This window comes from Cyrtonyx montezumae, unplaced genomic scaffold (genome assembly GCF_038088225.1).
Source record: "Cyrtonyx montezumae isolate F1298 unplaced genomic scaffold, pur_monq_1.0 scaffold_25, whole genome shotgun sequence".
NCBI lineage: Eukaryota > Metazoa > Chordata > Aves > Galliformes > Odontophoridae > Cyrtonyx > Cyrtonyx montezumae.
The window spans coordinates 6,477,917-6,538,864 of NW_027071992.1; the positions used below are offsets into that span (position 1 = coordinate 6,477,917).

General features: G+C 40.6%; 1 protein-coding gene across 1 annotated transcript; it reads right to left on the reverse strand.

Moving 5' to 3' along the window:
- Positions 1 to 19,446: 19,446 nt before the first annotated feature.
- Positions 19,447 to 59,112, reverse strand: GPBP1 (GC-rich promoter binding protein 1). The gene is made up of 13 exons (XM_065739880.1): positions 59,025 to 59,112; positions 57,277 to 58,285; positions 56,432 to 56,499; positions 40,953 to 41,072; positions 36,284 to 36,407; positions 35,582 to 35,805; positions 34,824 to 34,890; positions 33,226 to 33,410; positions 32,288 to 32,428; positions 31,701 to 31,862; positions 28,101 to 28,285; positions 20,573 to 20,675; positions 19,447 to 19,927 (listed from the first exon to the last, which is right to left on the reverse strand). Exons 4-13 carry the CDS (start codon positions 41,013 to 41,015, stop codon positions 19,769 to 19,771), a joined length of 1,413 nt encoding a protein of 470 aa, XP_065595952.1. The 5' UTR covers positions 41,016 to 41,072; positions 56,432 to 56,499; positions 57,277 to 58,285; positions 59,025 to 59,112; the 3' UTR covers positions 19,447 to 19,768.
- Positions 59,113 to 60,948: the final 1,836 nt, after the last annotated feature.

Sequence of the window (60,948 nt, forward strand, 5' to 3'; positions counted from 1 at the left end):
ATCCATGATCTTCTCCAGCACAAAATCGGGGCTGACAGGTCAGTAGCTCCCTGGGTTGTCCTTTCTACCCTTATTAAAAATGGGTGTGATACTGCCATGTTTCTAGTCACCAGGGACTCTCTCAGGTGAACTGACTGCCATGACAATTATCATTGAGAGTGATTTGGTGACCACATCTGCCAGTTCCCTCAGGACTCTGGGATGCATCTCCTCAGAGCCCATAGACTTAATGGCTGTTTAGTTTTCTCAGGTGACTGGCTGCAAATCTCATCTTCACTTGTACTGAGAGGGACATTGCTCCCCCAGTTCCCGCCTTTCAACCTATCCACTCAAAGAGTACGTGAAGAGCAGTTGCCTGTAAAAACTGAGGCAAAAATGTGGTTGAGTATCTCAGGCTTTTTCTCGTCCATGGTTACCACCCTGCCTGTATTGCTCACTGGGGCATTAGGCCTTCTTGGACTTTCCTTTTCTGGTTGATGTACATGTAAGAAGCCTTTCTAGTTCTTCTTTGTACCCTCTGACAAGTTCCAGTTGGGCTTTGGTTTTCCTGACACCATCCCTTCCCAGCCTACCAAGCACTTCTACAATCCTCCCAACTGTCCCTGCTTCCAGTACCTGTGCATTTCCTTCAGTTTTACCAGTATGTCCTAGTTCAGCCACGTTGGTCTCTTGCCTTCCCTGGCTTCCTTCATATGGGGGTAGAGAGCTCTTGTTCCCTAAGGAAAACTTGCTTAAAGATCTGCCAGCTCTGCTTGTCCTTGAGGGCAGTTTCTCACGGGGGTTTGTTGACTAACTTTCCTTAAGTGCTGGAATTTGGCTTTCCTAAAAATTTAGCATCCTGATTTTACTCTTTGTCTGTCGCATATTCCTTGGGAGTGTGAACTTCACTGCTGCACGATGACAGCATCCCAGGCAGTCTCCAATTGTGATGTCACCAATCAATTCACTTGCTTTGGTGAGGAATAGGTATGGTATTGCACCTGCTGCACCCATCTTTTTGGTGCAGACAGAGTACCACAGAACTGGCAGGCACCCACCTGGAAGTAGAACCTCTCCTGAATAGCAGTAACAGTAAATGGGCTCTGCTCATCCTGTGAAAATGCAATTTGCTTCTTAACCCTAGATTAAGAAATGAAGATGGCTGGTAAATATGTGAAAAATCAGTAGATGTTTTCTTTCCATCATCTTGGCTGATAAAGGATGAGATTTTCTATTTTGTAGAAATACAAAGCCTAGAGGAAAACAACAAGAATTACAGTGGCACAAATGGGTATTGGATGTGCACCACAGGACCTGTCTATGGGAAAATTACATTAAAAATACTCAAACTGGTGCAGCAGAAAGATCACTTTGCAACTGCAATTGAACTGATCTTGGTGAAATTCTATTTCCCCAGAAGTTACTGCTGCAGAAGTTGGGATTCACCAATCCTTATTTGAGACAAATCCATGACACAGTTTTAAACTTTTCAATCCTATACCTGAAAATCATTCTTTTATTAGAATACTAAGCTCTCTGTAGTCCAAGTATGCTCTTTGTAATTGAAAATTATAAGTCACCTAATGAGCATTTTTGGAACACTATTCTCTCTCTCAGGAGTCTGCAGCACACAGATGTTCATATGAGCACACAAACCTTGAAAACTCTGTTTTGTACAAAAGACCTAATTTGAGTGAGAACTTCAGGTTCATTCCTGACATTCTGTAGATAGCAAACAAGCCTCAGCATAGATCATATTTGACAATGACCAAAATGCTGTTCCTAACTAACTAAATAAAAATATATATGCTCCTACATAAAAATAAATAAATAAATAAGACCACAACAACAGAGCTTTCCCCCACATCATCCCAAGGAGAGAAGAGAACTTGGAAGATTTCAGTGGAGATTTGCTCATTTGTATACATCTGGTAGAAAAAACATCCATGTATCTGCTGCTCCCACGTTTTCTGTCTCCTGAGCAAACATTAACATCATCGGGCAGAAGGGAGAAGGACGCAACGGCACGTGTAGCTGGCTCACATGAGCTGACCTATGCTGTACTCCAAAATGGGCTCACTTAAGATTCCTGTGTTCAGTTTCTTCTATCTTGTTTAACTCTATGCTTCAGCTGTAAATTAGAGTAAATATCTCTGTAGCTGATTTTGTTTTGTTTTGGTTTTTTTCCTCAAGAAAGGAAGTCAGGAAACAAACTTCATCATTCAAAAGCACTATGCTCAGGATTTTAACTTCTGGTAGCATTGCTTCCTGGGAAGTGAAAGAGAAGGGCTAAGGGAATAGAGCACTGTTCAGAAACCCATTTTGGGCAACTGGGAACAGCTTTGCTAATGCTGCCTCAGATATCCTAACCCTTCCTTTGTTCCAGAGAAAAGAGCAAACTGGGAATGAAAGACACAGACTCCCAGGAGCTATAATAGCTGAAACTGAGCACTCTGTTTTTTACAGACAACAGCATACAATTGCACCTTTCTAGACTTCATTCTCTAAAGCAACTTCATCCATGACCTTCACTGCCCAGTATTCTCCCTGTTTGACATCACCCTGTTCTACAATTTTGCTACATATTGGAGCTAGCTTTCATATTGAACAAAAAATTTTGAGAACCTTAGACCATGAAACAGTAGCAGGATGACCAGGTCATAAAACCAGTGCCCTCTTCTAAAATCCTAATCACAAGCACAATAGAATCCAAAATCATTATAGTCAACTCAGCACAGAAAAAAGTTATCAAAAATCCAAGTCTCATTCAATCTACTTGTAAGAATAATTTCATAATCAGATGAGATCCACCAGAGAACTCTGCCTCTCCCAACAGCTGGGAACAGAAGCACGGATGCAAGAATCGAACCACAGTGGTATTTCCATAAGACATTACCTCAGCTTCCTAAATTCTGTACGTAATAGAGGCAAAGTCTGTGCATTAAATCTATTTCCATGAATTTGCTTAAGACCTTCTTGATCCATAATGACTTAGCTGCAACGTGCTTTGATTTGATCCACTATCAAGTTTTCTGATTGTTTCCCTATTGCTATCACAATCACAGGAGACAAAAGGACAAAGCTGGATTTCCATGGTTTCATCCACATCAAGCACAGAAGAAATATAGGAGACACAATCGACTTGTATGGCTGTGAAACAAACCAATACATGTATATTGGCTCCCTAGTTTCATGCTCTTTGAACTTTTAGGACTTACTCCGCATCTTGCTGCTGTTGTTTCATGTGGGAAAGAAACCTGGCAGGAGAAGAGACAGAAAACAACTCCTGCTTTGCTGTGAGACTTTGTTGGGCTCTGTGGCTCCAGGTGAAACATGAACAGAAGGAATAGCCCCCATTCACACACTCTATGCCCTTCAGACATCACTGCTAACTTTCATCTTAACTGCTTTCAAAATAAGACTATTCAGATCTGGCAGATGAGGATGAAAACTCCCCTGGATTTAGTTTGCACTGGGAGTAAAGGGTTGCAGAAGGGGAGCAACACCCACTCCCACAGCTATGACCCTGGATTCCTGCACTGCTACAAACTGCTGTTGTCACCTAATTTAACATCACAGCAGTTCAGATGAGCACATGTTGGTAAACAAAGCTGAGATGGAAGAGTAGCATCCTGTTTACATTTCGTTGAAGAATGATTCATTTATGGCTCTTCAACAGGGCAGAGGCTGTAATCATGCAAAAGGTCAGCAGTTTCTTCTAGGGCTTTTGCATTTAGCCAGATAGTGTTTAAGTTAAAAAAAATCCAGTGTTGATATAATCCTGCAGAGCGCAGTATTCATCTTTCCTGGAAATCAAGAGTTTGACGTAGATGGAACTTTAATTTAACGTATGGAAAACACTCAACTTTCTTTTGAAACCTGGTGATTGTCTTTAAACACAACAAACGTAATCCTTCAGCAAAACTTGTGATGAATGCTGGGACTGCGTCATCTCTCACAAGTCTCCAGAAGACACAGCACTGCCAGGCTTGCAGAGGGGAAGGAAAAAGAAATAACCATGATTTTCAGTGACCTCTGTTAAAAGATGCTGGAGGAGAATCTGTCACTGTTTGGGTAAAGAACTGCAGATGAAAAAAGAAATCTAAATCATTTACCCTTCTATCATAAAGCAGCAGTCCTGCTGGATATGGCAGTTAACTTCAGCATTAAGACAGCAAATGCAACATCAAGCACTGGAGGAGCTAATCTCTTTCTGATGAGCTATGAGTTACTCACTATTAGCATTTTCCTGAAATCTCATCTTCTACCCCCAGCACTGAGCTTTACTTTTCACCTGCACTGTTTACATCCTCTGGGATGCATCTCCCAGAGTGAGTGAAGCCCCAGGTAATGGCACACAGGAAGCCCTTGCCTCCTGTTCCCATTGGAGCACATTGTATGAAATTCATGCACATGCTCCCAGATAAGCTATCGGTTTAGAAGCTGACACCAACTCTTAAATATAGCAAACCTTCCCAAATAGTACCCTCTTCAAAACCTAAGCATAACTTGTGTATACCAGTATACACACAAGGAACAACCTTTCCCAGCTGTTGGAACTGCTGATTTTACAGTGCTTTGATGATTTATGTTACAATGAAATAAACATGCTCTCTTGAAAAGGTTAGAGTCACTTGCTGCTATCTAAATACTCCTTCATATACATACTTCCAACCCAAAGATGTCCTTAAATCAGCAACTACTTTGCAAGCCCTCAAGGAACTGGATGTAATTACTGCAGCAACAGGCCCTGATTAAGGACTTGTTTTTTAAAAAGGGCTAATTAATTTGTGCGCACTTCTGATTGACTGTGATGAAAAGGAGCTGTCAAGAGCTACATTTGGCAGTTTCCCCTACGCAGTGCTCATGGCATCAGACACACATTCGTAAGAAGTGCCCATATGAAGAACTGCAACCAGTTTGTTTTCCTCCTTTTCTACACCATGATCTTAACTACTAAAAGCTCATATCTCCTTTTCTCACAGGCTGAATAAATACTATTACATGTATTTCTATCCAAATTTTGAAGATATTCACAGAAAACCCAAGTGATTAGGAAACTCTGACCTATTTTTAGATAATGCATGATAGGAGAGGAGGGACAGCCTGGATAAGGAAATACCTTGCTGCCTGTTATCCACTTTATTCAACTATGACATGAAATAGAGACATTATAAAGAAATATTAAAAGTAGCATTGTCTGACCATGAATACTACATGAAGGAAAAAAATGTGAAAATAGCTCAATGTTATATGCATACATTTAATAAGTAGAAAGATTTGATCACAATTTCACTTGTGCACTAATAAAAAGCAAGTTCATAAGCATTTTGAGCCATGAGCACACAGCTGAATCATCATAGGCCAGTTGGCCAGAATGAAGCTGAAAATCAGAAGGAAGCCAACTTGAACTACAGTTCTGCTTGAGACAGAGTGCATCAGAACAGGGCCATCAAGAATAATAAATACATCATTGTTCAGAGGTCAGTTTGCTTGGTGACATTCCCCCGGTGTCAGAATAAGGGGCCCACAGGTGGGATGGAGCCCTGCAGAGAAGCCTGTGTGTACCAGCAGAAATTTTGTCTCCACCTCTGCCATCAGCTCCTCCTGTGGTCAGCTGGGCTGTGGTTTCCAATATTTGCCTATAACGTCTTTGCAAGTTGATACTGCACCCTGGGACTGACTTCATTTCGGTGGAGCAATCTATGAAAAATGAGAGAAAGTTTGTTTTCTTTGCAGCAAAAAGCAGCACTAACAGGCTTATCAACGATGTTATTCTTTTACTCTTCTTTCAGCCTCCTGTAACATCCAGTATTTTAGGTCAGACATTGGTGCTTTCAACAAGTAGCATATCTTGCACACAAAATCCTTCACGTTCTTAAATCAAGGTAGAAAAGACCTGAAGAAATGTGTGCAAGCTCTTTGAAGACACAAACCCTACCTAATCCACTGCTGTAAGATTATTTAATGCCACCAGATTTTAAGGTGCTGCCACCACTCAAAAGCAAAGATTAAACACACAACACAAACTATATAGCTGCTGCCAATTACAGCCATCCAAACTTTTTCCCAAACTGTGGCAATTTTGTTTTATTTGTTTTACTTTGGGATTGAGCTTTGTTTTGTTTTTAGAAATCCTTGTTTGTCTTAGCAGAACCATAATTGAGTTCACTGTTAAACTCTGAAGAATCTCAAGGAATCTAAACATTTATCTTACCTCCATCACCACAAAGGTACCACCTCCACAGCTGGTACGACCTCCATAGCTGGTACTGTCCTATTGGACAGCAGTACGCAGTTCTTTCAGAAAACCATTTCCCCCCTACCCTCCCTTCCTAAGCATTAGTTCTCCCACCACCACCAACAGAATGCTATAGGATATCTAAACACTAGAGAGCAGTTTCTTCTGCAAAATAATGACCTCTGAGTTGGACAAACATCAGGCATTAAGCCTCTACAATCTTTTCCTACGAACCTTCCACTCTGACAAAGAAATATTTTTTTCTCTGCTTTCCTCTCCATTGCACTTCATTTGCTTTCTTTGTTCCAAAGCCTGTCAGGATACGTGGAGAAGGATGGACAGCAGGGAAGATGTGCTGTTCACTGCTGTCAGTAGTTATTTAGCACCTAGCAAGCACCAAAGGCTCTGCAGAAGCAAACCAGTATTAGGCAAAGCCCTCCCATGGCTGCTGTTCTGGCAGAGCAACAGATGCAGTGGGAAGTCCACAGTTATCAGATGGGCTTTTTAGATTTCTGTGTGCAATAATAAATGGGGAACTTCAACGAATATGCTGCAGCAAAGTCAACAGAAGTTTAAGACTTTCAGCTCCATTCTTCTCTTCCCCTCATAGCCAACCCGTAGCACCTGAATGCACACACACGTGTGCTTTTGCACTTTCCCTACAGCAGCAACAAGAGTGAAAATCTTTGAGCATGAGGACAGTTTGGCAGCTTTGAGAATCACTTACCTCCAGCAGGGACTTGGCTCTGCTGAGCAGAGTCCCGTGCAGGATGGAATGCGCTTTGGTGTCATACTCACCATACAACAGCACAGCATAAAGCAGAGCTTGCAGAGCCGTGCACAGCCCCGTCGCAGTCACTCAGACCGGCTGCCAACACACCATGAGGGCAAGCAGACAAGCTCTGCATGCCTGGCCTCACCACAGAAAGAAGCAATGACCTGGATGTGACCTCTGCTCCAGGAGCCCACTACTTCAGCAGGCAGTAGCTATTGTGTCAGGTTTGAGCCCACTCACCATCCCTGAAGATCCCTTTAGAGCTATTCAAAAGCCGCTTGGACATGGTATTTGTCAGCCTGCTCTGTGTGCCTCTGTTTGACCCCAGCTTTCACCAGGTGACAGCCACCGGCCCCTGCCAACCTCAGCCATTCTGTGACTCTGTGAATTTGGACCATTTCCATTCTTGTTGGTGATAATTGTATAACTTTAGTTCAACTGTGCTATAAAATTCAGGAACATCAAAATGTGACTGACTCTACCTAGTGTTCATGTTGAGGGAAGTAGAACCAGACTATAGCAAGAGAGTTAAAGCTCATATTATGCAATTCAGCATGCTTAGATGAACACTGCCAGCTGGTGTCAGGTCCAAGAAAAACTTGACTTTGTATATAGACACGGTTCTGGTAAGAAAATATCTCTGTTCCTACTGAGCTCTCGAGAAGTGGAAAAGAAAAACGTTTTAATCGAGCTGTCTCTGCATGGATGAAAATCATATCTGGTGCACAGGAGCTGCACAGTTTATATAACCCGAGATGCATGAAGAAAAGTGAAAATTGCTCAAACCAATATGGACACAAAAATGCTTTGAGTCAATTAAGTAACATACTATAGCTCAATAAAAAGGGGGGAAAAAAGAAGCTTCAATTTCTGCAGGCAATGAGTTACAGCAAGACACGTTAAATAATTTGTCTTTCCTTCTACTTTCTTCTTTTTGTGACCAGCAATGATGCTAAATAATAGAAAAGGGGATTTGCATTCCATTTAGAAAAGATAAAATGCACAAAAGCCAAGAGCTCATTTCTGCTTTTGTTTCATGAAGATAAACTCATGCCCATTGTAACATCTATAAAATCAACAGATAAATATGATAGGCCCTGTGGATAGCCACTTTAACCCCAGAATATATTAATCTGCATGTACAAATGCTGCAAGAAGAGCTCTCTGTTTCTAAATTATACATTGTGGGTTTTAGACATATGGTAAATAACCTTTGGAAAGACTGTCTCTGAATTCCCTGCTTCATAAGCCAATTCACTGCTCAAACACTAATACAAGTCACATGCTTCAGAGAGAAAAAAAAACAAACTATTTTCTTGAGAAAAATCCTAAAAGGCAGAATCATTTGTCACACACTCAGTGCATGCACTCGGCAGCAGCAGCTCCCTGCAGCAGCCTTGTGCTCTGTCATATTTTCCAAGCTGGAGGAGAATGTGGCAGAGGGATAGCCCATCTTTCCTGCTCTGTGGGGAATTATATGACATTTTCAGCAGATAATAGGTGACCTGATGTCTTGAGAAAGATAGCCATCAGTAGACACATCCACTGAAGAGATGTTTGTAGAGAGGTGAAGGGTATTGAATGGGTGGCACAGGGAGGACGCAGCACAACTACTCCTCATCAGGTCTTCCAGGTCCTCACTCGGATTTCTTCAGTCCATGAACAACAGATTCAGAAAACAACCTATGAGCTCTCAGCCTCTACCAGAGTGTTTATATTTTGCTTCAGCGAGAGACAGTTTTAATAAGCAGCAAGCATATATGGCCCTGACTTGTTATGACCCTTCTGAGGCATCCCGTATCTGGAAGGAGATGTTAGCTTACACACAGCTGATCTGCTGCAGGTGGTGTCTTCACAGAAGCTGAGGCTCCAGCAGCTGCAGTGACCTACGTAACTTTGGATAGCTGGGCCTGAGTGCTACAGCAACAGTTGTAAAAATCTGACAAATATGCCCTTTATCCATAAACATCTACAGGACAATGAGGTGGTTCAAACAAAGAACTGAAGCAAGACTGGTCTTGTAGTCTTTGTATTGCACATGGATACACTTGAATCCACATTGAGATGCACACAGATATTCACTGGTTTTAAAGAGCTCTCTGTGGGGTTAAAAATCAGCAGCACTAGAGTATACTCAAAAGTTGTTTGAACAGATTTCCATCTCCAACACTGCATCACAAAAAGTTGAGCAAGGAAAATGCTCAAGCCTTCAACAGAAAGAACATTTCCTACTTCAAAATTCTTACCTGCAGAATACACAGCATCCTACACACCCCAATAGTTGTAGCATGGTGTTTCTCCTGTGCTTCTCCTTGCTCTATTGTCCAGTTCCTCCAGCAAGCAGAGAATGACAAGCACATCCAGCAGAAGCACCTTCACACCCACTACTGTCCTGGCAGCCTGATCTTTCACACTTTTGTGTTCTGCTTTTACTTGTAGTGTGAGAGATACTACAAGATTTACTTTCCTTGATAAAATGAATGATTTGGGCCTCTCACCATCTATGAAAGTAATATTCTGAGCATGGTGTTCTTTGGCTTCCTTCAAGCACTGCTGCATGGTGATTCCACCTAGCTGCAGCAGCACAACTGATGCATCATCCACCAAGCACAGTCCTCCTCAGACAGCATCACCGTGACCGTCAATCTGCAAAAGTTGTTGCAGAAATTGCAACCTGCTCTACCTCTGGCATAATCAGGAGAAATCCTTAGATTTGAAATACAGCATGACATCACTGCTGATGTGAAGGGATGACAGAAACACTTGAGCTCTTGTCACAGGCAGAAAGGAGCACCTGAAGAAGCAGGTGAAGATGAAAGTAGAGGCTAAAGAGTCTAAAAGGCTGTTTGCTGGTGAGTTGGTTTCTTGTTTGGTTGATTTTTAGAGGAGTGAAAGTTTATTTCCTGCTTGAAGTGGTGTATTTTAGATGAGCAAAATGAAGGTCTTGCTCCAGAGGTGTAGCAAAAATTCACCTTTAACACAAATTAGAGGTGGGCCAATGGGGAAACAGCCCTTTCCGTACAGTGGTAACAAGAAACGTGTGGAAGAGAGAGAAAAAGATCTTCTAAAAATCCACTGAAAAGGAGAACTTTTCAGTCAGCTGCAAGTTGCAGTCATTCGCCATCTCAGCTCAGCTCCAATTAGACAATTTCTATCTGCAAACAGAGATAAGAGCACATCTCAACTATTTCTTTGCTGTCCTCTAGTGTCAGCTTTCCATGGTGAACAGTCAGAACAAATCTTTCAGATCTACATTTCAGTTTTCTAATGAAGAAGTGACTGTCCTATTGCTCAGGAACCAAGGTCTCACTAAGAGTAGGATGTGTTTGGAGCAGAAAACATCAGCCTTTCCCAAACTCAAGTGCAAAGTTTGGAAACATCATCATCACGGTACTTGAATGCAATCAGCAGTTATGAAACAGATCTACTGAAGGAAAAATCACATCCGGATGGAGAACACAGCTGATTTTGCCCCCAGCTTTTCTTTAAGCAAACGTTCATGTGTGCACAGAGTTTGTATAGTTAACAGTATAACAGAAACTTCTCACCCTCTTTGATTTACAGTGCACCCGTGCACACAGACTGCTCAGCTTAACAACAGCTTTTCTTTAAGCAAACGTTCATGTGTGCACAGAGTTTGTATAGTTAACAGTATAACAGAAACTTCTCACCCTCTTTGATTTACAGTGCACCCGTGCACACAGACTGCTCAGCTTAACAACACCTCCAGCCATAATTTTATCAAAGCAGAGCACCTCCTTAAATGGTACGATTATCTCTGCACAATAAGTACAAAAAATAACGAAATAAAATAAAATAAACCGCCACAGAATATCTGTTTACAAACCAGGAAAAATCGGGAAGCAAAATAAGAGCCGCGAGGTGCGGGCTATCCGCAGGCGTCCAGCCCCCTCTGCTGGCTGCCGAGCGCACGGGCACGGCCCCGGGGCGAGGGGATGAGTGCAGCCAGACTCCTCAAGGCTCCTTGTTTTGCTTCACTTCATTCTGGGATGTTCGCGGGAGGTTGTCAGATAACACAGTTTCTGAGATTCAGAACAAGTTAACAGTTAGGAACAGGGAGTAAAAAGTGAAAGGACTAGAAGATACTATTTAAAAATAAGGAACTAGACCACTGACTGGTAAGTTTGATCCCTTGGCTAAGCAACACTATTTCTACACCATGTGAAGCCACACACTTTACTTTCCCATCAATCTGATATTTCACATCATTGGTGCTAACTGCTGTGGGGGGTTAGGTGACAAAACACTGAGCAGCATCTTCTTTTTGGGGGGTCAGCTACCCCAGATCCAAGAAGGAGCATCTTTCCTCTTCTCTCTGACCACACCAGGCTCTTTTCACTCCAGAGTTCCCCCAAAGCAGACTTTCATCAGTTTGCAGAGGTAGGGTTCAGAAGGTGCCTCCAGAAGACCACCATGCAGAGGTTCACAAAAAGAGCATTTTGAAGAGGACGGTCACCAGCTCAGTCCTGGCCTGGCCAAGGTCAGACAAGTCCTGTGACTGACAAAGTAAAGGCATAAGCCAAAGTAAGCCAAAAACACGACTAATCTTTCTCTAAGTGAGCAAGCAATCTTGCACAGAAAAAGATCACCAGAACCAAAACCATTCTCCACAAAAATTAATGCATGGTACTGACAACAATCACAATGAATATTGCTGTGTGCTACTAACACAAGCAAACTTTGTCAAGCACCCTTTCTGTATTCACTCCTCTGCACACAGCATGCCCGGCATATCCTGCAGAGCAAGGGCACTGCCTGCTCACCACAACACCCATCCCTTCACACTGACTGCTTTACCTAAAGGCAAGGACACTAGATCCCTCCCCACTCTGCATCTGTTAGTGTTTGGAAGGCACACTGCCTTCAAAATGCTCCTGTACATGCTCCATGAGGCTCTGCCCACCAGCTTAACACTCAGCAAGAAGACGAGAATTATTTCACTGTTTTCTCTGCCTGCTCCTGCATTTACTCTTTGCCAGGGCAGTCACCTCTGGAGCTCTCAGACCCAGAGGCACAGCGTGGTTCTTGCTGCACCACAGAACCCTCAGCCAGGCTTGGGCCTGCACACCACCATCCCCCTTCAGCCCTCCTCCTGGCAGCTTTCTCCACCAGATGTATTTCTTGCCCTGCAGCCATTCTGAGCACACTGTCCTCACAGCCCCCATGTCCCCTACAGCTATGCTATCAGGACCACCTGCCTTGGAGGTTGTCCCAGAGCAATCGAGCAGCTCAGGCCCACTGTGAGGTGACCACTCTGCTCTCAGCAGAGGCAGTGTGGGGAGGGAAGGGACAGACAGATAAATAGCCAAACAGTGGATTCTTCCACAGCCAAGTCCCACCAGCCAGGCCTCTTTGTGTTGGTTCAAGCTCTCCTGCCATACCACCACCATCCTCTGACACTGTGGCACAATATCATAAAATATGAGGTATTACTTTTGGAGCAGCCTCCGCACAGTAAGAAACTGTTTTAACACAAGGACCAACCCTGTTAAGCAGTTAGAGAAAGGTACTCAAAGAAAACTAAGATCAAGCCCCTGCAGAGTAAGAAATAGAGAAGGTCAGGAAACACAAGCATGTGCAACTTCCAAGCCCTCACAGGCATACATTAGTGGTTAGAATGGCACAAGCACACGCCATCCACCTGAAAGGACCTGCCTTACTCAGCACTTTATTTGTACTTAAACACATCACCCTATCTGAGCACTAAATACAAAACAACTCTCCTCCTTGCAAGCATGCTTCTGGCACTTTTCAGCAACATCAATTTACCTCCATGTGCTTGAGGTTAGTTCACAATATTGTACATTGTTTTAAGAAGACAAGAGTAATACAAGAGGATTCAGAAACACTCATTTTAATCAACACCACCACCTTCTTATTTTTTTTTTTCTTTTAAATACAACATTTATAGAACTACTTGTGCAATTAAGTTTCCGTAACTCTGGATTACACCTGTCAACATAGAGTCATTCCAGAACTGTCACACAGTCAGCATCTGAACTGAGCTGATCTGACCTGAGCAGCTTTCTGAGCCAATCTGCCTCTTTCAGAGGCAAAGACAGGTCCACATCCCAGGGAGAATTTAAGCATACAGTACCTTTAACCCAAGAACTACCATTTTTAAGTCTCTTAACAGGTCCATTTGTCTTGTTAGAAGGAATAATTGTGTCAAACGTATGTAGGTGAATTTAAGACTGATATGTGCTGACCAGCAAACAGATGTGCTCTTAATATAAAGTAAAAATATGCTTATTTTAAAAGTTAGAACCACACTGAGACTCTACTTGAGCCACCCAAGATTCTGGCTTTCTTAGAACACAACTGCATTATTTGAGATTATTGCATAAAGCAAAAATTGGCTGTGACCATCTACCACAGAGTTAACAATGCAGGGAGAAACTTTTCTGACATCACAAAACAAGACCTTCCTGCAGCTACAAAATCTGGATGAAAGCTATTGCATTCCTCTTTCTCCCACAAAAGACAAGGTTGTGCTTGCTCTCATTTATCACTGCCACAGGCATTTCTTTCCTTTCCTTTCCTTTGCCACTGAGTCCCCTGCAGCTGCCTTCAGCTTGCCTGCTGGGCTCTGCCATCTGACAGCAGCCCGGTCGGGAAAACTGGTCCAACCAAGCTGAGTATCAAGCAGGTGAGTGAGTGGAAACAGATCTGTCTGTACAGTGGAAGCATGAGGTCACCATCACCACAGCCAAGTATCACCCGTTCTGCCTGCAACAGTGGCTTCATTTTCTCAGCAGTTTCATTGAACAAAACATTTGTCAGGAAATTATACCAATTTATAGCTTAACTGGAGCACAAGTGTATTTCTAAGTTACATTTTCAGAATAGTTAATCCACTATCCTTACCTAAGCAAATGTCTCCCTTCTGTGCAAAAATTTGTGGATGCCCACTTCAGAAGGGATTAAAAAAAAAAAAAACCAAAAAACAGAGAGACTCAGGAGGACTCAAAGTTATCTGTGTGTTTTTTACCTTCACACTCAAGCTTCTTTTTGAAATAGTTTTTCCAATGTGGACAGACGTATTTCCCAATTTTTGATAACTTTCCATGTAAGCAGCAGCTAGATTCAGTACACTGATCACAGTACATGTCAGCTCTACAGACCAGCTCATTTCAAACATCGTCCACTTAAATGGTATCTCTCATTACCTAAAAGCATATAACAGAAAAATAAGCAAATGTGGTGAGGCAGCAGTCCCTTTCAGTCTGGACATAATTTAAATTCTGTATATCCTGGACAGTAAAGGATATGGTAAGCATCATAAGGGACATCAGTAACGCCAACAGGTGAAAATGGCAATGGTAGAAAATAACCACTAACCTTCCTACAGTGTTCTCTTCTATTACATTCAAATTGCATGTGTGCATTTGTGCACATACAGGTCATGCCACTCAAAACTAGATCATTTTACATTCATAAGGAAAGGCTACCATCTACACATCTCCATTTTTTTTTTCTCCAAATACCAAATCCTAAACACAGACTCAGAAGAACAAGAGAAGTAAGATGGGAGATGGATATGCCTGCAGACATTTCTCAAGGAAAAAAAATAAATAACATAAAATAAAATAAACGCCCTCCTGTTCAAACCGAGTGAATTTACACAGGCATCACAATCACAATTCCTCTGGGAAATTTCAGGGATCTGTACTGTATAACTGTTGCTAGAGAAGTGACACAGATCCCTCCTCACAAAATATGGTAAAACATACTCCAGGCCCCTCACTGAAGCCTTCCAGTAGTTCCCTGTCTGTCTTGAACTGAGGAGCACAGAACTGGACACAGAACTCCAGATGTGGCCTCATCAGGGCAGAGCAGAGGAGGAGGATCAGTTCCCTTGGCCTGCAGGCCACGCACTTTTTAATAAATCCCAGGATCCCATTGGCCCTCTTGGCCACCAGGTCACTGCTGGCTCAGGGACAGCTTGTGACCCACCAGGACACCCAGGTCCTCTGCAGAGCTCATCTCCAGTAGGTGAGCCCCCAACCCATACTGATCTGAGTGGTTACTCCTCTGCAGGTGCAGGACTCTACACCTTGCCCATGTTGACCTCCATAAAGCTCCTTTCTACCCAACTCTCAGCATGCCCATGTCTCACTGAAAGGCAGCACAGTTTCCTGTTGTACCAGCCACTCCTCCCAGCTTCGTGTCATCAGCAGACTTGCTGAGGGTGCACCCTTCATCCAGGTCACTGATGTAGATGATAAACAAGATGTTAAATGCCGGAGCTCAGGCTCAGAAAGGATTCTCCAAAACTTGTGAAAGATGGTTCCATTTCAGCAATCCTGCAATCGGAAGAAACACAGTATGGAATGTGCACAGATCAAGACAGCGTAAAGCTGTCACACAGAAGTAAGAACCAACCACTGCACCAAAGCTTCTACAGTAGAATAAGCAGGATCAAAGCTGCACGTCAATTTCTTCCTATTGACTACACCTACTGGCTATCAGAAGAAAACTCTTAACGCTTTCCTTGAACCCAGCTGACACACACTAAAACAATAATCACAGATGTGGGCTGGCTTCACAGCATGTGGTCAGGAGCTGTCTTTTTGCATTAATGCAAAGGGGATCCCAGTACAAGATAATTAAGGACAGAACACATCTGGTAATAAAGAAAAATGCAACAGTACATGCAACCAGACTGCTCCAAATTCGTCTTTCAAGCATGTGGAGTTTTGCATTAGTTTGCAAGTTTCACCATTTCCTGGCAGAGTGGAGAGAGTTTGCACTTTGCTTCCTGAGCTGAGTCTGAAGTGCCCTGCCTAACACCAGCCAGACCACGTACCTCTTCACAGCTCTAAAGGGAACTCCAACTCTCCTACTGACCCAGGCTCCAACAAGCTAACGTGGAGACGCTTCTCAGGACACCAGGAACCACACTAGCTGCTGAAAAACATTCATTCCACCTCAAAGCTGTATCATAGAGTCCTCACTGACTTGCATAGGATAAACACAGTAAATGAAAAATTGCCCTTCATAGTATGGAAGGAAACGTGATTTCTCTGTAAGAATCATGCTACTGCCAGGCGATTAAGTAGCTGCATACAAAGAGAATGCCCAAAGAACATGCAAACAGAAACAAGCCCAAATAAGCAAGGTGGCTCTCCAGAGTCCTTGACTACAGAAACACGTTATACTGCAGATCTGGGGAGATCTCACATTTCCAATGCACAATTAAAGCAGGCTTTGATAAGCACTGAATTTATAACAGAGCAGTATAGTACACTGACAAACTGGCTGAAGGAATGATTGGTGTTTTTTTTTTCCCATCTTCATCTGAAGGCCTTTCCTAGATGGAACATAAGACAAGCCCCAAAAGACAAGCCCCAAAAGTCACTTTCAAATCTCCTGAGACAGAAGGAAGCTGCCATCAAACCCACGGACACTTTACACAGTGCCAGATCACCTTGCAAATTACTGCCAGCATCCATCTAGCAAATGTTTTGCCAGCTATACCCAGAGAAGGCTGAAAAGTAAAATCCAGGGAACAAACCAACCTTGTTAAAGCTGCAATACAGCTCACTTGATGACTATAACAGCATGAGGAAACCTGACTGACAGCCAGCCTATTTATCACTGTAATGAGCCAGTAATCCTGCTCAGCAGCTATAATCCTTAATCAGACCAGAACTTTAATGCAGCTGAGGAAATTGATGCAACCACTGCCTAGCAGCAAGTAAACTAGGAAAAAACAAAGACAGCCTTGACTAACACACCTTCCAGCTTCTAGCAACCAGCAGTTTAAATGTAACCATGCAACCACTAAAGTTAAGGCCCTCCTCACAAGTGAGAGCCTCTTTTTTTTTTTTCCTCCAGAAGTAATTGCATAAGAGCATAAAATTATTTTTCCTTGATGATAACATTTTTCAAAGACCAGGAATAAAAACAGCAGAAGTCTACCTTAGGTTCCTGACTGGGTCCAATATGCAGCAGTGGATTACTTTATTACAAAAAACACTCTCCTCAGGGATGACAGCTCCTTTCACTAGCTGAGAGAACGCCATGCACAAGGTAGTAAGGAGGGTCTGCAGACCCCAGATGATGTAAAGGAGTTGCAATGCCCTACTATAAAGTGCACCCTTCATAGCAGCAGACATTGCAAGTCCTCCGTCAACGGAAAAGAAAAACAGTGAGCAACTGAACAGTCGTCCCCTTTTAAAAAGGGTGGAAAGGTGTGTCAAGGTAAGGTTTTCTGTCAATAAAGACAGGATTAGGAAGAAAAATGGCAGCAATTACAGCAGTGCCACGTAGCACTGATTTATTTTAGGCCCAATACTGACAAACTCTCCAGCAGACAGTCTTTAATGCCAAAACCTTGAGAGAACCCGATGAAGAAATGGACAAAGTTAGTCCCAACTGGTGTTGAGCTAATTAAGCAGAAGAAACAAGCAGGGGATGTATCCTGAGAATGGAACGTAGTTCAGCTGCCCTGGAGAGGAACAAAGGCATACTAGAGAAATACTACTTACATATTAGAGAATCCAATATCATTTTGCTTTACATCCTCATACACAAAAGGGAGAGATGCAATGCACACAAACACTTCCATGCATTTTATGAAAGTAAAATACAAAAAAACTTGTTTCAATTGATACTTCCCAGGGAAATACAAGATCAATAGAAAATGGAGTTCTTCAACTGACAAGACCACAGAAAGAACTAAAGGGGACAAAAAAAAAGGGGGCCAGTGTGTTACTGAGCATTGCTGCAAATGAACATAACACAACCCAAGTCCTCAGTGAAAACATCAAAGCTTCCCCACTTCCACCTCTTACTGCAGAGAGGGGTAAGCTGAATCAACAGGACAGGCTGGTAACTATTTAAAGTAAGGCTAGGCAAACCATTGATAATAGCTTCTGTACTAGCAAGAAATCTGTCAAAACAATTTGTTCCCCAAAGCAGTAATTATAGAAGTGATATTTGTCATTAAACTGAAGACAGAGAAAACAATTAAAATTGGTCTACATACAAATTCACATAGAAGTAGCAAAATAAGTCTATTCACATGCAACTAGTAGCTAAGGCAGGCAGTATGCCGAACAGATGCAACAACCAAAAATGGAGTAAGTTTTACAAAGGTATCAAAGTCGCTTAAAAAAAAAAAAAAAAAAAAAAAGCTGGAGAAGGGAAAGAAGGTGCTTTAGGCATAAAAGTAGCAAAGAATTAATTACTGATACAGCAATTTTTCCTTCAAAAAAAATTATCCTCTTAATTTTAGACATGAAAACATATTTAAAAACACTGCACCAAAGCTAACTACACCAACATTTGCATGACTGTTCCAAAAAAGTAAAATTGAAAATCACTTCTTAAACAGACACCTTATTTTAAGTAAATATGCATTATATACTGAAAGCACACAACATCTTTGGCTCAAAATTGTTAGCTGTCACCTTATAAAAAGTCCTTTCCTAAAAAGAACTAAAAATGGGAAAAAAATCCCATCTTCATAAATATATTTTCTTTAGACTTTAAAATTGAGAAATAAATACATAAAAAGTAGTACAATTCAAAAATACCTTAAAGGAATGTCTGTATATATATACTGAGCTATAAAGATGCATGGCATCACCAAGAGAAGTTGTGCTTGCAGATTTATGCCACAAAGCTTCTACCACCTTGCAGAAAATACTTTTAAGTACTATAATGAAATAAAACAATAAATAATACAATAACAGTTTTAAAATTTGTGATAAAGATATATTTCTGTTGCTATAAAAGCAATACTTCCATTGCTATAAAAGCAAGATCTGGTGATAAGAATATTTTTTGCCTTATTCTGAAATGCAGAGACTACTACTAGGTGTACATTTAATATAAATGCAAAGTTTACAAGTGTTAAAAACAATACCCTTGCTGCTGTGCACTGAGACAACACTCCATATACCAGTTTATTCTTGAGTGTTGGGGGTTGGACTAGATGATCTCTACAGGTCCCTTCCAACCCCTACAATTCTGTGATTCTGTGATTCTGTGACAAAACCTAGTCAGCATAATTCTTTTTCTTCATGTAAATAGCAAATGTAAAGTGCTTTTTTCCCCCCACAAGTTTGTTCAGTGTGAGAATATTTGGTCTTGCAATATCCTATAAAGTTTTCAATTTAAAGGCTATTTCTAAAAATTTGGAACCATATTATCACAGCTCTTTGCCATTAATAACAATGACGTTACAATGGCTAAAGACCAATCATGTGTGAAAGGAGTACAACAGCTCAACTAAGGAAAAGAGTTTTAGTGCACCTCGCTCATTTTAGCTGACATGCAACACTGCCCATTTTGCACATAAAGTAGACTCAAGAATTTCCACTTTAAACAAAAAAATATGATTTGGCAAGCCAAACACTGTCAAGCTGTCTGCTTTGTCTCCGTAGAGGTGGACATTTTAAGACAGAAGATTTGCAAGACATTACACAATTATTCTTGCTTTTATTATTAAATGAGAAAGTCTGAATTGTTACATCATCACATTGCTAGTCAGAAATGCTGCAGCGATGAAGACAGCTAATGTTGGGTCAACCCAAGTCCTCGTTCTACAGCATTTGTTTACAAAGAAATTATAGTAATGTTCAACACACCCAACACTACGTTCCTTGCTTTCTTCAGAGAGCAGTTCCATCATTCTTCCTGTAGTGGGGCATGTTACTACATAAATTAGATTTTTTTTTTGACAATACATCCCCATATTTTCATAGTATCAAAACAAGCTTCTACAGATGTTACAGAAATCTTCATACATCATCATCATCTGATGTATCACTGCTGCTCGTCTCAGAATCTTCATTCTCCAGAGCAGGTCTGAAAGTGCTGTTTTTCCAAGGGCTAAACTTAAAATTACAGATGAGGCCATTCTTCAAAATGCCATTTTTCCGAAGACCGTTTTTTTGTAACTGAAATGACAAAACAAGATGTTCTTAGAGAGAGGAAGAGCTCCACACAACAATCTGCTGAATTTCAGTATTCTCTGTATCTTAATCTAAGGGCTGCACTGGATCCACAATACATACTAACAAAGAAAAATTCCCAAGAGACTTCATTTCTGGACGAGCCAACTTCGTCCAAGAGCTTCTCCAATTGTACTAAGCTCCTGCAGTGAACAAATTTACCTTCCCATCCACTTCCTCAGATGTTTTGCCCCAGTAACCCCTCCCATATGGGCTCTCCTGTGATGCAGTTCCTTTCTCAGAAAAACAAAGCAGGATGCCTAGATTGCCTAGTGTCTGCATGCTCCTCAATTTCCAGCAAAGAAAGCCAAGGAAGCTGCATAAAAACCCAGACATAAATTCCCTTTCCTCAGGTTGAGCTGAAGAGCTAGAAGGCTCGTGCAGACCTGCAACGACAAAAATAAGTACTACGTCCCCACTCTTTTCAAACCAACTGTTCTTCTGAAAGGGCAAAGGAGTCAAGAAAGGAAAGAAAAATGATACTGAAACAGTATCATCTCTAACCATCAGAACTGCTAGAGATCCCCCTCGAGCTTAAGCATTTACGGTGGACAGCTAAAAATGCAAAATGGAATGTTAGTGTAGCATTACCTGTTCACTAATGACTTGGAATTCCCTCATCTCATCTTCTGTTAGTGGAGCATAAATTTCATCATTTTCACTATCTTCCTGCCAGCCCATCTCCTTTAACAATCTTTGAAATAAAAAATAAAAAATAAAAAACAAAAAACAAAAAGCATTAGGGAATTTCTACACATGCAAAGACAGTTCAAGCTCTTCCTATATAGGTATACAAAAATGTGTCATAAATATATTAGTTCACCATTTTTTAAATCAGATTTCCAACCTACATTTATGCAAGAATTTAAGGTAAGTTCTACAAGCACAGAAGTTAAGAAGTTATCAGATCCTTCACAGCTGATGCTGTTTTGTCACTACATATGTGGGTATAAAAGCTGCAAAAACTGTAATACTTTGCTTACAAAACACATTCTTAATTTAACATAAATATCTTCTCCATCACTTGCATATGTCAAGCATTACATTTCCTGCCATCAAATTTCATATGCCAAATAGATGCAGCCCTGCCAGCAAATCCAGTAAACATACTGGCACAGAAGTCAAATGTCCTCACTCCGAGATCTTTTCTAACCAATTGACAACATCCCCAGACATAGCTGCTCTTAGCATAGGATGACAAAACTTTCAAGTAGACTCTAATGGAAATCAGCCATAAATAATAGTAATAATAAAAGTATTTCCTATTCAGTTTCAATTGGGTGGGCATTCTCCAGAATTGCAACAATAAAAAAAGCAAAACAGAAAACAATCTGAAACATGTACAAGTTCGTCTGTTAATGTATGGAATTTCTCTTGAAAGTTTATCCACTCTTAGTACATTGTGGACTTCACAACACATCAAGCTGCAACCTCTGTTCTCAAGGTACATGTTATCCAATACAAATGACTTGAGTACAACCAAGTGACCTTGGCTACCACCAAGACATTCATCTTATTCCTAAGGTTTAAGACAGAAGTAAGCAATACCTTCATTTTAAGGCAAGTCATCTACCTAAGATAGAGAAGAAAAAATTCTGGCAGAACAGTAGAGTACTTCCACAAAAATGGTGTTAAAAGATTCACACAGAGGCAATCTGCAGAATTATTTCTTGGATAACAAAGCAGCCATGAGAAATGCCAGTGATGTCCCTCCATATGACTACAACTAGGAGCAAGTTTTGGGACGCAGCAAGGAAAAGAAATGGAGATACACCCTTCTGATGATTAAGCTGGAGGTACCCAGGGATGAAATGATCCTAGTATTTCAGCCAGTACCAAAAATGGGACAAGACTGACAACACACACAGCAAATGTGATTTAGATATGAAGACATTGTTGAAACAGGGTTGATCTCAGGCATGTCCCACCCATAGGCTGCATGCAGCCCGGCCCCGTGCTCCAGGCCATCACAGTGGCCCTTCCCTGCTAAGGAAGACAGCCAGCCCTGGGCACACACCCACTGCTCAGCAACAAGCAAACAGCAGTGTGCAGTCAGCACTGTCTGGGCTGAAAACAGGGCATAGGGAGGGTGCAGTGAAATGCCAACTCAAGTTACAGCAAATAACGCATTCTGCTACACCAGCTAAACACAGTCCTGTCAACAGCAACAAGCATGCAAATGTGTTTTCTGTTTAGAGAAAAGAATTTGAGAGGAGTTTCAAGATTGCCAAAACAATCATCAGTTTATGTTTGCAACTCTATTTTCAGTCAACAAAAATACGATACCTGAATTTTCAAATGGAATGTACAGAGCTGTAATCAGACATTTCACTCAAAATTGGATCATGTCTCATTATGAGCCTTTTCTACTATCGTACCAGTGAAAAATCTCCCTCAGTTCATCACTTTTTGGCAGTAAATACATTTATGAACAATTACCTTCAAGGATAGTGCACTGGAAGAATAAAATTTCATTGAAAACCTCTAACAAACATCTTGGGAATTGGCAAAGAATCACAACTACTTCCACTTCCATAAAACCAGCCAGACACATTACTTTCACAAAAACAGGGTCAAATATTCCACTAGTTTTATGGTTTTGTTCCTCTTTTTTTCCCCCATGATGTCTTGATAAAAATACTAAAAATTAATTTTTTCTTCCTATACATGTGATAAAGGCTGCTCATTTTATTGTATATTTTATTGTACATGATTGTACATAATCAGGGTCACATCACACTGCACTGCTCAGGCCAGGCCAATCTTGGGCTGCCAGAAGCATTGCTGCGGCCTGCCCACTGCCCAGCGCTGTCACAGAGCAGGGCCCGGCCCCAGACCTTGTTTTCAGCAAAGCATTTGACACTGTCTCCCACAACATCCTTATAATCAAACAAAGAAGCTGAGAACTGTGGGATTGATGAATGGACAGTGAGAACTGGGCTAAGAACTTGCAGACTAGCATGGCTCAGAGGGCTGTGATCAGCAGCACAGAGTCCAGTTGGAGGCCTGTATTTAGTGGTGTACCCCAGGGGTCGACGTTAGGTCTGGCCTTGTTCAACATCTTCATCAATGACGTTGATGAGGGGATAGCATCCATTCTCAGCAAGTTTGCTGATGATACAAAAATGAGAGGAATGGCTGACACACCAGAAGGCTGTGCTGCCATTCAGCAAGATCTGAACAGGCTGGAGAGTTGGGCAGAGAGGAACCAGATGAGGTTTAACAAGAGCAACTGTAGAGTCTTGCATCTAGGGAGGAATAACTGCATGCACCGTTACAGGTTGGCCACGAGGTGGAAGTGTGTCCTAGTGGCCAAGAAGACCAATGTCAGCCTGGGGTACATTAAAAAGTGTGTGGACAGTAGGTCAAGAGACGTGATCTTCCCCCTCTACTCTGCCCTGGTGAGGCCTCATCTGGAGTTCTGTGTCCAGTTCTGGGCTCACAAGTTCAAAAAAGACAGGGATCTCCTTGAAGGAGCCCAGCTGAGGGTAGTGAAGATGATAAAGCGGCTGGAGCATCTCCAATATGAAGGAAGGCTGATTGACTTGGGTCCATTGAGCCTTGAGAAAAAAAGAGAGGGGATCTGAACAATGTCTATAAATATCTAAGGTGAGGGAGGCGAAGGGATGAGGCCAGACTCTTTTCAGTGGACAAGCAGAAACAGTCACAAACTGAAGAACATGAAATTTCACACAAATGTGCATAAGAACTTCTTCATGCTAAAGGTAACGGAGCACTGGCACAGGCTGCACAGAGAGGTGGTGGAGTCTCCTTCTTTGGAGACATTCAAGACCCACCTGGATGCCTACCTGTGCAATCTGGGCTAGGGAGCTGCTTTGGCAGGGGGCTTTGGACACAATGATCTCCAGAGGTCTCTTTCAGACCCTACAATTCTTTGAATCTGTGATACTAAATATTTCTGGAGACCAAACAGTGGACAGGAACACAGTGAGGCAGATGTGTGGTGCATTTCAGCAGTGACAACAACCATTTTCTCCAGTGCAGGTTTTGACAAGCATACCATGCAGTCTCTTGTTTATGACTGGCAAAACATACACAGCTAATCCTCGTGACTAGGTTGAGAAAATGTGTTTTGTAGCTGAGAACCTTCTCTATCAGAGTTGCTGTGCCCATTGCATCTGTTACCATTTCCATTAAAATAAATAGTAGGCATTGCATTTGGAGCAGTCTATGTACATGTCACCCAAGACAATCCTCTTCAATCAGCATGGTTCAAGCAAGCTAAAAGGTTGGACATCCATAATTTATTTTACAGTGAAGATACTGTGGCATTTAATGAAGTTCATATACTCTCTCACAGTAAAGATTGTGCCAAAAGGATAAGCACCTTCTTCGGACAAATCAAATGCCTACAGACCTTGTATCTTAAAGAAGTAAAAGCTGTTTCACAAAAAATAAAAAGAATTCTAAAACTATATGCCAGAACTGGCAAAGGAAACTGACACCTAGAGCTGAATAACAGTGAATATATTAAAACAGAGGTTGTAAGATGATTCAAGCTGACACCGATGTAAAATCCTCCATAGAAAAAAATAGAGGTAACGTGCAGTGAATAAATGTGCAAGTGATAAAATGATATCACTAACCACTCTTAAAAGCACACTAAAAGCCCAGAACTGCATAAGAGGCAATACTAAGTCTGCTCAAAAAAGTTAGCGAGACAATAACAGAAATGGATGTTGCATCTTCTGTACTGTTTAGATATGATTAGACAATATGACTGCTAGGAAAAAAACATCAGAAAGCGTAAAAAATAATATGCTTACAGATACAAAAATATCCTTGCCATTACGCAATGTCAAAATCATTTCAGTGATATAGTTTTAGTAACAATAATCTGTCATAAAATTTTATTGCAAGCATGTTAGAATGTTAATAGTATTACATATAAAGTGGATAGTTACATAGCTTCTGTTAAGATAAGTAAAATTGAGGACAATAGCTAATTAACTTAAGCAACATCATCAAAAGCTAGAAGGACCACCGTCTCTTTAAAGCAACATTAGGAACTACACTAAAAAATTACACTTCAGATTAGTAAACTTGACACCAGCAGGCTAAGAACGTAATCAGAGCACAGTGAAGTCTTCTGTAGAAGAAAACCCAAAACACATGTTACAGATGTGCCAATTCAGTAATTATGCATGCAAGCTTCCACTGAGTTAAGCTGGTCACTTCAGATTTCCACTTAAAGGCCTAACATAACACCTGCTGTCAACGGTTTACGGGCAGATTCGGCCCGGTTCTGTGACAATTGGTGCGGGGGACCCACAGACCCACGCCCTGAGAAAGGGGAAAGGGAGAAAGGGAGATGGGTAGAGGGAGCTGTCCCTTTGAACATCCAGTTCAGCACTGGCAGAGGAGGTGCCAGAAGGAGCTGCGTTTCAGTACCGATTACTTCGGAAGCAGCTCGAAACCCCTTGTATGTGGCTAAGATCTCCTTCTCAGTTGGAGTGTAGCGCTCCTCAGACCCCCTGTACGCCCGACTCCAGAATCCAAGGGGTCGGCCTCGGGTCTCTCCAGGAGCTCTTTGCCACAGACTCCAAGTGGGACCTTCCTTTCCAGCAGCAGCGTAGAGGATGTTCTTTACACAGCACAGGCTATCACCTGCTTAATTTGCTCAAAAGCCTGCTGCTGCTCAGGGCCCCACACAAAATCATTCTTCTTCCGCGTCACCCGATAGAGAGGGCTCACAATGAGACTGTAGTTTGGAACATGCATTCTCCAAAAGCCCACTGCACCCAAAAAAGCTTGGGTCTCTGTCTTACTGGTGGGTGGAGACATGGCAGTGATTTTGTCAGTCATATCTGTAGGGATGTGATGACGTCCATCTTGACACTTTATACCTAGTAACTGAATTTCTTGTGCAGGCTCTTTCACTTTGCCTCGCTTGATAGCAAAGCCAGCTCGTAGGAGAATTTGGATAATCTGCTCTCCTTTCTCAAAGACTTCCTCTGCTATACTGCCCCATACATCAATATATTGCAGATGCTCAGGAGCACCGCCCTGTTCCAATGCAGTTTGAATCAACCCATGGCAAATGGTTGGGCTGTGTTTCCAACCCTGGGGCAAACAATTCCAGGTGTACCGAACACCCCTCCAGGTGAAGACAAACTGTGGCCTGCATTCTGTGGCCAGAGGAATTGTAAAGAAGGCATTGGCAATGCCAATGGTGGCATACCACTTGGCTGCTTTTGACTCCAGTTCATAATGGAGTTGTAGCATATCTGGCACAGCAGCACTCAGTGGGGGTGTGACTTCATTCAGGCCACGGTAATCTACCGTCAGCCTCCATTCTCCACTGGCTTTACGCACCGGCCATATGGGGCTGTTAAACGGTGAGTGAGTTTTGCTGATCACTCCCTGGCTCTCTAGCTGACGAATCAGGTCATGAATGGGGAGCAAGGAATCCCTGTTGGTGCGGTACTGCCGTCTGTGCACCATTTTTGTAGCAATTGGTACCTGTTGCTCCTCCACTTGGAGCAACCCCACAACAGATGGATCTTCTGACAGGCCAGGTAAAACAGATAGCTGCTTAATGTTGTCTGTGTCCACAGCAGCTATTCCAAAAGCCCATCGGTATCCCTTGGGATCCTTAAGGTGCCCCATTCTGAGACAGTCAATACCGAGTATGCATGGAGCCCCCTGTCCAGTCACTATGGGATGCTTCTGCCAGTCTTTACCAGTGAGGCTTATTTCTGCCTCCAACACAGACAATTCCTGAGAGCCCCCAGTCACTCCAGAGATACAGATCAGTTCTGTCCCTTTATAGCTCGAAGGCATTAGAGTACACTGTGTAATAGTATCCACCAGTGCCTCATCTTTTTGTGGTTCTGATGTGCCAGGCCACTGAATCCAGACAGTCCAATACACTCTATTATCCCTCTCTCCCTCCTCTGGCTGAGGGCAGGGCCCCTCTATTGGTTACCTGTAGTGACAGGAACAACTTCACTGGTCGCTGGTCTGTGTTGTAATTCTTTCGCCTGTGCTCGCAGTGCAGGGGTCGGTTTTTGATGCCATTCCTTCATATCTTCTCCATTTTCATGTAAGTAACTCCACAGAGCTAGAGCATTAACTCTTTAACTCCCAATACACCACATGATGTTATGATGTGGAATATCAACAATACAACATCAATCACAAAACCATAACACCTGTCTACATGCCACAAGTCACAGCCAAGAGCCTAGTACACAGTAGTATCTCTGGAATACCACAGAGAAGCTTGCCTAGAAACCCTATGAAGGCGATTCAAAGTTATTTAAATTAACCAATAAGAGTTAGTCTAGTCAAAAATCACTGCCAGCAGCCACTAGCAGCCCAAGTTTTCTGTCTCCACAGCCAGTGGGTGGGAGAGTAAGGTGAGAACAAAGCAGACTGCATTTCACTTTTTACACTCATCTTCTTAATGAGGTCACCAAACTCTGCAGGTAACTAAAAAGTTCTCCAGTCTAACATACACACACAGTTTATCACTGTAAAAAGATACTGGATTTCTTTAGTTACCAGAAGCAGTTTAACAGAGCTCACAACAGGCTCATCTCCAGATTTGAGTTATGACTTCTAAGCACCACCACTCTCATCTCAATCATGTTACCATTAACTTCAATCCTTCAAACTTTTTTTTTTCCTTCTCCATTGCATTGTCTTACAATATTACTAACTGCATCAAACAGCTATGTAGCTAAATAAATGAATTGTTTTCAAAGAAAAACTGACTGGAGTTTTACATAATATGCAGCATTTAAAGCATCATTAGAAGAGACAGCAACTATACACACTGCTCTGCCGAGATACACAGATCCATTTGCTTTTTTTTTTTTACAGGAAATAAATTCTTAGTAAAGCAGGTTAAAGGTGACAATAAATAGGCTTAGTAGAAACAAAGTAAATGCCACGTTAAATTAGTATGTCTAAACTTAAATTTATTAATTTTTAAGTATTCTTAAATCATGTTTTCCAATAAATTATATCAATATAAATTTTATGAATTTATAAATAAATATATATTTATATTCAGATTCTGGATTCTAAGCTAGTAAGAATTTAAGACTTGATCACTTATGACCAAGAAACATTTTATATAAGAAGCACATACCTATGCTCTGCCTCAAGAGAGCTTGAAAGAATATCTGCCTGAGGGAAAGTTGAAGATCGAATGACCTGCTGACATGTAATTGAAGCGTTGCCATTCTCCTGTGGAATTTCACTTTCAAAGTTTCGATTTATATCTCTCTCATGATGAGGACTGTTGCTGTTATGCAAGTTAAGGGAGTCACCATCCTGTTAAAAAATATATACGTCACACAGTTCAAAAGTAAATTCCACTCTTAAATCTCCACAGTTGAGTGATTCTGCTGAATCTAAATGGAGGATTACATTTCAATAGCATTACAAAACATAGCTAATACAGAACTATTAACTTTAGAATGCTTGCCAAAGATTTCTTGCAATTAAAAAACGAAAAAAGATATCCCAGTAAATATTTGATCAGCTGTTCAATAATAAACTCAGATAATCAGAGAAAATTCATAAGAATGTTAAAGAACTTCAGTGAATTAAACTCCAGTGTACCAGGGTAACAGAGCTTCCTCCAAGCAAGACTCAGATGCCGATCACAATCTGCCATATTATCTCAGTCCCAGTCACTGCTGTAAGTAGGACAAGTATTACCAGCATGTGACTGTTTTGATTTTCTAAACCTGAAGATCTTTCCATTAGTTAAACATCAATGGCAACAAGATGCATGTAATAAATAATAATAAGTACTCCAAGCTGCACATTACATAGAATTGTACAAGGATCTTATGACTTCTATTGCTAAAAACATTTTTTTCCACCCAAAAATATTGTCTCTGAGTAACAGCTGTGTACAGTGGGACAACCAAATGCATTTGACCTTCAAGTACTGTTAAGATAATAAGAACTCAAAACAATTCCAGGAACTCAAAACTCCTGTAACATTCACACAGTAATTTCCCCTACTCCACACGATGTTTCCCAAGACCTTTGTAAACTCTGATCAAAACCACTCTGCACTTCTTAAACAATACTGCATCCAACATCCTAGAGTGCTCAGAAACAGAATGTCTAATGAAAAGATTACCTAACTGATACATACAGTCAAATTTTATTTAGCCTGAAATCAAAACAAGGTCAGAAAAGTCAGTTTTACTTTCAGAAGCAATGTACAACTGCACCATTTCTTTTTCCATATCAGAATAACTCTTCTACAAGACCAATTTTTGTTTAAGTTGCTCATAAATGTTCATCACTTCATCCTGAATAACACATTACTTAACCTTCATACATACTACAAAAGGCAACCCTGCTCATGGCATGTTGGTCTAGATCTCCCTTGTCTTAGTTTAAAACCATTCCTCCTCGTCCTATCATTATCAACCTCTGTAAACAGTCGCACCCCCTCCTGTTTATACGCCCTTTCAAGTACTAGAAGGCCACAATGAAGTCTTCCTGGAGCTTTTTCTTCTCCAAGCTAAGCAAGCCCAGTTCTCTCAACCTTTCCTCATATGAGAGCTGCTCCAGCCCTCTGATCATCTCAGTGTCCCTCCTCTGGATCTGTTCCAAGAGTTCTACATCTTTCTTGTGCTGGGGGTCCCAGGCCTGGAAGCAATACTTCAGATGAGGGCCTCACGAGAGCTGAGTACAGGGGAACAATCACCTCCCTTCCCTTGCTGGCCACGCCTTTTTTAATGCAGCCTCAGATACAGCTGGCCCTCCAGGCTGCAAGTGCATACTGCTAGCTCACTTCCAGCTTCTCATCCACCAGGACCCCTGAGTCCTTCAACACAAGGCTGCTCTCCAGGACATCTCCCAGTCCGTATAAATACTGGGGATTGCCCCAGCCCAAGTGTAGCACCCTGTATTTGGCCTTGTTGAACCTCATTAGGTTCACACAAGCCCACTTCTTCAGCCTGTCCAGGTCCTTCTGGATGCCTTCCCTTCCCTTCCCTCCAGTGTATCAACTGCACCACTCAGCTGAGTGTGCACTAAATTCCATTGTCTGTGTCATTGAAAATCGACCCTTGAGTGACACCACTTGTGACCGGCTTCCATCCAGACACGGAAATGTTAATCATGACCCTTTGGCTGCAACAGCCAAGCAGTTCTTACTGCACTGAACAGTTCATCTTTTAAATCCTTACCTCTCCAATTCAGAGAGAAGGATGTGGTGAGAGACCACGTAAAAGGCTTTGCAGAAGTCCAGGTAGATGACAGCTGTCACCCTTCCTCTGTCTACTGATGCTGTCACCGCATCATAGAAGGCCACCAGATTGGTCAGGCTAGATCTGCCCTTGGTGAAGCCACGCTGCATGTCTCAGATAACATCTTTGTCTTGTATCTGCCTTAACATGGTAACCAGGAGGATCTGCTCCATGATCTTCCCAGGCACAGCGGTGAGGCTCACCGGCCTGCAGTTCCCAGGTCATCCTTTCTTCCTTTCTTAAAAATGGAAGTGACGTTTCCCTTTTTCCAGTCTCTGGGGATCTCACCTGACAGCCATGATTTTCAAATGTGATGGGAGAATGGCATGGCAACCATATCAGCAATCTCTCTCACAACCCTTGGATGCATATAATTTGGACCCATGGACTTGCAGATATTCAGTTCAATGAGGAAATCTTGTTCTGCTGTTACAGTGTGACGAAATCCACTCCTCTCACCTATGTCTAGAGGACCAGGGTCCTTGCAGACACAGGGAGCCTGACCACCAGTGAAGATCGAGGCAGAGCACCTACTAAGCACCTCAGTTTTTAATACATGTGAGGAAGCCAGTCCTCCATCCTCACTAATCATAGGGAAACACTCTCCTTGGTCTGTCTCCTCCTGCCTATTATGTACCTGTAGAACCTCTTATTATTTTTTACATCTCTTGCTAAGTTCAGCTCCCTCTGTGCCTTGGCTTTCTTGATCTCATCTCTACACATGTGAACAACAACCCTGTGTTCTTCCTAGGCTACACAACCCTGCTTACCCTTGCTGTACATGTCCCTCTTTTCCCTCATTTTAAGCTGCAGGTCCTTGCTCAGCCACGCCAGCTGCCTGTCTCCTCTGAGGCACATTTTATATGCACGTAAGTAAAAATATTGCTCCTGTGACTACACTAAGAATAGAGAACTTCAGGGTATGTAAGAATTCTTGTTAAAAAGGAAACGATCTGAAAAGCAGAACCAGGTTTTTTCCATTAACTATTTTTCTATGATTATTAACAGACGAGGTGCAAGACACTGCCCTCCTGGAAGATTATGTTAGAATAAAGAAACTTAATACACTTTCTATTGGAACAGACTGCCCAGGGAAATGGCAGAGTTATTACCTCAGGAAGTTTACAAGAAAAGGCTAAAAGACACAGTGACAACATTTAGCAGACATAGTGGTGATGAACTGATGTTTGAACTAGGTAATATTAATGGTCTCTTCCAACCTTATTGATTCTATTGTTGCTAAAGGGCAAGGTGCCCTTGGGATACTGACATCTTCCAGCAAATCTGGCATTAGAAAAAACTAATTACTAAGACTCAGTGGAGAAAGTAGCATGACAAGCAAACTGTCCTTTCCTGAATTTAGAGATCCAAGACCATATCTTCATAGCTGGTTGGAGGAGAAAAAAAGCATAGGTTACTCTCAGTCTGAAACCTATTACTGCTGGATCTACAACAGGTATGAAGAAAGTTACCTTCTCATGCCCAGCATTCTCATCCTCATGTTCTTCTTCCACTCTATCTCGTTTCAGTGCTTTCAAAAATTCACTCTTCTTATCAGTCCGCATTCTTGTCAATTTTGTTAAACGAGGCTGACCAACTTTGTCAACAGGAGATGAAGAATTTGACCGATTACACTAATGTAGGGAGTGAAATAAAAACAAGACTATTAGAAGCTCAATCATTTATAAACACTGAACAATAGATAAAAAGCTTCTCAGGAACTTGCACTACATGCATATCCAGAGTGCAAAGCAGAAGGAAAATATTTATATCTTAGTGTCTACTGTTGATGTACACAAAGGGATTCAAGTTTATGGAGCACTGCTAATAGTTGAGCTAGTGCACTGTCTTTACTCCAAACCAAACCTACAAACAAATTGTACAGTATCTGAAGACCACTGAGGTATCTTCCATGATACCCACTCCCTCCTTTACTCCCAAAAAATATACTTAAAATTTACTTTAAAATTTACTTAAAATATAATATCTATTTATCCACTTATCTAACCAAACATTAAGAATTAGATATGAGTGATTGAAATTATAGCCACTGTTCTACCTCTCTCACTGCATTCTGGGATACAGGAAATGCCTTGGTAGTTGATTTGAAAGGACTGAAACTGCCACTACCATATGAAGATTCATGAAGAAATGGATTCACAAGTTTATTTTCCTTCGCTTGGTTTTTCCACTGTGTATGCTTAAAAAAAATATAAGGATTTGTTAAATACAATAGGATTACTTTTAAGAATCTCAGAAAAATGTCTCAGCAAAACATTATTACAACTGTAACTTTGCATAAACAATTTTCATGCAGGACAGAAACTGTTTACGAGTAATTCAATCTCACAGATGCTGTTTATGCTGTTTACATAAAGAGTCAGATTTAAAAACAAAGCCCTCATATCTGATGTATTAAGATAAGAAATATGAAAGTCTTCAACAGCTGCAATTAAAAAAAAAAAAAAAGAAGTTTTTAATGCATTAAGTTATACAGTCAAAAACAGCTCCATCAGGTACTCCCAGGAATATAGAAATTCCCAGACCAAAACCAAAAGATGAATGTGGAAAACTCCTAATGCAACAGGACCAGAATGGCTCTATTAAGTTGCAATATTATCTACATCAAGAATAGGGATAAATTCTGAAGGTAATTTTAAGCCACTAATTGCTCTCTTTTTCTGTTAAAAAAATCATACATATAAGCAGCATAGCTATTTCATAAATTAGAAACAACCTCCTCAGATGGAGGCCTCTAAGGCTTCTCAAAAATATGTGAATGAGAAATAAATGGATGCTCAATTACAGCAGAATTAAAAAAAAACCAAAATCATTCCCAGGCACTTTTGGGATACATGACACTTGAAATATTCAATACTTAAAAGTATGCTTTAGGCACAGAATTCTCTGGGGTGAAATAGCTGTAATTCTGAATGTGCTTATTTATTTTTTTCCCCTCCCACCATGTAATTCATGCCAATGCTATGAAGAACTCACCTTTGCGGGTGGAACAGCAGGTTTAGGGACTAATCCTCTATAAATGCTTGTGCCAGTACCATTTTTTACTGTCTGTGAATGAAGACTTCCTACTACAGGGAATCCAGATATCTGCAGTTCTTTTGTACTGCCCTTTTTAATGACAAGCATTCTTGGAGATCTGGATTTAGGGTTCAAAGGATACTCTGGAAAAAAAAATTATTGTGTGCATGTAGACAGTCTTAAGTTTCTAATTCACAGGTTACTAGATAGCCATACAGTCCAGAGGCATAAAGCAGGAACTTGTTCAGCATTAGTTCCACAAATAACCTACTGTACAAACCCAGATAAACTGAAGATCTGTTCCATTTTCTATCACTATCAGTAGTAAAAAATTTCAATCAACAACACAAGAATTTTACTTTCAGAAAGATTCCTCAAAGAAACTATCTACACAGCTCTTGTTGACAAATCAAGTATCAAAATAATTGTTAACAGAAAGTTGGAAGGGGCCTTCAAATATCATCTAGTAGAACTGCCTGATCACCTCAGAGCTCAAGAGACATCACAGCATATTACTGAGGGCATTACTCAAATGCCTCTTGAGCACTGACAAACACAGGGCATCAACATCCTAATCAGGAAGCCTCTTCTAGTTTTAGACCACCTTATAAGTATTTCCTATTGTCAGTTTGATCCACCCCTGGCACTTTTGTGCCAGTTCTGTCCGGCCATCAGTTCCCAAGAGCAGAGTCTGACATCTCCATCTGCTCAGCCTCCTCTGGGTACTGCAGGGATCAGTGAGGTAGTCCTCTTAGCCTCCTCTTTTCTAGACTGAGCAACCCAAGTGCCCTCAGTCTCTCCTCACAGGACATGCCTTCCAGTTCTGTTACCAGCTTTGTTACCTCCTCTGGATGCTTTCAATGATCTCAACTTTTTTTTTTTTTTAAACACTGTGGAACCAAGAACTGCACATACCTCAAGGTGAGGATGCACCAACACTGAACGTAGCAGGACAATCAGCTCTTCATCACTGATTGTTTTTACCATACCACAAAATACAGCTTGCCCTCTTTGTTTCATCTTCAAAATAAAACATGGCTTTCATATTTCCCCGTAAGATTACTGAAGTATCAGCATTAATATACTAACAGCTCAGTTTAAAGCCAAACATTCCACACTAAGGCCTCTACAAGCATGAAAGAGGTATATGCATACTATTCTAGACATGGCATTGACCAGTTTATCCATCTACATGTTATGGTTTCACGTCAATCTTTTCAACAGCTCTAATAAGTAAGCAGCACTCTTTCACAAAGCTACAAATCACATCACTTATACCAGTGACCCATCTTCCTCATCTTCAAATTCTTGACATTCTTACAAAAAGATGCACATTTGTTCTGGACTAGGAACATTAGCTATGGCTGCATCTAGAGACCAACAGATTTATATCCCAACAGCAGTGTTACCTCTCCTACAAAAATATTCTCACACTGTAATAATACTGAAACTTCCTCAGTCTCAATCTACATCTTCATAATATCCTAAAAGAAATCCCTGTGTTTCAAATAGAACACATTTTTTATATTTTTTTGTATTTAACCAAAAATACTCACCCCACACACCTGCTGCTAAAGATTTATTCTGGTTTGGCTCCCTCTCATTTTCAGGATTCAAAGATGGCTGAAAGGAAAACATACTGTCATTTAAAATGAAATTCTGTAAGTCTTTAATTTCAGGGCCAATTAAATGACTATATCTGTGTCCAAATTTTTAAAACAGATTTTTAAACAGACAGACTACTTCCCCTGAACACCAAATTTCATTGATAAATTTGATCAATGCATGCTTGTTTCTCTTCTCCAGCTTTCAAGCAACAGTCAATAACACTATATTAACTGCCCAGGGAAAACAGAAAAGTCCACAAAGAAAATACAGTGGTGTACGGCTCTTCAAAGAGGAAGCTCTGCTTTCCTCTTATGCCTTAGAATTCTAAGTTGAAGCATGGAATTTCAAATGGACAGAAAGACTACTCTGTTAGCACTTCAGATCACCAAGTAAGGTAATTGTGTAGACTTTTAATACATACACATGCTACATACACATTGCCAGTAAACTGTGGCAATACACTATACGGTTAGAACCCAGCTGTAGTTTCACTTAAACAATAACAAAAATGCAATAACAAAAACTAGAGAACAAGAAAAGAAAGAAGTTAGTGGACAAATGACTTAACACCCGCTTAACTACAAAAAGGGTGATCCCTTATATGATGATCACTAACTGGTGAAATCTCATGAAGTAGCTTGTAATGGACAAAATGACACTTGCAGAAACAATGAAACCCTGTTTATTATAACTACAATTAACTTACAAAATCCTCAGCCTCAAATTGTTTGTGTACTTCCTTGTCTTCCTTTTTTACAGTATCATTATCAGGTACATTGTTTTCATGCAGTCCCTGGCTTTTTCCACAGTGGAAAGCGCTGGTACGAGAGCGGGAACCTCCGCCATGGTATCCTCCACGGTGGTTTGTATTTTCTGTACCATTTCTGCCTTGTGAACGCCAACCATTCTTCTCTTTTCTCCCAAAATGCCCTTAGATTTTTAGATTTAAAAGAAACATTAACTACAAGTAGTTTTGGAACAACACACCTACTTCTGCAAAACTGTCAGAGGATTTCATCAAGCAGCTCTATGTATACTATGGGACATAACTGCATAGCGAAGTTAAGTTTTCATTCACATAACCAGCAGGAAAACTCATATAACAGTGCTAGAAAAAGGTGACAGAAGTCCTACATAATTATGACTTGATCTCCTTTCTTGGCTATTCATTTATATGTAGTTGGCCAAAAAACCTACTCAATAGTTTTCTTCTTAAAAGAAATGCATCCAAAATCACACTATTCTAACCAGCTCACACTCATCCCATCCTCCTCAAGAAGATCTGACATTCTGTTACCCGTTTCACTACAGAACACAGCACTCAGCATGGGGCTAAGATTTTTTTTCTAGCCAGAATGGTAGAAAGCAGTGATGTAAATACATTTAAAACATTAAAGCTAAATTATACCTCCATTATGTCGTCCAATGTTAGGATCAAACCCATCAGAAGAGTTGTGCCTCCTGCGATGTGCTTCATAACGATTCTCTGTCCAGGAAAAATTTTCAGAATGCTTCTCAAAGTTCAGTGATGACTGTAAAGAAGATATCTGATTAATAACAAGAGCTAAATTACCAGAATTCATGGTATGCATCATTTTAAAAAAAGATTCTGGGAGATGATACAGCAATTCTCAAGTATATGCATGTTCAAAGTTATATCACCATCCTTCAGCCTGCAGAAGCAGAAGGTACATATTATTCCACTCCAGGATACCAAAAAATGTTGAGGACTGTGCTCATAACACTCAGGAAAAATTCAACTGTTTATTTTTGTTTGGCAGCATAATGGAGACAAGTGACGTGTTACAGTAGAGGAAAAATTTAAATAGATAAGGAAGGATGCAAGATCACAGTTGGGAATGGAAGGCAAACATCAAAACTTATAACCTGAAGCCTACTGGTTACTCAAGTTACTAAACCAAAACTGAGCGTTGCCTTAGAAAAGATTGTTGGGAGGGACAAAGCTGAAGAGATGATGAAAGGACATGAGGATGGCAAAAGAAATGTTAACCATAATTTGCAAGGCTATATCAATGCAAGAAGTTCTCTCCATGACAATCAATTTCAAATATTCCACAGAATCTACAACAGATGTAAAGACCATAAAAACACTGTTTTGTAGCAGAGAATTTCCTCTACTAAATAATCTTTTTCAACAGTTACCTCCATAAGCTGTGCATTTTTGCCAGTCACAAACAGGAGCCTGCATGCCACACTCATAAAAGTCTGCTTCAACAAGTCACCTCTGTCACCATGATCACTACTTGAAATGCACCACCCACCACCTCACTGAGCTCATTTCCACTGCTTGGTCACCACAAACTTCAGCAAATGCCAATGAATGCCAGTGGGTACTATTCTTTCCCACACAGGGAAATTCAATGACACAGCTTTGCTTAATCAAGACTTTCATGTCATATACCATTCTTTCAGACTGCCCCTCTGCTGCCACTTGTCACACACAGCAACAACATAAATGGGATACTGGTGAGAAGGTTCAACATCTACAGCCATACCTACCACCAATATCCACCTCAAACATCATGGACCAACATGAGAAAACAGGAGACGTTATTTTAAGACCAGCCTTGTATCATTAACAGTGACACTACAGAATTCAGATCAACAGAGAATGCAGACCAGCTTGTTACCATTAACACATACATTCTCACAATACATCTATTAGAAATGGTATGCAATTTTACTAACTACGAAGATGAAGAATGAAAACATGACTGTAATGCAGCCACGAGTGACACATGCCTGAAAACGTGTTAAATTAAATTCAGTTGTCATTCATTAACACCAAGTGACTTCTAGTAATACTTTAATTATTCCACTGATCAAAATAATTAGGAAAAAACAAAGAAAGCCACAGTGAGAGATTTTGCTACTTTGGAAAGTACATCGAATCTTTTTTTTTTTTTTTCTTCTACCAGCAGCTTTTCCAAGGAACCAGCATAAAAAAAATTTACAAGTTCTTCCAACAATACCATTTGCAGCACTCAAGGTGCTGTTCAAAATCCACTATTTAAAATTCAACCTCAATTAAACAATAAATAGATTTAAATACAAAGTATGAGTTAGCAAATTTTATGGAAGTCCCTCTCAATTTGAGGCCTGGAAATTCTTTCCAAACTTGGAGATGGAGAGGAAAGAAGAGGAAAAAAAAAACATGCAGTCAGAAAGCCACAAGAAATTGTCAACTGATTCACATGGTTAATAATCACAATATCAGTTATAAAGAAGCTTTGAATTAGCCACCACAAATCCAAAAGCTCTATACTTGCTGACTGTAGCTAAAATTTTTGGCAATAGCTTTGTGTTGATTTACTAATACAACCTACTAATATTGCCTTTGCAGTTTCGTTTTTTTTGTAATTTTGGAGAACAATCATAACTGGTACTCTGTGAAAGTATAAATGATAACATTTTACATATACTGTTGAAGCCCTACTAGATGTAATCCATCTAGAGCTGCTGTTCGCAAGGATCATGCAGTTTGCGTTGTCACCACACGATGGAGATATCAGCCCATCAAGACCCTCGTTGCAAAGAAAAACGGTAAACTTTGTAATCAAGAGGAAATTTATCAGCAATTTCTGAAAACTGAGGAATTATCTGACTCAATTCAGCCAGACAAGAAACAAAGCAAAAGCATAAGAAGTCTTCCTGTTTTAACATAAACTAACAGTTAACCTTGCAAAAAATAAATTCACCCTTCTGTCTTTAATTGCCTCAGATACAGTTTACAGAAGTCCTTTCAGAAATATGTTGTCTGAATCCCAAGATGGCTTCATTATTCACATCAGTCCAATTACAGTACTGTGCTAATGCAAATACATTAGTTCCAGGCCTGAACTGCTTCTCAGCAGTTGACTACTCATCTAAGCGGACTCTGCTATATAAATAACTGGGGAATTATGTGGAAGATTATCCTTCAGAATAAATCAGTTATCAATAGGTGAGGTGGATTTCAGTCAGAATGTGAGCTGTATCAGTCACATCAAGAAAGCACATTCACATTCCCAACTTCCTGCCACCAGGTTTTTCTAACACTAGCCTTTGCCTGCATGAAGAAAGAGCCCCAGTTATCCAGAATGGAGAGGGACTCAAACTGCTGAAAAAACAGTTTCCCACAGTGCCTCCTAAATGAAACATAAGCTGAAAAGGGTAGAGTTCATTATCTCCTTATCAAGTCTAAGCATTATTGACACTGCCACCTCATCCCAGCTCCATTCTGCATGAGACACTTCCTTTTTCAACCTATTCTTCATCTCCATCTCTCTTATCTGTTCTTCTCTGCAGTCACCCTACTTCAGATACAGGAAGTATCAAACACCTACTCAAGGAAGTACTGGGGGTCACATCTGAGATCTTTCTTACACGGGGCTGACAGAACAAACCTAAGTACATAAATTATGAATCACTACACATGGGTAGGACAAAAAAGACTTTTCAAGTGTTTAATAACCAAATGGGCCACATATCACAAAATGTTCTTCACTGAAGGAAGAGGTAACACAACAGACAATAAAGCAGAAGTACTGCAATAGAAAAAGCTACAAAGTTTTTGGAAGGGATCAAAAGGTTCATCTGAACTCCTTCAGGCAAAGATTCATAGAAGACAACAGGATCCACAGGTACTTGCAATAAAATGTCTCACAATTAAGGAAAGAGCTGACAAAAAACAACTCATACCCTAAATAAATTCCAATAGTACAGGGGTACTGGTAGAACTTCAAATGTCAATAGAGCAGTATAAAGTTAAGTATTTAGGTAAATCACCTCCAGTAGATCCTTCAAATATGTGGAGAATAATTGTTTTGTAATTGTGACATTAAGCTAAGCTCTGTTATTATTCCTGTGGAAAATATATTTGATAGGAAAGAACAGATCACAGAGTTAATATTTCAGTTAATATTTCAGCTGAATAAAAATAAACATCACAGGAACATCTGGAAACCAATAAGCCTGATCTTCCCTTAGCAGCAACTGAAAGCTGCTGCTAGACTGCCCAAAATAAAGAAGATAGCTACTTCTGCATAGAAAAAAAATACAAAGAGTCTTAAGGACAAAGACTTGAATTAAAAACAATAATAATAAATTGGATGTGTGCACTACGTAGGCACTTAAGTAAAGCAATAGAGACACAACCAGTGTCTCAACAAGTACTGAGTGCTGACTGTGCACTGAATAGCAGCAAAGGCCTATTTCCATATAGGAGAAAGGCTAAAGATTTCCACGAAAATGAAAGACAGTAAAAAAACTCAACATGTTAAAACAAAGCACTATCATTCTAATATCCATAGACACAGCCTTTACTTTTAAAAGATTAAAAGGAAGGCAGTTCTACAAACAGAGATACAAAACAGATGACAGGAGTTTGAAAAGTTCAGTGCTGCCTCTATTTCTGCATTAGCAGAAGTTAAGAAGCAGAAAGGTATGCCAGAAAAAAAGAAGCATTCATACAGGAGGTATATATCCAAGAATACCTAGAAAGTGACTCAGGGGCTGCTATTTCTTGTTCTCAAGTGAACTTCTGCATTTCTTTTTTTAACTGAGTAGTAATAGTCTAGATGTAACAGGCACAGTGAGAATGCACTATTACCACCACCGACTTAAGAGACATTTCAGAAAGTCTATTTCAGAATCATTTTTTTTAATCACTTGATTGAAAGAATAACATAAAAACATTATCTAAATGTATACAACACAAATCAAAACTGAAAACAAGTACATCATCAAGCACATGCCTTGACCTCATTTCCTTTCGCAATACAGTAATTCATTTCAAACTATCACCAACGGAAGTTTTAATCCAAGAACAGCTCTGATAATCTGTGTACATGCTTTCTTCCTTGAACACAGCTCTTCAAGAAGAAAAACCTACTCTGGAGGTATGAACTCGATAATCAAAGTTCAACTATTTAAATCACAGCAGAAAAGACTCGCCACATATCCGTTATCACCCTTCCACATTCAGGAACAGACACATTTTTTATAATGACCACTGTTTTGACATTTAGACTTGTTAGTTAATGAAACTGATGGATCAGAACTATGAAAAGACACACCTTTGTTGATGACGGAGGAGTGGGAAAATTAAGCCAGGCTGGAGCAAAGTCATGCTGCGCCATTTAGGTCCAGTCTCTCCAAATCAATGAAACAAGGCTTTAGCACCTCGTGGCAAGTCCCTGTAATCAGAAAAAAGAAAACAAGAAATGAGTGCTTTTCAGATGTTTATCTTACACAAGTATTACACCTGTGGAGTTTTAATCATTAAATCCCTTATGTTTTCTTTTAATTTTTTTTTTCAGACAGATGTGGTTTGAAGACTTACTAGCTTTACATCACTACATCGTATTTGTCCTGTTGTTACTGAAGAGTCACACTAAAGAGACCTCCCATAAGGATTATAAAAATAAAACTAACATTAAATCCTCCATTTCTTCTTAGAAACAGGATGAATGATCTTGTGTAAGGTCTGATCAGAGAGCTGTGGAAAAATATCATATTGAAATACTTTCTAGTACTATCCAGAATAGAGAGTAGGAACTTCTTCATAAAAGAAGCTGAAAATTAGTATCAGAGGTCATCTTAAGATTCCTTAGGAAAAGACTAAAATCCCTATGGCCACCAAGAACCCCATATTTCCTCAAGATTGAATGGAAACAGAACCTAAGTATCTGGAGATACTGTTAAAATCCAGTAAAATTTTCTAGTCCAAAATGGACAAGATCTGATAATGGCTTAAGGCAAAGCCCAAGAGTACTTTTCCTACTCACAAGCAAAAAAATATCTCCCAGTACGTAAAAGAATACAATACAAACAACAACACTTAAAGCTCAACTATAGCACTGAAAGAAATGGATGAAACGCTGACTGGATTATAAGGTTAAATGAACCTGCAGCTAGATACTGTACAACTGTCAATTATTAAAATACAATTTAACTATGATAGATGCACTGTTAGAAATTCAGCTAGTAAAAACAATTAACATCTAAATGCATATTATAGGGAGAGGCAAGGTACTGTGTAGAGTATTCCATGTCACCACACAAGAAAGTGCAGATCAGTATGCACAGATGTGTATACTTCAAGCAAAAACCTGCTGTAATTTGAATAAGCTGTAGTAAAAGCTGTGGAATCTGAACTACATAACTGATAATAATCAACAACTACTGGTACATTCTGGCCTGAAATGAGCAATTTCAGACTTCCAATGAAAAATGAGAGCGTTCCAGCATCTAAAAGGAAGCTTAGCAGATTTCAAAGTGTTTAAGCACAAAGTTGAGTTGCTGATTTTTTTCTGTCATGAGTTCATACTAACCTTTTTTTAAGTAACTACGTTCAAGAAACATTTGATGTTGTACTGAGTGAACTGGTTTAGTAAAAAATACAGCTGACAGGACAGTTGGACTGGATGATCTTGGAGGACTTTTCCAACCTTTGTGATTCTATGATCCCACAATACCGGAGTTAAATTATAAAGCAGGAAGCACCAAATCAACTAGAATACAATAAAAACAAGTTTAAAAGTATGTGTCACCCATTTAACTCATCTTGGACTGGTGTACTGAAGCCCTCCAACATGCTCTTCTAAATTAACCCCAACAGAAATTCCATAAAAATTTTCTAAATAGCCAATTATGTCAGACTACAAAATAATGAAGTTCTGAGTCACAGAACCACTACAAAAAATGGTTTCTCTTTTTTAGCCAACTTGTACTGATTAATTATGATTGGTAACCACACAGAAAATAAATAGTGTGCATGTTTTAAGAGACAAAACAAGGTAGGAGATGCACATTTAGCAAACTAAATGTGAACAGACTAAGAAAAAAAATTTCTCCTTTCTTCCCTCAGATACAACTTCTCACTCCAATGTGCAGAATTGAGAAATCTTTAAAAAGTAAAATGAGGTATTAGTGCTGGAAGATCACTGAAACTGCAAAATACTTTTCAGTCCAAGAAAACTAAAAAATAAGAATATATTCAGTACAAACCAATATACACATATGAAAAGATGCAGAAAGTATTGCTGAATTTTTGGTGAATCAGACATTAGGCATGGGCACTAACGTTATTTCTTAATAAACTACTGCAACTGTTTTAGAAAAAATAGCATATGTCGAACACTTATTCAACTGCCATGAAAAGTGTTTGCACTGAATTTGGCAACATTCCTAACTACCCAGCTTTGACAATCACCCTTTCATTACAAGCAGGACCTCTGTTTAGACAATCAAACAAATATTCAGTAGCTTTAGGATACTCTTCATTTTCAAGAAGGTATTTCTAGTAAGCTGAAAACAAAGAGTGAATGGAAGGCCAGAAATACTACTCTGATGCTTCAGGTAGAATTTGGCATGCTTAAACCATTTAGGGCAGCCCTATGGAGAATGACTTGGGATCCCCGGCAAATAAAAAGCTTGACATGAGACAACAGTGTGTATCTGCAGCACAGAAGGCCAACAGTATCCTAGGCTGCATGAGAAGAGTGGTGGCCAGAAGTGAGGAAGGTGACTGTCCCTCTCTACTCTCCCCATGTAAGGCCATACCTGAAATACCACATTCAGGCCTGGGGCCCAAAGCACAAGAAATAAGTGGGGCTGCTGGGGGAGGTCAGAGGAGGGACACAAAGATGATCAGAAGGCAGCAGCTCCTCTCCTATGAGAAAGGCTGAGGGAGCTGGGTTTGTTCAGCTTGGAGAAAAGAAGGCTCCAGGGGAATCTCACTATGGCCCTCCAGTATTTGGAGGGATACTGCAAACAGGAGGAGGACTGACTTTTCACATGGTCTGACAGTGACAAGACAAAGTGGAATGGCTTTAAACTAACAGAGAGGACGTTAAAGATAGATGTTACAAAAAAATTATTTACACAGAGTGGTGAGGCACTCACACAGCTGCCCAGAGAAGCTGTGGATTCCCCATCCCCGGCTACGTTCAAGGCCATGCTGATGATCCCTGGGCAGCCTGATCTAGCAGATGGCAATCTTGCCATGGCAGGAGGATTGGAACAGGATGGTCTTTCAGATCCCCCCAATCTAAGACATTCTGTGATTATATGATTTATAATCACTTAGGTTACCAAACAAAATTTGATTTTAGGTTGCTTTCAACTTTGGTTAAACCAACAACTGAGAGAGATTAACACCTTCTTCTGTAACATGTCCCAGTACTGAGATGCTCTTGCAATACTTAAAAGGATTCTTTTACAAGATAAGACACGACTTCAGTTTAGGGTTTTGTTTTTTTTTTTTTTTTTTTGCTGCTATTCAAATCCATTACAACTTAATCTATTCCCCGTGGTCAGAGTTATTTCTGTATTCTATACCCTTCACAGTAGTTGCAACCCCATTCAAATTTGTACTGCCTATTTCATTATTGCAGTTATCACTAAAAATACCTGAAGACGAATCTACCTTAATTTCACTGACAGACAATGAAGAACTCTAAATAGCAAGCCCTTTCTTTACATGTACACATCCCGCAGCAGATCGACCACTGTTCATCTGCGCTGGCAAAAGTTGTACATGCAACTTTAAAGCAGACAGCAAATGTACTGAGATAAGCTCCACAGATGTGAACACAGTGATTCCACTGCTTTCAGAAGTTCTCTAGTTAAGGAAAAATTAAGCTAAAATTGGTCAGTGATGAATTCACTATTTCCTAGTAGCACAAACTCAATATAATACTGCTATTAACAGAAGTATTATGAAAGCTAACTTGGCTTAGGTTGACTATCACCAATGCAGATCTGAATAATTTTAAAAAGAAAGAAATACTGAAATACTGTTATCATTATACTACTAACTTTCAAATGCACTTAAGTTTCTTTAATCAGACAGCTCCAAATATCTAGTCTCATGTCAGCAACAGTTTCTGATGTCAAACACCACATAGTGACTTCAGAAAAAAAAAAACCTTCCATAGGCAGCCCATAAATTTGGATTCCAGATCTCATAAAGCTTTATTTCAACACATATATGAAGTCTGATTATTCAGCAATAAGGCAGTGAATGCCAAACAACAGTGAACAGTTAGCTCCAAATGATGTATAGTTGAAGAAACTTGTCATTAAGTTAACACAGCCCTCCAATCTGAGCGATGCGAGCAGCTGAAATGAGCAAACCGTATGCAGCATAAACTACGAATATCCAAACAAGATGAAGTAGGTTTCCTTTGCTGTTTTTTGTTTATATGTGCCTTTTTTTAAATGCTTTTGTTTGTTTGTTTCACAGTTGACAGGGTCCTTTTGTAACAAAGTATTTTTCTCTAGTTTTAAAATAGTTAGAAATATATACTTCTTAGGAAAACTGATTGGTCTTTTATCAGTACTCAGGAAAGCATAAAATACTACCTCCATCAAGAAGAAGAGGCAACGCACATTGAGAAAAGCAACTGCACAAATCAGAAGCGAAGACTTCAGCGAGAAGGCTAAATAAAACCAAACCACCTGGAGTCAACTATTATGACTCTGAATTAGGGAAGGAAAGAAAAGAATAACAAAAAACAATGGAGCTGAAAAGCTATCATTAGCTTGTGCTTACCAAATTAAATGAAGAAATCAAATCTTAAACAGTACAGTCAGTCTTCTATAAACTACTGGTTTATTTATTTTTGGTTTTTTTTGCTTTTTGGGGGGGAGTGGTTTTAATCACAGAACAAGATACAGTCATCACAGACAAGACAAGTCTCCACAGTGAGGCTTTCTTTGCCTCATAAAACAGGGACGTAAGACACATTTGGTCGTAAACATCTACAGGAGTAAATTCCACAGAGAAAAAAGGTGTTTTATTCCAAAACATAATAAGAATGCAAGAGAGAACACTCATGATAAATTTAGTGTGGAAATGAAGTTTTGAAGATCAGCAAAAACAGGACGATTCAGATAAACATTTAAATCCTCCCATTTCCATCAAGCTTTTAAGTCAGACACTAATAACTGTTATATGCTAAACTGTATAATTACACAATGCATGGACATAAATATACCCTGGTAATAATTAAGCCAATTTTTCCTTTCTTAGGTGGTGATCACAATGAAGCAGAAAGCTTTTCCCATCTCCCCTCTGAAAATGCCATTTCAAATCAGCAGTATTTAAAAAATAAACCTCCTATATGTGAAAACAGGAGACTGCAACTAGCATATGAAACGGGTTTTTTTTTTTCCCCTTTCAGCAATAGCAGAGTTCATCATGACACAAAAGCAAAGGACAGCTTATATTCATGAACTTTCAGATTAATGTATAAAGTACCTCATTGAGCCTCACTCTACTTACAATTTTCACATTACATGGAACTCTTAATTCTGTATTACTGAGAAAAACTATCCAATAGCAAAAATAACTAATGTTTAAATTTTGCTTCCCAAGCTTGCTTGTTATCTAAAAACTTCCAAGCAGTCAACAGGAACACAAAACAGAACAACACAGAACAGGAACACAAAACATACATACCACAGGGATCCAGTTGAACAAACTATCTAAAACAAGCACCTCATGTTTAACACAGGTTCTCATATTTTAACAAAATTTGTTTCATTTCTTGCAATTGAAAGAAAAGCAATATATTTTTTCCCTTACACTGATGGAAAAAAAAAAAAACCACATGGAATGCTTACTCATTCTTATACCACTTGTCCTAATTAGAGACTCCCGCCACCAAAACTATGTCAGTTAGAGACTTTTCATTCCTTCATTCCTGAACGATGCCACTAAACAAGCAGGCAAATGGGCAAAATAGGTTCTAACTATGGTTCTAACTATGAAGGTTCTAACTATGAAGCATAAGAACATTAAAGACTAAGCATAGTGCAAAACCCCAGTAAGAACATGCTAGTCCAGCTTGTATCCCCATACAATACATCAAAAATGGGAATACAATGCAAACACGTAGCACAGAGTAATCATATAGTCACTACGTGCAGAACTGGGTGGATTTACAAACTCACTGAGCTGCAGCAATAAAACAGAAATCAGTTGTACCAGCAAAAGCCATGGAGCAAAAGGAAAAGTCATGAAGTCAGGCCCAGTACAGTCTGACATACCAGGCATCTATAAAAGGCTGCAAGCAATTTAAACAAAGCTTTGAAGTACAAATGCAAGTCTCCAAACACTGAAACTTTTATGACATAGCCTGAATTTCTCCACGTGCTAGAAATGCATATTGTCTAGCACTATACCTGCTAACACTCTAGAAAAATAATTTCTTTTACAATAGTTGCCAACTTGGCCTTAAAAATATCAAGACAGCAAAGGAGACTGAGGTCTGGAAGAGCTGGCTACACACAAATTAATTTGAATCATCACTCCATCTCTACTATAAAGATAATCCTTTATTCAGAATTCCTGGTACCACAAATATCTGCTGAGTGGAAATGAAGCTAGAAGAAATCCTCTTCGCTCCATTTGCCTAATTACACAACATCAAAAACAGCTAAATGGCATCTCTGGAAGTGCATGATACACTTCAGGAGTTGGATGAGTGGCTCCCATGAAAATTCCTCTCAAGCACTGGCTGCATAAGTGGATGGGCAATGAGCAGGGGAAGCAGTTGTAATTGGAGCACCCTTTGATTGCTTTGCAGCAGATATCCTGCTTATCTTTTGTTTTCTATAAACAGGCTAAATAAGGGAAAAAATAACCATGATTGTTAAACCACAGAATCCTGAAAAGACTGGAAAATAATACTTGAACTGCTTGGAGTTTTTGAAACTATTTTCATTTTTGAATGGTTTACATAGCTCTAACAAAACATGATGCACAGTACCACATTTTTAATACAATTAACTATAAATACTATGACTCATGGGAACTAAGCTTTTAGAACACTTAACGCTACTTTTTGTTTTCCCAGGTCCACACCCATGACTGTCCCAACAAAAAGCACAACCTTCCAGTCCATCCTGTTTAACCGAGGTAGATCTCTCTTAATACTTTCATCTTCACAAAATTTTGAATGGAAAACATGAATTTAACAGCTTAAAAGTTCTGAATCTAGGAAGTATTTTCTAAAAAATTAAATCACGTCACACAGTGCTGATGGATCGAGCTGCACTTCCTTCTAATATCAAAATGTTTTATCCTGCAACATTAATTTTCACTAATCATCCACAACAGGAATATGTCCATTTTGATTTAGAATATACCCATCCACCAAATCTAAGACCACCTTTCTGTGCACTCTATTGCAGTGTTTGGCCACCTTTGCAGTTCAAGTTTTTACTTGTGGTCAGATTGAATTTCTCATGTTTACCTGTCCTCACTGTCCCCTGTTCTGTCAAATCCCTACTGAGATCTAGTTGCCCTTTCTTCATTCTCTCCCTCTGAGTACTACACATATGGATAAGATCCCCGTGAGCCTCCCTTCTCCAGGCTGAATAGTCACAGCTCCCTCAGCCTCTCCTCATGTGAAAGACACATGAATCCCTTCATGAACTCTTCTTTAGAGTCCTCCAATAAGTCTGTGTCCTTGCACTGGGGAGCCCAGAACTGTACACCATACCTTCTACGTGGCCCCACCAACACTAAACACACCTCCATTGATCCACTGAGAACTCCTCTCTAATGAAGCCCACTGGGCTGTTGGCCTTCTTCTTTCATGAGGAAGCACTGCTGGCTACTAATGTTCACCACCTGGTTGTCCACCAGGGCACCCATATCCCGAATTCCTTAACAAACTGTCAGCCCCCAGCACCTATCAGTACACATGGCTACTCCTCCCCTCAAGAAGCACCATGCATTTTCCCTTCACTAAGCCCCTTGAGGTTCCTCTTTCTCCAGTTCTCCAGCCAGCCCAAACACCTAATTTAACAGCCACTCCTCCCAGTTTTGTATCATCTGCAAATCTGCTGATGATACAAAGCTCTACCTCATCATCATGTCATGTGTTAAGGGATTACTGGCACCAGAACTGAACACTGAGGTATAACGCTAATAAATTCTTTCAAATGGACCTCATGCCACTGATCACAACCCTGATGGGATGGGCTTACCCATTCAGCCTGTTTTTGGATACTCTTGATTATTCACTTACCTAGCACATACTTCATCTGCCTCTCTTTGAGGATGTCACAGAAGACACTCTCTCAAAAGCCATAAACAAAATCCATTACTCTCCTTTTGCCCACCAAACTGGTCACCCTGTCAAAGCTATTAGCTTTGTTAAATGTGATTTTCCCTTCATAAATTCATGCTGATTGCTCCCAGTCAGTTGTGCATTTGATAAAGCAAATCATAGTGTAAAATATTTCCATCTTCCTCTGTGCTGAAGAGGGGCTGACCAGCTTGCAGTTCCCTGGATCCTACTTCTGATGAGAGGATTAACGTTGCTCACTTCTAGAACCTCTCCCATCACATCATTAAAGGGCCTTGCAGCTCCCTCAGTACTTGTGGGTACACCCAGTCAGTCCTCATGGAGTTCTGTGAATCTTTAAGACCACTTTAGGTTTTCTCCTACCTTATTCTTCTCTACTGAAGTCAGAGAAAAAACTTCAGCAGAACTTTAATGACAAGGGCATGAGATCACAAACCATCCCCACCCAATTTTAAGAGCACACTGTTTAACCTGTCTAACTAGTATTTAGCAAGCAGAAACATAGGCCACCCCACTGGCACTGAAGAGATCCTGCTTGAAGGAAATCCGGCTTGCAAAAGGACTCTTCAACCCACAAAGCAAGAACATTTCTCTTCCGTTGAATATAGAAAATAGGTTATGTCATTGTTGGTGAGAAACATTTGAGTCTATAACAACTTTACCATAAAAAGACAGTTTAGCTTTTTAGTAAAGTCCTCACATAATAAGCCAGATAAACACAGTGATATCCCTGTAGTACAGCAAAAGCTGGCAAAAATGACTGCAAAATAGCCCAAAGATCCAGAATTTAAGAATATGATTTACTGAAAGACAATGCTTTTTAATTATCACATGAAACACAGCCCACTTAAGTAGTACCAACTTTATAGGAGAATCGTTTTCTAAAATAATGTTAAAAGTTAAGGGAAAAACCTGGCAGCTTACAACTAATTCACTATACACCAAATCAAAGGAAAAAAAATTAGTGTTTATACTTCTCAGGCTCTGTGCATAATATCAGTATTTTACAGGAAACTTTTGGTGACACAAAGTATTTCAGAAATTGCTACAAGATTAAAACAAAACGCATTATAAAGTCAAATAGGCAGGAAGGAATGCTTGAAGACTGTGAAATGAGATAGTAAAATTACAACAAAAACAACAAAAAAGGAAGCTTTCAGCCACAATTTCCTGAAGTCCGATTTGAAGGAAGACAACTTCAAATTTTTTAACATTCCTTGAAGACTATTTTACAACTTCAGTCTGTTGATCTGCATACAGAAATCCATGAACCAATAAATGTTATGAGCACATATATACCTAGTCTTCAAAAAACCTAGTTATCATGCACGTGTATCTCAGTAGCATATGCTTTATGATCTCCTACATGCTGCCTTTTATTATTATTGCTTTTTAATTACTATTGCCTTAAGTACAGCACACCACAAACTGTGTGGGACCCTTAAGTCCTCCCTTCATCTACAAACTTCTTTGACAAACCACCCTCACTTTATCATAGTAATATCAGTATAATTATAAATGGTGTAAAAGTAGGTTATAAGCCACCAGCATTAAAATATATTGTGAAGTACTATTCAGTGTCTCACGCTTGTTGCTACCGCTGCTGCTCTGCTTTCTCAGTAATAAGGTACAGCAACTTTATTAAATCTTTCTTACTGAGTCAGGAAGGTAAGCCAAGCATATACAATAAGCAAGCCTGCGTGATACAAAAGAGTGATCAGCAACAAGAGAATGGAAGGGAGAAGACAGATACAATTCTCTACCATGGAATCAAAACAATGCTCATGCTATCAGAGATGTCAAGTACCAATTACACTTCACTGCGTTCCAACAAAACAAGTTATTTTTCCAAGGTCAAAGAGCTTTCTGGAAAACCAGCAGGTAAAGTGCTTGCCTAAAATAAAACAACTCGGAAATAACCAAGCTACAAAATAAACTGACCCTATAGTTCTCCGACCTTAGTGTTGCTTGAAACATTTACACTACCTGACAAAGTATCTGCCATAAAACAGCTACAAAATCTTTTTAAGCAAAAATACTACATTCTCAAGTCCTAATCACCTGATAACGAAGTCTCTCTAATCCATTAAGAGAAATAAATATTAAGGATTTTTCTCAATTTAGCAGGCAATTTAAATATATCAGAAATTCTTCTTTGTGCCACAAAAGTTCATTTTAACTCAAAATTGTTTGTGATAATGTATCCTTCTCTGCTATCTGTAGGCAAAAGTAGTGCTACTTTTGAAGGCAAACAAATGTAAGCTCAAAATAAACTTTATACCTCTTAAGCTGTCTCTTGAAAAGGGGAATAAAATTATGGGAGAACTTCCTTACACTTTCATTAAGTTTGAACAAAGCAAAACAAGCTAACACTAGTTACTCTGCTATCCAAAATCTGTATGCTAACAAGATAAATTAATATTCAAACCACAACTAAAGCTTTGTAGTTTTTGGAAACTGAAACATTTCTACTTACTGCAAATTGCTAAAAAAGCACAACTATTTCAACAAAAGATTATTTACTTATTTTCTCTCTCTGAAGATGCGCAGCTACAGCTGTAACAGAGCAAGCTTCACAATTAAGCTTAAAACATTTTAAAAGCAAAGTGGGGGGTGTCAAGCCACCCTATTCTGCACTTCAACACAGAACAGACTTCAGAGACCTAAGATAATTTACTAACAGCTTTGAGATATAACAGTTCTCCTACGTTCTTTCACTGTCTAAAATTTATCATTGGAGACTCACACCTCATGAAAGTGAAGGGAATCACAGAACCTTTAAAGGTCTTCTCTGACACTGGATCAACAAATATTCAGAATTTCTAAACAACCTAACCAAGGTTTCCCCTTTTTCAATCGTATTACTGTGAAGTAACTACAGTGTCCATTTGATTTCACTGTCCCTACCATCCAGTACAGAACTATTCCAATGAGAATTCTGGTACTAAAACAATTATGTTTTGTTTCTCAATATACCTTCTTGCCTTGTCTCTAAAAGAAGAATGAAAACTAAGGTTTACTGTGCCAATAATGTGATTAAGTACTTAATCAGATTTGAACACCTTCAGAAGTACAATGACATGCCAAGGTATGAGATTTTTTTAAGGTGCATCAATCAGACCACACTGTTTCTCACAGAAATCTTACAGACAAAAAGACAAGCATATGTCTAGACAGAAACATAACGTGATGGACAAATAAGCAGATGGATTGGGCTTAAGCAGTTATAGTAAATGAGGTTACATAAGGCAGGCAGCCAGTCTCTAGTGGCGTTCCCTAAGGCATCATTTTAGGGCCAGTTCTTTTTAGTGATTTCATCAATGACTTTTAGTATCAAACTCTGGAAGTACACAGACAACCCTGAACCCAGGAGCTGGAGACTCACTTGATGGCAGAGATTCTGATAAGTTGAAGGGTTGGGCAATGACCAACTCCACAAATATCAAAGAAAGGAAGTGTCAAGAGTCAGCACCAGAGACAGGGCAGCTCTGGATGTACATAGAGACTAGGGATGAGAGACTGGACAGCAGCCCCACAGAAAGGGAGTTGAAAGTTTTTTCGAGTTGAAAGTGACAAGCTGAACCTGAGTCAGCAGCGTGCTCTGGCAGCCCAAAGGGCTACCCATACCCTGCGGGGTGCCCCAGGCCCAGCACTGCCAGGAGAGGGGAGGGGCTGCACCACTCTGCTCAGAGCTGGTACAGCCTCACCTCAAGCACTGTGCACAGGACATACAGCTATTAGAAAGTGTCCAAAGAAGGACTACAAAGATACTGAAGGATCCTAGAGAGCAAGGTGTGCAAGGAGTGGCCAAAGGCTCCTTGGTTTGTTCAGTCCAGAGCAGAGGAACTGATGGGAGACCTCACGGCAGCTGCAGCTCCTCACAGGGAGAAGAGGGCAGTGCTGAGCTCTGCTCTCTGTCACAGCAAAAGGGAACAGCATGAAGATGTGCCACTGAGGATCAGGTGGGAGTTAAGGATGGGTCTTGCACCAGAGGGTGGTCAGACCTGGAACAGGGTCCAGCTGACGGAGTTCAAGGAGAGTCTGGACAGTAGTCTCAGGCATAGGGTTTGGATTACTGCTGATCCCTTTGTGGAGCACAGGGAAGACTCAGTGATCCCTGTGGGTCCTTTGCAACTCAGGATATCCCATGATTCTACTATTTTTTTTTCAACATTTAAGTTAACACATTCTCTGGTAAAGATACAGCTCTAAGACCAAATACTACAATGACTTAGCAAAAACAAACTGGAAAACAAGAAAAACACACCTTCACTTCTACTTATGGCTCAAGATCCTATATGAGCATGACTCAAAAAAAGAGCACTTGCCTCCTTTGTTTTGCATAAGCATTTAGGTCAGTAGACTTCCTGAAAGACCAGTGTTTTAAAAATCACAAGGACTGCTGCCTATCGTTCAGCCCTCTTTTTGTTTATAGATACGGTTTGCAAGCAACAGGATTTAGATCACTCCTGCATCTCACGCATTAGTATCACAAAAATCCAACTATCTTATAGGCATTTTAGAAACAGCAAGTTTATGAGAAAGATGAGAATAACTTCTTCACCTTTTTTTTATCCAAAGCAGCTTTTCCTTCTTGGACTGTAACAAATTATATAAATTAAATATATAGAGAGAGAATCATAGAATCATTTGGATTGGAAAAGACCTTTAAGAGAATCCAGTCCAACCACCCACCTATCCCAATATACATCACTTATACCATCGCACAGAATAAATTCCTTATTTGGAGATTTTATTATTACTGACAGGCTCTTTTTACTTGAAATTACTGACAGGCTCTTTTTACTTGAAATTCTATTCCTGAACTACTATTTAGTGAAAATCCAAGTAAGCACTGATCGCTTGCCCTCTGGAATGTTCAAAGTCTAAAAGTGGAAGGATTAAAGCAGTAACATCACCCTTCAGTACAGTACATAAAACGTAACAAAATCACTGGGAACAGTTTCCCATTTTGGAGTCTTCACAACAAGTAGAAAAAGATGCAAAAGAGGGCAGTTTTAAAACATTTGGCAAAATAAAGCCAAAAACCAATCCTATATATTTCAGTAAATAAAGGAAACGACTGAAAAAACTGATAGCACCACATACACCTTTATCACCAGTCACTGTGTAACATTACTGCTTAGAAACACAGCAATAAAAAAACAAAAATCCTATCAAGCCTCATTCAAACTCATTTTTAATCAGGCCAGCAAATAGTTGTTCTTGCAGGAGAAATTCTACCCTCATCACTAGAAAAAACAAAAGCTCCTCCCCCAGAAGTCCCTGATCACCATTAAACTGCTTTATCCACATGGTTTAAACAGAAGAAACCCAGTACAAGTGGGCAGCAGGAAAAAGGAATTGTTTTTGTTTTTAAGTGCATTACCTTGAACCGTACCAAAAAAGAACATTATCTGCACAATTTTCCTATAACATTTTACTGATTTAATTCCACTTGTGTTGCTGCAAGTTTCAACCCTGCTTATACTTCAAAGCTTACACCAGAAGTATTTCTTCCACACAGCAGAGCAGCCTCCACTGCTGACAAAAAAACATCAATAGAAGCCAACACATTTTAGGATTCTATCAGAATAAAAAAGACAAACTGCTTAGAATTATTCTAGTACAAAAGTTATGTTTACATCAAGGCTCAAAGCATAATCTCCCTGGAACAAAGATCTTCTTATTTGCCTGCAAACTACTTATTAGACTGTCAGAACTATACAAACAATAGCCTAAAGAAGGTATTGAAGTGGACCAGCATGCCACATATCGTCTCCCCAGCGGGCCTCACGCAGCTACACAGGTCACTCTGAAAGTAAAGCCTCCTAAGCTACAACAGATACAAAAAGCACAGTAACACTGCTTGATGGAGCAAATTCTTTGCTACGAAACAGTCACCACCATTAGCTATGTGCTTTCACCAGCCATGAAAACGAGCCTGCATGCTACCCTCATGAGAATCTGCACCACTGGACACAACCACTGTCAGCACTGCTAACACACATCACCCACTGCCTCACTATGCTCACATCCACTGTTGGGGCTCCATCAATGTACAGTGTTGGTGAATGTCAATGGAAGCCATTTTTCCATACATAGGAATTCAACAAAACACTTAGCTTCATACCTGTTCCCATATCAGATGCCAAACTGTCAGACCACCCCTCTGCTGCCATCTCTCACACAGCAACAAAATGTAACAGAATTATCAGCCAGAAGGTTCAACCACTCCTGCCATACCACCAACACATGCCTCGGCCATCATAAGCCAACACAATATGGGAAGAACTCTTTCCATGCACTCATAGGAATTTAGTTCAGGGTACAAGGGCATAGCCAATGAAGCACACATGAATTTATTTCAAATACATATGCAAGCAAATCAAGCAAATCAGACCAACCAGACAAGCATTAACACTGTGAAAAAGAAAACAGCCCCATCAGAAGCCAGAAAGATGTGGAGAGGATAAAGCTAAAAAGCCTTATCTCCAAAACATCCAGAATAGAGACACTGGATAAAAGCTGTGATTCTAAACACTAAGAGTTTGGAAGATGCAGTTTTTTAACTTCAGTGAGACTCCCCACTTAAAAGGTTTATCAAAGCACTAAAAATTAATGGCTTGAAAAATAAATATTTTTTTATATTACTTAAGTACTTGTATGGCTATGCTTGTGGGTATATAATAGACAAAATATAATGAAATGGCCTCTTAAGCCTGAATTCCTTCCCTTCACCAAACAGTTTCAAACCAAACACACACTACTTCAACTGAAAGAATGAAAAAAATCCTTCTCTGTTGGTTTGGATCCTTTACATGTGGCTCAATTTTTTCTCTCAATCTCCAGCCACACTGAAAGACTCACTGCAGAAAAGCCCCAAGCCACAGCCACAAGAGATTACTGAAAAATATTCCTATTCATCTTCCACAGTTTACATATTTTCAAAACAGCAAAACTGAGATATAAGTTAAAAAAAAAAAAATCAGCAGCAAGACCATTCAAAACAAAACATAAAATGCTGAAGCTCAAACAACTTTTGGACACCCAGAAGACACCACACAGAAATTGAACTGCTTCAGTGATACTGAGAAAACTGTTCTGATGCAAATCTTTCATTTGTAGTCAAAATAAAAAGCCACAGGAAAAATAAATAAATTTGACAATCCTTACACAGCTTCCCAAGCTTAAAATTACTTCTCTACATGCCATCTTCCCAAACACCTTTGAAACGCCCTTACAGAGACAAATTTTATAATTAGATCAGTATTAGTAATATTTCAGTACTGCAGAAGCTGAGGCCAATTTTTGAAAAGCTGATGACTACAATAAATCTGTCACCTTTACCAAACACTGAGTTTATACATTATTAATGCTTTAATTATTTTAAGCTTTATGATTAACTAAGGAAGAAAAAAGGAGTTTTATTTAGTAAAATTACCACTAACTTTTGAATTAAGTTGTTCTGTCCATCTTAGTTTTCTTTTAAGTGATATCAATTCAGCCGAACTCAAACCTGCAAATAAAACATTATAACATATATATTAATTTTCACACTTAAACTGCATCCACATTCAGAATCATTTAACTACTAAAGGGGGAGCAGAACATCTAACAGTAACATGATTTGGTAGCTAGCCAATATGCCTTGCTTTTGAACCCTTTCCAAAGAGGGTTTACTTTCATTGTTATGGTATAGTTTCAAATCAGACTCATTCCCACTACAGAATAGAAAATTACTCTGAATGCAACTTTAACATAACAATACATTAAAACACAGGATTGCATAGGTAGTAAATTATATTCTGGTAATAAACAGTTGGCTTCCATACATAACAAAGAACAGCAGAAAGCTATCAAAAAAGCAAAGCTACATTATCACTACCTTCATGCTGAAAACATGTTTAAAGAAAACAGGAAGACAAGCTAACCAGCAGATTCGTTCAAAAAGTGTAATAGCTTGTTTGCAAGTTTAGGAGGGGAAAAATTATTTACAGATTCTGTCCAGAAGGACATATTTTTAAATCTCACAGAAAAAAAAAAGAAAAAAGGAAAAAATCACACTATTTACAAATTGCTCTTGGAGTAGTAGGGCATATATTCTTCAAATCCTTAAAGCCATCCTAATAACCATCAAAAACGGCAAATAAAAACTAGACCCTGCTAGCTCATTTTCAACATTTAAAAAGAACAACACAAAACATAACTACAACCTCCAGACAATTGAACAAACACCAGTACAATGTTTAACAGTGTTGTTAAATGTAAATTGATTTACAAACACAATACTTGCCTAATCCAAGAGGACCGCACAAGGTGTTAGCTCCACGTTATTTGTATTTTTCCAGTTTGTTTTTCTTGAGATAATATCCCAAGTTCTTGTTGATACTACATTCGTAGCTGTTTGACATAGATTTGTCCTCACAGGAGTCAGCTACCCATCCTTCTTGCTTACAGATTTCAAAATCTACCAAGTCTTTCACTTAAAAAGTTTGTTTTTTCCTCTGAAAGCTTTCTCTCGTCTATTCCATGAACGTATCACTGTAAGAACCATCAGCTCCAAATAAAATACACTTTTTATGTCACAAACTGTAAAGCTGAAAATCCAAATTTCACATCTGAACCGAGGAACTCATCTTCATTCCAGGTACCAGAAGCATCAGTAAACAACAGCTATCTAGATATCGCCATATTGCTTACTGGCAACAACATTTTCCCAAAATACTGAATAAAATAAAAAAGAATGAACAGATTTCTGTTAGACTCTTCATTTAGAAAATAGGTCGCACTGCAAAACGACAAATCTAAAAAACAACGTAAGGCTAAGAATAACTGCCATGAAAGTTTTCAGTAACAGTGACTCTACACAGTGACTCAGGCTGCATCTGACCTGGAGACAGTCTACAACTCCGGTTATGTCTGCAACACAGACAGAGCGGTACTCAGAAGAGTGCCTAAAAACCCGAAAGCACCTTATTTGGATTGCAAAAGCATTCCAAACTCGATAAACTCAGCCGTGTATCCATGCCACGTGCACAAAGGCGTCCGAGGGCGAGATCCTCTGCACTTCCAGTGAACGCTCAGACCTGAAACTCCCAATCGCTTCTGTGCCGTCTGCTGACTGCTTCTGAAGCCTGTTCAGGAAGAAACACTCCGACAAGTAATCTCCAACAGCACCTGGTGTTTCTCCGCTTTGAAAGGAAGAGGGTGCGGCAGATCGGCTCCCACCGCTCTTCCTCCTCCAACACCAACAGCCGAGGCAAAAGGCTCCGACACCTAGGGCTCTCCGTAACGCAAACTGCCTACGGGAAATAGAACCAGAGTCATGACTGTTCCATTCCGGAATCAGAACCGGCGCTGCAAAGACACAGCATCTGAACCTCCACCGCAGTGAGCGGCAGAACCCGAGCTCGGAGCGCTGAGCGTGGCACTCGCACCGCGCAGGGTCCGGGGGCGTTCATTTACCGGAGCGCGCAGCAGCACTAACGTTTCGCCGCCCTTCTGCGAGGCGCGGGCATCTCCTCCGCTCTGAGAAGCAGACGCCAACTCAGAAGGAAGGGGCATTCCTCATTTTATTGGGGACGAACCGAGCTGCGGGAAACACCCGAAGGGGCGGCGCTGCCCCGCGCGGGGATTCCGAGGCCCCGAGGAAGCGGCGGGGGATTCCCGGCCGCGGCTCAGCCCAGTTCGGGACAGCCCCCTCCATGTGGCGGGCAGGAGGCGGGACGAGCTCTGTGGGGCCGCCGTTCCCGCGCTCCCTGCAAGCGGGCTCCCCCTTCCCCGGGGCCCCGCGAAGGGGGGAAGGGGGGGAGCGGGGCGGCCCCGGGCCCCTGACGGCAGTACCGCCCCGGCCCCTCCGCGCCGCCTCCTCCTCCTTCTCCTCCTCCTTCCCTCCCCGAAGGCCTGCTGCTCGCCCCTGCCCCGGCGTCCCGCGCCGTCCGCCCCGAGAGCCGCGGGGCCCCGGACACGAACGCGCCACGCTTTCAGCGACACACACACACACAAACACATACACACACACGCGCGCACGCACACACACACCGCTCGTCTCGCTCCCAAAATGGCGCCGCTCCGAGCCGCAACGCTCCGCGCGCCCAAACCTCGCGAGAGCCTTCGCTCGACCCCGCGGGAGCCCGGGGCGGGGCTCGCCGGCAGCCGACGGGATCTCCCGTGTCGTGACGTCACGGGAAAAATCACGAACGTTCCGCGCGGGGCGGCGGGGGAATCCCCTGCGCGAGCCGCGCCATGCCCCGCCTCTTCCCCCCTCCCCCACCCAACACCATCTGCGGGAGTTCCCGGCGCCGCCACCATTGGCGGAGCCGCTGCTGAGCCCGGGGGGGTGCGCGCGTCCGCTCCATCGCAGCCGCTCTGCGCGTGCCCTGCCCGGCGGAGCGTGGTGCGGCACTCGGTGGGGCTGCGCTCCATTCCCGAACAGGTGCCCAGCAGCTTGGAAATCTCATTGCCGTTGTTTTGCAATTAATTAAATGAAAAGATTGAAAAGTCAAACGAGCAAAATTAGTCTTAAAGCCATTAGGAAGGATGCTGGCAGGCCCCGGTTCAATTCTGTGTTCAGTTCTACCGGCAGTTTCCTGCGCTCCATTCAAATGACGGTCGGAATGGAGCGACGCTGAGTGCCGGACAAAGGCACGGCGTGGGACGTGGGGTTCGGAATGGCACTGCGGCCGAAAATAAAATTATTAGAGAGCAAAAGTAACAGAAAATTGCAAAGTAGAGGGGTGTGTGAAAAGTCCACTCTCAAAAGAAAAACCAAAACCTCGAGAAGAGTTACAGTAGCGTTTACCCTCTACGCAATTCTCACCCTGCTGCCGCAGCTCCAGTTTCCAAGAGCGGAGGTGGTGTGTTTCAGTGCCCGTTGTAGTCCTACCGGTGTTATAATGTTCTTCCTCGTGCTTTATATTGTTCACATTTGACCAGAGCTGCAGGCAAGGTGCAGGAGTGTAACCCGTGCACTTTTGGGCTTGAGGTGCTGAGTGCTTCAAATAACGGAATACCAAAAGAGTTCTAATCACAGGATTATATATGAGACCCAAAGAGGCATACAGTCCTAAAATATGATGGGTAGCAGTGATTAGGAAATCGAGCTGAGAGGTACCCCCAAAGCACTTAAGGGTCAATAAGGTACTGTCAGTGTGCCCTGACACCAGGGGGGCTACTAATGATTTGAAATGATCTTTCAATTCATCCAGGTGAATTATGGCCAAAGCCTTCACTCTGAGCAGCATCCCTCTGGCTCTGCAGCCTGTTACACACTGCAGGTGCCAGAGAGTGTTGTAACAATCAGCAGGAGACTACAGATTCACCTGTATCAATTCTCTTAATAGGTTTCAGTTTGAGATGCTCATTTGTGAGCCTTCTATTTCCTCGTTGGGACTATAATCTCCATCAGTATCGGTATCCACAGCAAACACGTGATAGCCACTGGGAAAACAGCCTTAAAGCAGTAGTGTAAAATGGATTTGATTCATGTCTCTTTTTGTTCCATAGCAGAACACATAATGCCACTGCCACTTCACAAAAAGCGGGGTCCTACAAGCACTGGGGTTGATGTCCTGACCTTACAGATACCAGTGGCAAAACTCAGACAAGGTTTCTCCTCTTTTGACACTTCAGCCTGCATGTTGTCCCAGTCAAGTCTGCAAGACCATTCCTCAAAGCTGAAGATGAGTTTAATGTAATTATTTGTAAGCCTGCAGGCACAGCATTGTGAATTTTGGTATTCCTTCCATACTCAGTCTAACTGTACCAGCTGGCTGTCCTACTATGGACAGATGTTATACCACCAGAAGCATGATTCTACTGATGCAGCCTGCCATGGTTCTGTGGAGAATAATCAAACTACAGTGATGGAACTTGTATGTTATTTCTTTACCAGTGAAGAAATCCTGGTGTAAATGTAGTCATTGTCAGTTATGAAAAGCAAGAGGAAAGACAGAAGCTCAGCAGA

Coding starts and splice junctions, on each gene's coding strand:
- GPBP1 (XM_065739880.1), bottom strand. CDS start 41,015: ATGGCGCAGCATGACTTTGCTCCAGCCTGGCTTAATTTTCCCACTCCT. Junction 35,806..36,283: donor CATTGGACGACATAATGGAG/GTATAATTTAGC, acceptor TAAAAATCTAAG/GGCATTTTGGGAGAAAAGAG. Junction 34,891..35,581: donor AATTTGAGGCTGAGGATTTT/GTAAGTTAATTG, acceptor TTTTCCTTTCAG/CCATCTTTGAATCCTGAAAA.